At 33.2% G+C, this 72089-nt stretch overlaps 1 protein-coding gene across 1 annotated transcript; it reads right to left on the bottom strand.

Annotated features, from left to right (window-relative positions):
- Positions 1 to 38295: 38295 nt before the first annotated feature.
- On the bottom strand, positions 38296 to 40115 carry LOC149559919 (caffeic acid 3-O-methyltransferase 1-like). Its single transcript, XM_089824364.1, has 3 exons — positions 39391 to 40115; positions 38833 to 38897; positions 38296 to 38740 (listed from the first exon to the last, which is right to left on the bottom strand). Exons 1-3 carry the CDS (start codon positions 40097 to 40099, stop codon positions 38447 to 38449), a joined length of 1068 nt encoding a protein of 355 aa, XP_089680490.1. The 5' UTR covers positions 40100 to 40115; the 3' UTR covers positions 38296 to 38446.
- Between the last annotated feature and the right edge of the window lie 31974 nt (positions 40116 to 72089).

The raw sequence follows: 72089 nt of genomic DNA, 5'->3' as shown, positions 1-72089 counted from the left end.
TTGGCAAGATGAATGCATCAAGGAAGATGTCTTTGATTTCTATCATCTTCCTCTCTAGTGCCTCTTGCACTTCATTTAGCTATGCTAAGTTCATTTTCTTGTAGTCGTAACTTGGTACGACTATCTCTTCATCAAGTATAGGGTCTCCATAATGAAGTACCCTTGCTAACTTGGTGGAGCTTGAGCCTAGTGTTGAAATTTGTAGTGGTACTACATTAGTGCTTGATTACTTAGTAGAAGTCCCTGTAGTAGGAAAATAGACAAGTGTTTGTATTGTTTGTTGTTCTTACCCCTTAGGAGTTTTATCTTCTTCCTTTTCTTCTTCTATTCTACCTTGATCAATTATAGTGATTAGAGGAGGTGCACCTTGGCCATATGTTGTAGGATCAGTGGTATCTTTCTATCCTATCTTTTCCTTAGCTTGCTCCTCGGTAGTTACTATAATTATAGTGTCAACCTTAGTAGATGCATCTTGTTCTTTTTTCTCTTGTGGTTAATCACTTGTAGCTATAAAAGGTAATGAAGGTGGTTCTTGTGTATTCACCATTTCCTTAGTTATCTCAACTACAACTTTTTGGAGCTCTTCTACACTCACCAAAACTAGATTTGTACAAAACCATGATTGCAAAGTTGTTTGGTGAAGGATCTTTTTGAGATCCTCTATAGTTAATGGGTTAATATTCTAACTTAAAGTATCAAGAACATCCCTTACAATTATAGTTTCTATAGATGTAGGTGCTACATCACCTTTCTATGTTTCTTTCTCCTTTGTTACCTCTTCCTTCTCTTTCTCTCCCTCTTCCTTCTTTTCATTTTTATCTACTTCTTCACCATCATTTTTCCCTCAAAGTGATCTTCTTGACCTTCCTTGACTATTGCCAAACCATAAATCAATTTTCACATTTGTGCGGAGTTCTTTAAAACATCATCAATTTTTTTCTATAGAATGTTGAAGGCTCTATACTTGGGTGCAAATTTGATTCCATGTTTCTTTCTAGCCTTTCTTATTTGACCTTTTGTAAGGTCAAGCATTACATGAGCTGATATTGAATCTCTTATTTCTTTCTCCATGTTTAGGCAACAATGTCATTTATTTTCAATAATTGAACTTAATTCTTTGCTCATAGAATTATCAAGTTCAAGTGGAGTAGTCTTGAAGTTGGCCATCATAGTGTAGATAGATTCTTCCACTATGTTCTACTCTTCCATTGATAGCTTATTAAAATCAATGGTAATTAATCTAGTTAAATCTATATTATCCCTAATGTTATCACAAACATTTTCAAGATTAGATTTGGTGTGTAACTTACCACTCTAAATTGTTCATTGTTAGATTTTGGACTCTCTTCATCTAACTCTAGGGGTGCAACATATTTTCTTCTCTTCTTTTCTATTGGCCCTCCTTGTTTTGTAGCTTTCTACTTCTCCTATTCCTTTTCCACTTTTTTTTCCCCTTGTATCTACCCTAATGATAGGCTTGACTAGGCTCACCTTAGCTACTTTCTTCTTCCCTTGGGGTTATGCAGTAGGTTGTTTTTGTGCCTTCCTACTCTTGGGCTTTAACTTTGGTGCTTCCTACTCAGCACCTTCTTCTTCCTCAGCATCCTCACCCATGTCTTGGGTTAGTGCTAATTGCTCTTTTTCTTGTTCATCATCATCGTCATCTACTTCTTCATCTTCTTCTTCCTTTGTTTTACCCTCTCCAAATTTAGCTTTAAGCTTCTTTATCACTTTTTCCTTTTTCTTCAATGTAGAAGCTATCGTTAACTCCATGTCTACTTTTGATCTTACCATATCATAAGTCCCAACATGTGGTGTACTTTTTTCCACTTGTTCTGCTAATAATGTTGTTATGGCTATAGATCCCTCATCAATGTTTATTTCATATCAAAGAGGTCTAAGCCATCTTACTCTTGGTATGATTTCCTGAATGTCAGTATAATCAATATCTACAAGAAAACATACATCATTTACATATTGTTCAACAAATGAAATACATATCCTCAATCTTTATTTCATGGACTTCTTGAAATCTCCAAAATAGTTGGTCATAAGTGTTTCAAAATTATCTCTAATTTGTTCAATGTATTCATTTACTTAGGCTACTATGGACCTATTTGTTTTCTAGCTAACTTTATCAAAAGATGGAAATTCATTCTGTACATAGAAAAATATACAAATCAAAATTGTACCAAATTTGTATTATGATCCCTTAGTTCTCCTTATAGCTACTAGATTTTTACTAATTTGTTACAATTGCAATTTTGCAAGATCATAAGTATGATCCTTCTGGACTAATTCATAGCCAACATCCACTATAATGCATGGTACAATATAGTGTCTTGATGCAGGAGCATCCAGAGGTATAAGGGCAATCTTGTGTCACCCAAAAAATGTACTTAGACTTAGTTTCTATTTCATGTGTTTTCATTTTTGGACACCCATTTGGGTCAAATAAAGGTTCGAACTCTCATAGTTCCGCTATTAGTGTGCTAGTAAATCTTGAAAAAATAGGAGTATGTAATTGGGCCATCATTTTGGTAAACTAGAAGGTGTGAATTGGCCAAATGAATGTAATTGTGATTTAGAGCATTTCAAAAAAAGAATCAGGTCAAAAGGCGCCACAGTTTGAAAGTTATTGTAGTTTTTCGAGTTTTGGAGACCTCCTAAGAATGCTTCAAAGTTAGGCTAGGGGCATTAAATGATCTTGAAAAGGGCCAAAAAATGGGGGACGATCTGAGCTTGTCCATAGGGCTATAGAGCACTTCGAGAGATTTTTGGAAATGTAAACGGTTCGTCAATCAGAGCTACGGTTCAAAAGTTATGCCTCCTGGAAGTTCAGTTACCATTTTTGAATTCTTCTAAATTTGCACCGACTTCTAACGTAGCTTCTGGAGCCTTCTATTTGGTCGATGGATGCCTACTATAACTTTCTAGAATGTATTCCTAGTCCTTAACCCTCTGGGGTCTATTTAAGGAGATTCCTGGCATTGTAAAAGGCAGATCGGAGTGGATTTTGAGAGGAGGTACTGAAAGGAAAAATTATCTCCACATTTATGCTATTGTAATCCCTTAGGGCATGTTTTGAAGTTTATTTTCTTTGTACTGAATGTACTAGCTTATTTTTCAATTAATACAATTTCCCTTTTCTATTGTGTCCATTTTGTTCTTGGGTTGTGTCCCCATCAAGTGGTATCAGAGCTGGTTTTCTTGAGTGTGTAGACAGAGCACCGACTATGAGGCAGTTTGCACCAGAAATGTGTGGTTGTGGGTTTGAATTAAGAAGATGCCTCCATGAAGAGAGTGTGGTGGAAGGGCTAGAGCTATTAATCCTAACGAGGTTAGAGCCCTCCAAAGGTAGGTACAATAATTGCAGGAGGAGCTCCGTAGAGGAGCAACTGTGGCCACAGGTGATGAAAGTGAAGATGACAACAAAGAAGAAGAAATGGGACCAGAAGGGGAATTTGATAGGGAAGTCTTGAATCATGCAAAGGAAAGTCTTTTTAGGGCCATTACTAAGTTTGGGAAAAGACCCACAATTGAAGTGGGTGCATTTTTAGGAAATCTGAAACTAGATGTGTTGATCAATTGGATCAATGAACTGGAACAATGCTTTGAGTATGAGGATATCAGGGACCCAGATAGGGTTAAGTTTGCAAAGGAAAACCTGAAAGGCCATGCCAAAATCTAGTGGAAAGAGGTTCAATTGGAAAGAAATAGAAGAGGAAAGGAGAAGATCACAAGATGGGATCGCATGGTGGACAAATTGAAGAAGTAGTTCATTCCTGTGGACTATGAGCTTGATTTGTTTAAGAAGTTGCATGGGTTAAAGAAAGCAGGAAGATCAGTCCAAGAATTTATAGAGGAATTTTACTGAATCTTGATTAGATCTGGGCATGCAGAAGAAAATAAGGAGAAGGTTGCTCATTATATCAGTGGGTTGCGACCTAGCATCCAGGAGGAATTAAGTCTGGTAAGAATGACCAGCATTGAAGAGGCATACCAGTTTGCCCTATGAGTTGAAGAGAAGCTGAATAAAAGATTTGAAGGAAGACAAAGAGGGAATGGTCAAGGAGGAAGGGGAAGTGGTAGATCATCTGGAGGCCGCAATGAAACCCAAAAGAAAAATGAAGATGTGGGTACTAGTAGGAACCAGAGGAATGAGGGTTTCAACCACTCCCATGATCGAGACTTTGGAAATCAGAGAGGAAGAAGTACAGGACATGGAAAAGGAAGAGGATGCTTCCATGGTACCTATTTCCATTGCAATGAAGAAGGTCACCGTGCCTTTGAATGCCCTCAATGACAAGGAAAGATAGATAGGAGAGCTCAGGGCCAAGCTAGGGTTGCTCATGTGGATGAGGATGCACAATCATCACATTCAGAGGATGTAGAAAGAGGAGAGACCTTGGTAAATAAAAGAGTCCTACTAAGTGGTGAGATTGAACCAGGACAATGGAGGAGTCTATTCTGTACCAGATGCAATTGTGAGGAGAAATGTTGTGATGTGATCATTGATGGTGGTAGCACAAATAACTTGGTATCAGAAGAGATGGTTTCTAAGTTGAAGCTCAAGAGGGAGAAACATCCCCAGCCCTATTGGATTGCTTGGGTAAAAGATGATTATAAGGTCCTGGTAAGTGAACAATGTTTAGTAAAATTCAAAATTGGGAGTTACCATGATGAAGTTCTCTGTGATGTTATTCCGATGGATGTTTGCCATATATTGTTGGGTAGACCATGGTAGTTTGATAGACATGCAGTTCATGATGGACATGTAAACACATACTCTCTAACAAAGGATGGAGTTCACCACAAATTAAAGCCCATGAGAAAGGAAGGTGAAAAGGTATGTAGCAGTGCTAGGATTTGTCTTGTTAATGAAAGGAAGTTTTTAGATGGCATGAAACATCAGCATATGGGCTATGCTTTGATTCCTAGGAAAGATAAAGAAGGTAGTAGTGAAATACCACTTGAAGTTTCAAATTTACTAGGTGAGTTTGGAGATATTATCTTTGATAATGTTTCAAATGGATTGCCACCACTAAGGAAAATCAGTCATCAAATAGATTTAATCCGAGGAGCTAGTTTTCCTAACAAGGCTACTCATAGGATGACTCCTACTAAAATAGAGGAGCTAAATAGACAGGTTTAGGAGCTATTGAGGAAGGGCTTGATTTGAGAGAGCCTAAGTCCATGTGCAGTACCTACAATATTCGCACCAAAGAAGGATGGAGAGTGGAGGATCTGTATAGATTCTCGAGCTATAAATAGGATAACCATCAAGTAACAGTTTCCTTTGCCAAGGATGGATGATCCTATGGACTGCTTGAGTGGAGCCCAGTACTTCACAAAGATAGATCTAAAGAGTGGTTATCACCAGATACAGATTCAAGAAGGAGATGAGTGGAAAAAAGCCTTCAAGACCAAGGAGGGTCTTTATGAGTGGTTAGTCATGCCCTTTGGATTGACGAACACCCGAACCACCTTCATGCGGCTCATGAATGAGGTACTTAAGAAGTTCTTGGGAAAATTTGTTATTGTCTATTTGGATGATATTTTAATTTTCAGCAAGACTTTGGAAGAACATTTATTGCATATTCATAGTGTCCTTGAAAGGCTAAGGAAAGAGAAGCTGTTAATTAATCTGAAGAAGTGTAACTTTGCAAAAAGGGAGTTAGTCTATTTGGGGTTTGTTATATCACCTGAAGGTGTCAAAATGGATCCAAAGAAGGTAAAAGCCATCTTGGAATGGCCTACTCCAAGGTCTACTACCGAGGTAAGATCATTTCATGGTTTGGTTAGTTTTTATAGGAAGTTTATTAAGAATTCTAGTGGCATATGTGCACCCCTAACTGATACAATAAGAGGGGATAGAAAAGAGTTCAAATGGACTGCAGCAGCTATGAGAAGTTTTGAATTGCTGAAGAAGAAGGTAACATAACAACCTGTGTTGGCAATTCCATATTTTAGAAAGGTTTTCCAAGTGGATTGTGATGCCAGTGGCAGTGCTATTAGGGCTATATTAAGCCAAGAAGGTAAGCCTATTTCATATTTTAGTGAAAAATTGAATGATGCAAAGAAGAAGTATTCTATTTATGATCAAGAGTTCTATGCAATAGTTCAGGCCTTAAAGAAATGGAGGCATTATTTATTGTCAAAGGAATTTGTTTTGTATACTAATCATCAGGCATTATAGTACCTAAATAGCCAAGGTAAATTGAATCAGAGGCATATGAAGTGGGTAGAGTTCTTGTAGAGTTATATATTTGTGTTGAAGCATAGAAGTGGAAAATCTAACAGGGTTGCAGATGCACTAAGTAGGAGATAGTTGTTGCTTACAGTGATGCAGGTTGAAGTAGTTGGGTTTGATGAACTCAAGAATTTGTACCCCAAGGATCTTGATTTTGCTGAAGCATGGAAAGCTTGTAAAGAACCTGTTGCTATAGATAGAACCAAGTGGTTAGACTATTTGATTTGGGATGGCATGTTGTTCAAGGGTAGTCAATTGTGCATTCCAAGGAGCTCCATGAGGGAAAATCTAATTAAGGAGAAACATAGTGGAGAGATGGTAGGACATTTTGGTTAAGATAAGACCATTGCCATTCTTCGAGAACATTATTTTTGGCCTCAAATTTCATAGGATGTGAAGAAGTTTGTACAGAGTTGCCAGGTTTGTCAAGTTGCCAAGGGGTTTAGTCACAATACTAGCCTATATCAGCCATTGCCTGTTCCATCAAGGCCATGAGAGGACATAAGTATGGATTTTGTTCTTGGATTGCCAAGGAAACAAAGGGGTAATGACTTAGTATTCATGGTGGTTGATAGGTTCTCCAAAATGGCACATTTCATTCCATGCCACAAAACTCATGATGTTTTCCATATTGCAGACTTGTTTTTCAAAGAGGTGGTAAGACTACATGGTCTTCCAAGGAGCATACTTTCTAATAGAGATACTAAATTTGTGAGGTATTTCTGGAGGACATTGTGGAAAAAGTTAAGAACTGACTTGAAATTCAGTTCCACGCATCACCCACAAACTGACGGCCAAACAGAAGTGGTAAACAGAAGTTTGGGCAATTTGTTGAGATGTTTAGTTGGGGATAAGCCTAAGGGATGGGATTTGATTCTACCACAAGTAGAGTTTTCTCACAATAACTCTATAAATAGGAGTACTGGAAAATCACCATTCCAAATTGTATATGGTAATAGCCCAAGGACTACACCAAAATTGAGGAAGATAGAGGAAGGGGAGAGGACAAGTGCTAAAGCGAAAGAATTTGTTGAACATATCAAGCATCTAAATGAGGAAGTTCAGGAACACATTACCAAGATGAATCAAGAGTATAAAGCTAGGGCTGATCAAAGGAGAAGACAGAAGGAATTCCAAATAGGGGATCTAGTCATGGTGCACTTACGAAAAGAAAGATTTCTAGCTGGTACTTACAACAAGCTGAAAATGAAGAAATTTGGCCCCTGCAAAGTTTTGAAGAAACATGACTCAGGAAATGCATATGAGGTGGAGCTGCTAGATGGTATTCACATTTCTCCCATTTTCAACATTGCAAATTTAACAGAGTATCATGATGATGGTGCAGATGAGGAGCTGGTGTTAGAGCCATGTCCAATTCCTGCTTCTAAGAAGGAGGAGATAGAAGACATTCTAGATCATCAGCTGGGTAGGAGTACCAAAAATAGGCAATATGAAGAGTACTTGGTCAAATGGAAAGGACTACCGATCGAGGACTCAACTTGGATTTCAACAGCTGAGGTTTCCCATTTGGGATTTCCTCTACCATTCATAAAGTGACAGGGTCACTTTTCAATCTACCCTGGGTGTCTAATGCAGGAGCATCCAGAGGTATAAGGGAAATCCTATGTCACCCAAAAAATGTACTTAGAATTAGTTTCTATTTCATGTGTTTTCATTTTTGGACACCCATTGGGGTCAAATAAAGGTCCCAACTCTCACAGTTCCGCTATCAGTGTGCTCGTAAATCTTGAAAAAATAGGAGTATGTAATTGGGCCATCATTTTGGTAAACTAGAAGGTGTGAATTGGCGAGATGAATGTAATTGTGATTTAGAGCATTCCAAAAAAAGAATCAGGTCAAAAGGCCCCACGGTTTGAAAGTTATTGCAGTTTTTCAGGTTTTGGAGACCTCCTAAGAATGCTTCAAATTCAGGTTAGGGGCATTAAATGACCTTCAAAAGGGTCAAAAAATGGGGGACAAGCAAAGCTGGTCCATAGGGCTATAGAGCGCTTTGAGAGCTTTTCAGAAATGTAAACGGTTCGTCAATCAGAGTTACGGTTCAAAAGTTATGCCTCTCGAAAGTTCGGTTACCATTTTTGGATTCTTCTAGATTTGCGCCGACTTCTAATGCAGCTTTTAGAGCCTTCTATTTGGTCGGTGGATGCCTACTAACACTTTCTAGAATGTATTCCTAGTCCTTAACCCTGCGGGGTCTATTTAAGGAGATTCCTGGCATTGTAAAAGGCAGTTCAGAGTGGATTTTGAGAGGAGGTATTGAAAGGAGAAATTATCTCCACATTTATGCTATTGTAAGCCCTTAGGGCATGTTTTGAAGTTTATTTTCTCTATATCGAATGTACTAGCTTATTTTTCAGTTAATACAATTTCCCTTTTCTGTTTTGTCCATTTTGTTCTTGGGTTGTGTCCCCATCAAGTCTACTAGATTGGTAAAATTTGTGTGAAAGGACCCTAACAAAAAATTCAACAAGAGGATCTTGAATGGTATCTATAGTCATTCCTCTCTTGTTCCATTTTGCTCTTGTATTATTCTCAGTTGCTTCCTTAGAGTCACTTCTAGGGGTCTTGGGCTGATCTAGGGTTGGATACCCTATTACCCTATGGATAATCCTCTTTGATATTTTTATTGGGCCATCTTCCAACCATAAATTTCCATCATGAATCCTACTCAACATTATTCTAATCCATTCAATTTTGAAGATAGTGGGGAATACAAGGGAAAGAGTCAAACCCTTCCTTTCAATGACTTGATATTCCTCTTTCAATACTTCATTTTCACACAACCTGTCATTATATTCTTTTATCTCCATGTCTCCTATAGCACCAATCTTAAAATTATAACACCTCCTAACATCTTGGACCATAACTACCTTAGGGGGAATAACATATAGTGCTTTGGTCGGGTCATTTTTGTATGTAGCTTTAAGAATTAGCTAGAAATTAGGTTGTTTAACTTCACTTGGAACAAGCTAAACTTCAAAGGGCTCTTTCTCCTAAGGTTTCCTAGAACTATAGGCCATTTATTCTATTTAGTATTTTAAACACAAAAAAATTTAAAACTATGTAGCTCAACACTAGTTTAAATACCTCAAAATTGATGAAACAAAGTTTAATCTCTATTAAAATTGGCTCAAATGTTGTGTTCTCTACTTGTAATTCACTCTTATCTCTTCTTCATCTTTTCTCTTTGTTCATGATGAGGAAAAATGGTTCAAAATGTGATCATATACCCCAATTTTGTATCATTTAATGCTTACTACATCTATAGCTATCCACTTGGCTTCTTAAGAATTTTTGCATTACTCGGCTTTGATTATCTTTCCAATGCTCGGCATCCACTAAAATATCCCTCACTTAGCTTCAATTAAAATTTTCCTTTACTCAGCTTCCACTACTAACTTGGCTACAACTAACCATTCATCTTCTACTAACTTTGGCAATCAACTCAACATGTACTAGGATTTTACTCAGCATCTGAGGGCAACTTAGCAACACTTGTGAAAGCTTGACATTTTAGCTTTAAATCTTTATTCATGTTGATCTATCCTTTTTAGTACTTACTTGTTTTGGATCTGATGTATGATAAAGCTTTGTATATCAATCCCACATACCTTCTTTCACTTGGTTGGATGAAGTGTGACCATTTGACATTTTAGGTGAAGTGATCCCTTCATTGGATTTGTTGCTTCCATGTTTCTTCTTCCATGTCTTATTCATTTCTCCTTTGATGTGTTCAACATCTACATATCCTTTTCCTTTGTTGAAATCTGAGTTAGGTTCCTTTGACCTTGTTGGGAAATTTTTGCTGATATGACTAGTCTTCAAACAACTGAAGCATGTAGTTTGGTTGAGCCATGTGTTGTAGTTTCCATTGAAATGTGTTCTTATGTAGTTTTGAAGAATGTGTCCATATTACTGATAGTAGTGATAGCTATACCTCATGTTGTAGTCCCTATTATAGTTATATCCATGATTGTTTCCCCTTCTTGGTTGATTAGGTGTCCACATGGACTTTGATCTACACTCAAAAGCTCTATGTCCATACTTCTTGCGATTGTAGTAGTGACCTTCAAATCTTGGTGTTTTGATGGTTCCAATCCTATAGTTATGTGCTTGATGTCCTTTCCTTTTGCACTTGTGATAGTGACCCATATTTTAAGGTTTTCCATGCTAATGGGCATTTTCACTCTTGAACACATTAGAGGTATGTTCATTTTTTTACCACAAAATGATAGTTCTTGTAGGTTTAGTGTTCTTACTTTTGTCACTTCTTTCTTCTGAAGTCTTTGATGACCCTCCTTTTTCAATGCTAGTATATCCTAGTCTTGAAGTATCATTTCTAGCTCTTGGTGATTTTAGTAGCTATTCAAAGTACTTGATGGAATCATTTGGTTTGTTGAAGCTCTCTACAACATCCTTCTCTCCTTTTAGGCCATTTTTTAGTTGTTCATTTTGCATCTTTAGTGTGGAGATCTCAATATCTTTGACATTCAGTTCATGATGTGAATTCATCATCTAACTTAGGGTGTCTATCTACATGTTGGAAATTATTGTAAGCTTAATTGAATTTTCTTCCAATCTATTAGCAAGGTTTCTCTTGTCCTCTTCTAGCATAGTCTTATCTTTAATGGCTATTTTCTTCTATTCAGTCACTTCAGAAAGCATCATGGCTTGAGATTCTGGTTCAATCTTGAGTATTCTGATCTCTTCTACTTGAGCTCTATTTTTTTTAGTTAGGTCTTCTATTGCTGCATTTGCATCAAACTCTTTGGAATCTGCATTTGCAAATACTTTTGGGATGTCAATCTCCTTGTACTATGTATCATTCTCAGCTATGGCAATCTCTCTTCTCCTCTTTAAGGATTTTCTTAGTTCTTCCCTACATTCTTCTAGATTATGTAGGGAAATTTGTATATCAATCACCTAATTTTCTCGACCTTCCCAAGTTTGTAGACTTCCATTTCTAGATCTTTTATCTAAGCTATAAGACTCCTCCTTGAGAGAGCTTGGCTCTAATACCAATTGTTTGATTTAAAAATGGGAACATTTATTTTTGAGAGGGGGGGCATTCAAAAGTAACTAATTTTAACCTATTAAAACTTTTAGCTGAGATCATTCACATGCATATAACATATCTATTTAACATGAAAAGTAAAGACATGCATGAAAATAGATAACATAAGATTTTGGCCACCCAAAACCCTCCAAAATGAGAAGGTAAAATTGTGGTGGGGATGACACCCACAAGTAATTACTACAAAAATATGTAACTATTTAAGGTTACAAAGTTTGACCACTTCCAATGGCCTGCCCTATGAAAGCCCTGCCCTATTAAAGGTTTTACACTTTGTTAAAAGTGACCTAGTTAAAGGATTTGCAAAAACTCACTTGGAATGTTACCTTGTTAAAGGATTTAGCACATTTTTTAAAGGCTTACAACATGGCTATTAGACCAACCTATCATCATATGATTTTTATTCCTTACACAATGACTAGAGATATTAGAATGTATTGACCTCATGACTTACAATCTTCAATTGCTAATTCCAAATCCTACACAATCTATTCTGGTCCTTCCTATTCTGATATGTCTCTGATCAAAGTGCTAATGCTTTGTTCTAACCAATTGAATTCTACAATGCTACTCATCCTTCTCTAATTCTTTACACCCCTTTGACCTTTGCAAGAATTTTCCCATATAACTCTCTTATGCATGCATGAATTATGGGGTATCGAACTCCTTTTAAGGGTTTTTAAGTCTTAGAGTTAGTTATGAATCTATGATCAATATTAATCCTTCTTTTCCTACTCAATTCTTTCACTTTTCCGATTGGTTGAATGCTTTCTCTATTTTTCTTATTGGTTTCATGTTGATTACATAGGGAATATAAAAGACTCAATCTTATCTTCTAGATCCTTCAAGATTCATCTTGAGTCGGCACAAAAAAATGGTTTACATCTGAGTTGGTGAAGGCACAAACTCATATGTTGATTCTATGTTACTTGGCACTTACTGATTTCCAATGCTTGGCACATATAGAATTTCTATCTTGCTCAGATTTTATAGTAACTCTGTCTCACTTGGCATCTATACTTTTCTCAGCACCTATAGTGAGTCGGCATCACTTATCACTTGGCACTTGAATTTTGCTCATCACCTAAAGTTCACTTGGCACTTGTTGAATATCTAGCTCGACACATACTATAGCTCGACATCTATATTATACTCAACATGATCTTAGAAATTGGTTGAGTATGTTGACACTCAATTGTCAAAACCAATCTAAGACTGACACCTTTGTCCTTATTGGGCAGTGCTTGCTAATATGACCAATCTTCAAACAATTAAAGCATGTAGTTTGACTTAACTATCTCTTGTAGCTTCCACTAAAATGTGTTCTTATGTAGTTCTCAAAATATATCCATTCTCTTGATAATAGTGGCAACTATGTCTTGTATTGTAATTCCAATTATAGGAATTTTCATGATTTCTTCCCTTGTTTGATGACCATGTGGACTTGGATCTACACCCAAAGGCTTTGTGTCCAAACTTCTGACAATTGTAGTTGTGTCCTCAAAATATTGGTGCATGCATGGTCCTTGTTCTAAATTCATGTAACTAATGACCTTGTTTGTTGCACTTCTAACAATGGATCATGTTCCTTGGCTTGGAATTCTGACTAGCATTGTTGCACCTGCAAACATTAGTTATATGTCTTTTCTTTCCACAATGATGACAAGTAGGTTTAGAGTTCTTTCCTTTATCATTCCTTTGTTTAACAATCTTGGATGACTCTCCTTCTTCAGTGCTTGTATAGCCCAATCCTGATGTGTCTTTGTTGGATCTAGGGGATTTTAGTAGTTGCTCAAACTACTTGATTGCTTCATTTGGCTTGTTGAAACTTTTAGCAAACTCTTTCTCTCTTTTTAGGTCATTCTATAGTTGGTCATTCTGTAACTTCAATATAGTTATCTCAATTTCCTTGATATTCAACTCATGATGGGAATTCATGATTTGGCTTAGGGTATCCAACTGCAAGTTTGAGATCCTAAACAACTCTACTAATCTTTCTTCTAATCTATTTGACAAGATTCTTTTGTGTTCTTCAACAATGGCCTTGTCTTCTATAGCTTTTTTCTTTTGCTTAGTCACCTCACATATCAGTATAGCTTATAATTCTTGCTCCAACTTGAGATTTCTAAACTCCTCATCTTGTACTCTATTCTTGTCCATGAGATCGATAATTGTTGCATAAAATTCACAAGAGTTACCATATACAAATAATTTTTTGGTGTTAATCTTCTTGTATTGAGTATCATTTTCAGCTATAGCAATCTCTTTCCTTCTCTTTAGCAAACTTTTCAAGGAATCTTTGGCTTCATCCAGTTGTTGCAGTAAGTGATGTATCTCAATCTCTTGATTTTTAATGGTCTTTCCCAACTTGTAAACATCCATCTCAAGATCTTTTCTCTAGCTTGTAAGGCTTCTCCTGATGAGAACCTAGCTCTAATACCAATTGTTGGGATTACAAATGGGAAATGTATACTTCTAAGAGTGGTGGGGCAAATTAGAAGTACTAATCTCAAACCAATAAAACTTTTAACTTTAAAACATTGCATGCATAAATATATAGAAATAACATGTAAAGAAAATACATCTACGTAAACACTTGATGACAAATATGATTACTCAGAAACCCTCTAATGAGAAGATAAAATTTGGGTGGGGATGACACCCACAATTCTTCACTACTGCAACAATAAATTTCACTTGTTAGGGCTACATTGTGACCATTCTTATGATTTTCCCTATGAAAGGCCTACCCTGTTAAAGGCTTACAAAGGATTGTTAGATCCTACTCTATTAAAGGATTTTAACACCCTGTCAAAAGTGTGCCTAGCTAAAGGACTTTAGAACACTCACTTGGAATGTCACCTTGTTAAAGGATTTATACAATGGCTATTAAACCAACCTAAGTCCATAGGATTTCATTCTTCTACAACAATTGTTAGAAAGTATAGTAGAATGTTTGATCTGATACACTTACAATATGATATTACTGATTTTAGTTCACAATTTAGTTCATCTCGATCCTCCTTGATTTGATATAAAAATCTTGTAACCGTTATTCTTTTTTTTGCTAACTAATTCTACAATGTTGTCCTTCTTCTAAGTCACCATGATTGTAGGTTGACCAATTTACCCCTTTCAATACTATCATCACCTTTTTTGCATGCATTCTCTAATGCTCTCTCATACACACTATGAATTATAGGGCTTCATCTCCCTTTAAAAAGATCTCATGACTTAGGGTTAGGTATTAATCTACAATTGAGATTCATCTATTTTGACTCTTTAGCATTCCAATTATTTGATTGGTTGCATGTTGATTATAGAGGGAACTGAATATATTCAATCTTATCTCTAAGCTTTGAGATATATCCATGAGTTGGCATGAAAAATGGTTTACATCTCAATTTGTGAAGGCACAAATCCTTATGCTGATTTTTTTTTGCTCAACAACTTGTTCACTTGACACATATACTTGCTTCACACTGTTTATTTGCTCGGCACTTTAGTGACTCGGCAATTATTGTATTTCTAGCTCAAAATGTATTGCAACTTGGCACTTGTATATATAATGTTTTTCATATGTTGCTTTCTTGGCATGAACTTAGCAAGTAGCTTAACCGTGTTGACACTCAATTGTCAAAACCATTCTGAGATCAATAGATGGACTTCCCTTAAGAGTACCAGGAGGCAATGAGAACATTTTAGGTACTTTAAAGATTGATCTTTTCCTAAAGATTTTAGATGTTAACATGGAATTTAGGTGTTTGAGGGGGTAGGGAAGGTGGGGGGAGGGGTGGTGTGGTGATTACTAGAGAATATCAAACTATTCTCGAAACCAAGTGAATCTCAACATTAACTAATGATTTTATGACAACTAATTTTATGAATCTCTTAGGTTTAGGAAATGTAGAAGGATGACACAGTTCAATATGAAATCTCAATTCATATGCATATGACATCAGGTGGAGCTGAAAAACATAACGTGTTTGAATTTTTGCTAGAGGTCTTTGATTAGGTATTTTAAGTTATAGACCATCATGAACATTGTATTCGTAATGGTCTATAATTTTAAAAACTTAATAGACCTATTAAATAAATGTAATTGTGTTGTGTTTTTATTAGCTCCACCTATTTTCCATGCATGTGAACATAGTTTCACATGCATTCTTGATTTAGAGTGGTAGAATCTTATTTTTGATGCGATGGAAAAATGACATGCATAAGAAGATGGGAAAATGATGTCACTTTTGCAGGTCTAGAACCTCTTTTTGTACTTTAAAATTGATCATTTCTTAAATATTTTAGATGTTAATGGAGAATTTAGATGTTAGGTGGTGGGGGTTGGGCCAAATGAGCCTCCACCTTCACATCGTTGGCCCTACTTAGTATATATTATTAAACTATTCTCAAAACTAAGTGAAGCTCAACATTAACCTATGATTGTATGACAACTAAGTGCGTGAATATATTAGTTTTAGGAAATGCATAAGGATGCCATAGTTCAATATATAATCTCAATTCATATGCATATGACATCATGAGGAGCTAAAAAGACCAAAAAAGTTTGCATTTTTGTTAGATGTTTGCATAAACCTATTAAATAAATGTAAATGTGTTGGCTTTTTTCAACTCGTATTATCCATGCATACATAATGAAGTTGCACATGCATTCTCAATTTAGAGTGATACAATCTTATTTTGGATGTGATAGAAAAATGGCATGCACCAGAAGATGGGAAACTAATGTAACTTTTGAAAGTTTGGAACCTTTTAAATTGTACTTTAAACATTGATCCTTTGTTAAAGATTTTAGATGTTAATAGGTTGGCTCTAATTAGTAGAGAATATTAAACTATCCTTGAAACCATGTGTAGTACAATATTAACCTATGATTGCATCATAGGTATTCAATGATTGCTACCAAATTTTTTTATTAACACAACATGTTGTCAAATTTGTGATTAAAACTTTCAACGACTAGTTGTTGATCACATAGCATTCGTTCCACATTCCCATCTCAACTACAGCAGATGTTTCTAACAACTTGCCATGGGCCCATAGAATTTTTGTTAGACAGATGTTGCAATTGCGACAATGTCTTTGATAGATTCCTATTGCAATTGTGATAATGAAAATGAAAAATTTTCTAATACATTAGCTCAATTTAAGACACTTGAGGTTGTCAAAATTACGATGGTCACCCTTTCCATGACAAGTTGTGATAATAAAAGTTTGATGCCCATCTAACGTGAGCCCATTCCTTTTGATATCTATTAGGTGATTGGTTACCGTCATAATTGTGATGGCCTTCCATATCAATTTTGGCCCATATGTAGTAGTGGTGAGACACTGGATTATTCAAGCCAACTAGTAGAGGTAATTTATTTGTGTAATTTTTTTTTATTTATTTAAATAAAAAAGAGAGGGAAAATGTTTAAGAAATAGAATGAAAGTTTAATTTGTGAAAAGGATTGCTTAAAATACGGATTAGAAAAATTGGAGAAGTGTAATTTAGATTTGCTAGAGAATCTCAATTTTTTTGGAAAGGAAATATATGATTATTTATATCAAACTGATAATTTTGAAAAATAAATTAGGAAAGGTTTAAAAGGACAATGTTAAATTAATGGAAAATTTAATCTTGTTTGATGAAGTCAAGAAATAGAATAATGACTTGTGGAAGAAGGTAAAAGTTTTGAAAATAGAAAATGAGATCTTAAAATCAAAGCCATCAATTTGTGATTTTTGCATGTGATAGGAGTGATAGGTGTTAGTTTAATGTTGATGATGCACTCAAAGTTTCTTTAGGTAAAGAGTGCTTAGATGAAGGGAAGAAAATGTATGCAAGTATAGATATAAATTGTTATATGATAGAAAATGTTTTCTTAAGAATAATATTGTCTTGAAGATTATGCAAAAAATGATCTTTAAGGGAAGTGAAGGAGCCCATCTAACTCATTTGGAAGCCAATTTATGAAGGCCTTGGATTTGGTAAAAGAAATGAATCTAATATTTCTAGTCTTGGAGATTAAAATAACCTAGTTCAAAGAAAAGAATGTATTTCATGTTCTCATTGTGGTAGGGAAGGAAATCTAGTATATAAATTGATGCAGGAGCATCTTGCATGGGTAAATTAAATTATTAAAAAAAAAAAAAAAATTGTGGAGGAGAGAGAAAGTGATGAAAATAGAAGGAAAAATAATTTAAAAATAAAATAAGGGAAAAAGGAGAAAAGAGGAATTTCTATTTTCAAGATGCATAGGTGGCGTAAATAGAAAAATAATAAAAATAGTTGTTATTCCATTAATTGAGGTGTGTAGGTGGCATCATGCATTTAATATTTGTTGTGACCCACAAAAGAAATGTAATTTTCTAATTGGGCCACATAGTGGTGCTTAGTTGTATTTAGGTGGAAATTCTAGAAGGTTGTAGATATTGTAGAAGGTTGTGGAGATTCTAGAATGTTGTGGATAAATCATGCCTTGGGTGGTAAGTGCCTATTTAAGAAAGGCGTATTATCATTTGTAAGGAAGTGGGAGAAATGGAAGCTCTTCTAATGGAAGTTGGAGAAATAGAAGTTCTTGAATTGTAACCTCTTCAAATGTAATCTCTTCTAATGAATTTCAAGTATTAATGGATGCTTTATGAAGCAATTTTGTCATCTCTCTGTCTCCATATTGTTGCATTTTTGGTTGTGAGTTGGTACGAGTGGTGAGGCCCGTCATCAGTGGTATCAGAGCCAGGTTCCTGAGAGTGCAGACAGATCGCCGAATGTGAGGTAGTTTTCACTAGGACCTTGAGTTGGTTGAAGTTTGTCAAGAAGTTCTTGATTGTGTAGATAGATCTCCGACTGTGAGGCAGTTTGCACGAGGTTCTTGTGTTGCATGAGATTTGTCTTCTAAAGACTTGATTATGGAGAAGAGAAAGAAGAAGATGACTTTTGTGATTGGATGGATTCTGAGGATTCCTCGACTTGAGAAATTTAGAGCAAGAAATCAACAATCATTGCTAGTTGATTTGCAGAAGCAAGTGAATGAATTAGAAGCTGAGTTGCGAAAATGAAGAGCATGTCACCAGAAAAGAGATGTTGATAATTCCTTGGATGGGGAAAAGGAAGATGATCCAGTGGAAGAGCAAGCAGATGAAGAGAAAATTATTTGCTAACTAGAAGTTGAAGAAGATGAAAGAGAAGAGGAAGAGCATGAAGATGACAAGATTTATGAACCTGAAATAGATCAAGTTGATTTGAAGATTGCAACAATGGAGGAAACATATAGTGCCTTCGTTGGAGATCAAGCAAGTGAAGTAGTTACATGCGTTGTCAATGACATGAAAGAGGCAAGTAAAGATGACTATGTTAATGAGGTAAATTCTTATGAATCATGGGATGTTGTCTTTGATATGAGTTTGAATGATATTGATGATTTTTTGCATGAGGATCTTGTTAGTCATGTGTGGTATGCAAAGGAAGATTGGTATGGTGTTGCTGGATTTATTACAGGTGTGATTAATTCAACAAGATTGAATGAGGATGAGATTTATGCTTGGATAGAGTTCATTGCAAAGGAGAAATTTCAGCATCAGATACTTGTTCCAGCTATGTGTTGGAGGAAGTGGAAAAAAATCATGTCAACAATGGCTACTTCATTTTGTGACTCCATATTCACAAAAAAAATTTCTACCATGGGATTCGGATGCAGGAGCATCATGCATCAGCAGAAAAAAAAAATGTGGAAGATTTGCATATTGGTTTTCTTGTCCCTATTGAGGTGGAAGCTTGTGATGAAGATGAAAATGGTTCTATATATTTCTTTTGACATCAAAGTGTGGGACACACTTTTCTATCTACCAAGGGAGTCTAATGCAGGAGCATCTTGCATGGGAAAATTAAATTATTAAAAAAAAAAAATTTAAAAAAATAAATAAATAAATAAATAATTGTGGAGGAGAGAGAAAGTGACAAAAATAGAAGGAAAAATAATATAAAAATAAAATAAGGGAAAAAGGAGAAAAGAGGAATTTCTATTTTCAAGATGCATAGGTGGCATAAATAGAAAAATAATAAAAATAGTTGTTATTCCATTAATTGAGGTGTGTAGGTGGCATCATGCATAGAAAAATAATAAAAATAGTTGTTATTCCATTAATTGAGGTGTGTAGGTGGCATCATGCATTTAATATTTGTTGTGACCCACAAAAGAAATGTAATTTTCTAATTGGGCCACATAGTGGTGCTTAGTTGTATTTAGGTGGAAATTCTAGAAGGTTGTAGATATTGTAGAAGGTTGTGGAGATTCTAGAATGTTGTGGATAAATCATGCCTTGGGTGGTAAGTGCCTATTTAAGAAAGGCTTATTATCATTTGTAAGGAAGTGGGAGAAATGGAAGCTCTTCTAATGGAAGTTGGAGAAATAGAAGTTCTTGAATTGTAATCTCTTCAAATGTAATCTCTTCTAATGAATTTCAAGTATTAATGGATGCTTTATGAAGCAATTTTGTCATCTCTCTATCTCCATATTGTTGCATTTTTGGTTGTGAGTTGGTACGGGTGGTGAGGCCCGTCATCATAAATGTTGGGAGCTTTACCCTTGTTAGATTTGTGGGTTGAAAAGTCATAGCGAAAAGACTTCTTCCAAAATAGAGATTGTAGTGGAGAATCTACGAAAGGTTGTATGCATGTTGATTATGGATGGATTGATGAATTCTATTGGTAGAAAATGACATGAATTTTGAAAAAGGTTGTAGAAACCTACAAGTTTTCATGTCAAAACTAATAGTGGTGGATCAAGGTTCTAAAGTTTAAGTGAAATAGTTGATGACTAGTTATTTTGATTGGAACATGGAAGTGTCATGCATATTCTATATGTTAGAGAAATGAAGGGAAGACTAAATCATGTGATCTCTCATGAAAGAGAGGAATTGATATTTGACTTCTATTAGAAGTGCTATGTGTTTCTATAAGAATTTAGTGATGAAGAGATGCATGGATCAATTTGACTGCATAGAGATTTTAATATAAGTCTCGATATTAAGGGTGAGAGTTGAGATAAGTGATTCTCAAACTCATAGTTCCATCATAGCTTTTACCATCACTTCTATTCCTTCCATGTATAGAATATTTTAATTAATATTAATTAAAGATGATAAAGATCAAGAATGGAGTGTGAGTTAATATCTCCACAAATTGTGAACTGCCAGTTAATTATTTCCAAAGCAATGCATGTTGAATGCATGAAATATAAACAAATAGAGTCATGTATTTTATGTATATATCATCTCTATATAGTGACCTCAAGTTATTGAGTTAATATTACACTATAGAATAAAAGTGTGACACCTTTCATTGTGTAAGAGCTCATGGAAGATGCAATGTCTAATAGATGGAAATGAATAACAAATTAAGATTTTACTATGTAAAATTATTTATATTCTTTGTTTTCTCTATTGTTCTAATTTTTCTATTCTTCCCCTATTTTCAAACTCTACAATTTTATGAGTGTAATGGGAAACTAATTGAATATGAAGACTATGCAATGGAGGATGAATATTTTGAAAGGATTGTGAATGCATTGGATGCTGATGAGAATTAGAATGTTTCTGGTAGATTTCTTGTAGACCAGTCTATCATGGAGAAGTTGGTGAGTGTTGATATCAACAACATCAAAGATGGTTTTGAAATGGGTTTATTGTATTGTATGTCCTAGGAGCACATGGGTCAAGGTGATTTAGCAAAGAAGATGAAGTTTGGTCATATCTACCATGGCATCTACATATTCAAGTCATTGACATACTCAAAATTTTGTCTAATCTACAAATATGTACTGCCATGAGCCAAATATCAAAGGAGTTGTGTATTGAGTTTATATGGGAGATTTAAATAATCATGCAAGATTTTTCAGTACATTTGCATTTCCCTTCGATTAACTAACCTTAGTATGCTTTTTTATGAGTTTCAATAATTCTGGTTCTTTAAATATTATGTTTTATTCTGCATATTATTTTAGATGTGTCAAATTCAATTCATGTATATGGAAAGCTATTAAAAAATGTTGGTTCAAAAATTTTAACAGTTAAGTCAATAGCATTTGTAATGGTTAAGTTAATGAAATTTCTAGAATCCATATTGATGTCATTTGTTGTTTCTTGATATCCATTTGTTAGAAATATAAGAGGAGTAACTGAGAGGGGAGGGGTGAATCAGTTACCACTAAAATAAATTCCAAATCCCTTAGATGTCATTACAAAATAAACTCTGAGAACTGAATATTGTTGATGCTTTGCAAAAACACATAAAATTTTATAACTGAGTAAATACTGAATATGAAAATCTTTCTATGTTATCTTTGACTATCATTACTTTAACCTAGTTGCAAACATATAAAAGAAAATAGCATGAACACTTTTGACACCATATTTTAATGTGGAAATTCGATTTGGGAAAAACTACAAATTGCAGCTAGTTACTACTTTCACTCTTCTGAAGTAAGCCTTATTAGGAGTCAACCTTGCTAAAGCTTACAGAACACACTTTTATGTGTAACCCTATTAAAGGATTTAATCACCCTATTAGGAGTGGCCTTGTTAGAGGTCTTTAAACAGTTTAACAAGATTTCCACCTTATTAGAGGATTTACAAATAGCTATTAAGCTAACTCTATTAAGAGATTTAGATCACTACTACAATGGTTAGAGAGTAACAATGAGATGACCTTATTTGAGTGCAACTAAATTACTAATTACAGATCTCAATTCTAGCTTTCCTTGATCCTTCCTGATTGAATATATATTTTCTACTTCACAAGGATATTATGCTTACCCTTCAAATTTGCTTCCTCTCTTCATTATTAAATCTTCAATACATTCACTACTTCACTCTCTTTAAACCCACAACTTGACCTTATACTTATATCTTTCACATTGTCAAGTCAGCCCATATACAACTTCGAATAGCTTATTTCTTAGTAGGCTAGAACCAATAGATAAATTAATAAAGCTTAATATACCAAAACAAGAAAATTCTTCATTAGCTAGGTTAGTAGAAACTAACTCAGAAATGATTTCCTATGTTAAGAAATAGAAACTCAATTGATACTTCAAACTTTCAAAGATCCTTTGGTAACCAAGTGAGCTCAGGTAACACTGGTTCCATCCAACTTTTCCTTCATTAACCAAGTGAGCTTCGTTAACATACATTTTTTGCAAACTTTCCTTTGACACCTGAGTAAACTTAGTAGACACTATTTTTGAACTAGGAAAGCACAAGAATGCTCGGTAGACATAGAGAACTATGTTAACTACATGAGTGAGCTTGGCATACACTGAATGATAATGATATAACATTTCTATAACATCACTGACAAAACACAATTAATCAATTGTGTCCAACAATATCCCTCTTTGACATTAATGGTAGAACAACATGTCATAACATAATAAAATTTTGGAACAAGAATGGAACATAAAAGTAAGGAACATATCATTGGTTTTATTCATGAAAACTCCCTCCATCAGTGTAAACTCTTTTTGCTTTCAGTTTCTCCCTCTGATAGGAAACTTTTGTCAAGTTCATTCTCCCTCACAATTATCTCTATGATAGCATACTTCTCCCTCTTACAAAAAACTTATCCCTCTTAATAACAAAAATTTCTTTGATATATGATACTAAAATTCTCCCTCTTTGACAAGACATGTGAAAGATAACAACTCTATTAATATCAATGTACCTTAAGTACTAATTCATTTGCACCATACCCTTGCCAATTATGCATCAACTAATTGATCTTCAACATACTTTGGTTGAAGCATCACTAAACTTCATTTAGTGAACTTCAGATACAGGAATGACCCCTAACTTACCTCTTAGATATAGAAATTTATCATTAGGTAATGGCTTGGTGAATATGTTTTCAATATATTCTTTTATATTCACATATTTCAATATGACTTTTTTATCCTACAACAATTCTCTTAAGAAGTGATATTTTATAACAATGTGCTTTGTTTTGTATGCAACACTGGATTCTTTGATATATTGATTGCACTAGTGTTATCATAGTAAATGAATATTGGATCCTTGATCTCTATCTTCATTCCTTCCAACAGTTGTTTGAACCAAACAATGTTAGAATGATTAACCGTTGCTGCCACATATTCTACCTCTACTATGGATTGAGAGATTCAATTTTGTTTCTTTCTTCTCCAAGAAACTAGTCTTTTACCAAGAAAGAATACTCCACCACTAGTACATTTTTTGTCATAAATACTTTGCCCAATCAGCATTAGTAAACAACTTCAAGTCCAAATTACCTCCAAGTTTGTACCATAAGCCATAGTCTTCTATACCTTTTAGATATCTCTTGATTCTTTTGATTGCTATCATGTGATTTTCTCTAAGATTTGATGAGAATCTTGCCACCATACCAACTACTAATGCAATATTAGGCCTTGTGTGTACTACATTCTACAATTTTCCAATCATTGATCTGTATGTGGTCTGATCTACTTCTTTGGAACCATCATTCTTGGAAAGCTTATATCTAGTGGACATAGGGGTTCCAATTGGTCTTGAATCTTCCATTTCAAACTTCTTTAGTATCTCTTTGATATACTTAGATTAAGTGATGTAGATACCATTTTTGTTCTACTGTATCTACAACCCAACAAAGAATTTTATCTCACCAAACATGGACATCTTAAATTCTTTACTCATTGCTTCAAAAACTATTTTGTAGAAGTCATCATTTCTTGTAAATAAAGTAACATCAACAAATATTTCTTCCAACACAATCTTCTTTTCTAGTCCTTCTTTGATATATAAACTACTATTATCATTTGTTCTTTGAAAGTCAATCTGTAATGAATAGTTATGTAGTCCTTTGAATACCAAGCTCTAGAAGCTTACCTGAGACCATATAATGCTTTATGAAACTTGCACACCATGTCTCTTTTGCCAAGATCTACAAAACCTTCTTGTTTTTCAATGTAGACTTCTTCATCAAGAATTCCATTCAAGAATGCATATTTAACATCCATTAGATGCACTTTAAATCCTTTATGTCTTGCATATGCAAGTAAAGTTCTAACACATTCTAATCTTGCAATAGGAGACAAAGTTTCACCATAATCAATACCCTCTTCTTGAAATAACGTTTACATACCAATCTTGCCTTGTTTTAGAAAAAAATTCCATCTTCATTAAACTTGTTTATGAACACCCACTTTGTCCCAATTACATTTTTATCCTTGCATCTAGGAATAAGAGTCCAAGTTTTGTTCTTTTCAATCTGTTCTATTTCTTCAATCATTGCTTCAACCCAAATTTCATTATCTAATGCATCTTTAATATTTCTTGGTTCAAATTCAACAAGTAAACATGTACATTTCAATTTGCTTCTTGTCATTGTTCTATCAGATTTGTCTCCAATGATCTAATCAAGTGCATAATGCCTTATAACATATCTTGTTAATATAGGTTCTTTTGATTTGGAATGAGTTCTACTATTTTTATCATGAACTTTACTATCAAGCTCGGGTCCCACTATTTATGACTTGGGTCCTTCAGACTCAATTTGAACTAGCTATGTAGCCTATGACTGTGACTCAGGTCCTTTAGATTGTGACTCAGTTGTACTATCTGCAACTCAGTAACTATAAGAGATTTTGGGGATTTTGGAGGTGAAGCTTGCTTTCTTTTAGATAGGCTTGGCAATGTATTAGGTTCATCGTAAATGAATTTTTTGTAATCCTCTGGCTCTTTGTTGCTTTCTTCTTCACTCTTTTTTGCAAACTTGTCGATTCTCACATGTGCTCTTTCTATGTTTATATGAGTAGACAAATTCAAACATTTGTATGCTTTACTTCTGTAGGAGTATCTTAGAAATATGCCTTCATCACCTTTTACATCAAATTTTCCTTTTCTAGATTATTTCAAGATATAACATTTTCTACCAAATACTTTCAAGTAACTTACATTAGGTTTGTAGCCATACCATAGTTCATAAGGAGTTCAATTAAAATATTTCTTTAGTTGTACTCTATTCAAGGTATGAACTACAGTGCTGATAGCCTCCTTCAAGTATTTGATTGCGACATTCTTTTATGTCGTCAATGTCCTTACACAATCCATGATGGATCGATTCCTTCTTTTAGCTATACCATTATGCTGTGGTGTACTAGGGGCTAATACTTGTCTCCTAATTCTTTTACCAGTGTAGAAATTATTAAATTCATTTGAGATGAATTCACCACCTCTATCTAATTTTAAACATTTCAATCTCTTTCCAATTTCTTTTCCTACTCTTGTCAGATACCACTCAAACTTTTGAAAAGCTTCAGATTTTTCTTTCAAGTAAATTATAGTCATCATTCTAGAATAATCACCAACAAAAAGAATAAAAAAAAATCTCCATTGTAACTCTCTATTTCAATAGGCCCACATTGCTTAGGATGCACGGTGTCTAAGACTTATTTTGACTTATTTTTTTGCTTTTGAAACTTGTCTTTTCCATCTTACCAATTTGGCACTTCTTGCATGAACCCATATAAAGTTTCTTCAGACTAGGAATACCTCTTACTCTTTTATGTTTGCTTATCTTAACCAGATTATCAAAGTTTACATGACATGATCTTTTGTGCCATAACCAACTTTCTTCTACTTGAGGAATAATACATGAGCTTTCACTAAGATCAAGATAAAATAGATTGCCTTTTGTTTTCTTGCCTGATCCAACCAGATTTCCTTTACCATCTAGTAGTTTGGCTATGCCATCACTAAATTCTACCTTGAAACCAATGTTGTTCAACTATGCCACACTTAGTAGATTATGCTTTAGTATTTCAACCCAATAAGCATTATCACATACAAATTCATTGGTTAATGAGATATGACGTCTTCCTTTTATGGAGCAAGGTTCATTGTTTCCAAATCTCACACTACCTCAATCATAAGGTTCCATGTTCTCAAATTTATTATTTTATCTCCAATCATATGATGTGCACAACCACTATCAGTAATCGAGTAAGTGCAATAAGTTCGATTTCACTTTTGGGAAAAAAGTAGAGGTGTTTTTCCTATTTTTGAAATTTCTTGTCAATTGATGTCAAAATTTGAGGCATTTAGAAATTCAATATAAAAAAATTTTAGAAAGAAAATTTTTAGTATTCGGAATCTAGTTTTTGAATATATAATTTATTTGTGTACCCATATGATAGATTTTGTTTTTGGTATGGATCTTTAAAAATCACTTTTTCAAAATGCCTGTTTCAGGGCCATACCACACTCATGTACAAACACCATAATTTGACACAAATAAATGAGTTTTCATAAATCCTTTTAGAGGGAGTTACCTAATGCACCTAAGATTGATGAAAATAATTTTTTCTTAATTTTTTATTGAATAATTTTTATTATTAATTATTAATTGGCTATAAAGGTAAATTTTAAAACCTCTTTTGTATGAATACTATAATTTGATTGAAATTTCACTTTTCTAAAAATTATTTGTTTTAACCTCAAATAAATTGTATTTAGATTAATGACATATAAATTAATTTAAGAAAAAATACAAAATAAAAAAGTTAATAAAGTTTTAGTGAAGTTCACTATTTTACATTTGGATACCACCTTTCATTAAAAAATAATGTAGAAATAGTAAATAAAATCATAGCATTATAAAATTTATATTTCTGAAATCTAGACAATGTAAGCTCTAATTGGTTTTTGTTTCATTAAAAAATTTGATGGAGAAGATCCTCTAAAAATTATGGCAAGGTGTGAATTTGTTAGTTCAATGTTTTAGCCAAATCTTGAGAGGTCAAGGCATAGGCTTGGGCTCATCAAGCCTATCCTGAACCAAAATCTGAGCTAGGAGAAAAAATTACCCACAATATTGTAAGATATGGGCACCCATTATTTGAAATTCAAAAAATGCATACCTGTTTTGAAAAAGTCAAATAAGCATATAAAATCCCCCCTAGAAAACAAAATTTTAAATTTCTAGTAACTGGTACCTATTTTTGAAAGTAAAAAATGGGTAACCATTTTTGGAAACAATGGGTACCCTTTTGTTTCTTTTTCAAAAATGGGTACCTATTTCTAAAAAGTACAAAAATTTTATGTTTCCAAAAATGGGTCCTCATTTTTTGAAAATAAAAAATAGGTACCCAATTTTTAAAAGTGGGTGCCCATTTTTTATATTTTGGATTGGGTGCCCAAGCCTAAAATGTGTACCCATTTCTAACAAAGCACGATCTCAATCTGTAGACTTCCATAGAATTAAGACCCAACTCCCTGCTTCTATCTAATCCATGTATCATTTTTGCTAACATGAGAGATAAGTGTCACCTTATCTTCTTCATCATTAGATTCATCCTTTATAGCAATATATACCATTTCATCTTCACTATTATCAAAATCTTTAGCCATGAAACAAGATTTGTTACCTTTTTCCTTGAAGTTCTTATAGTTCTTGAAATCCTTCTTGCTTTTTTGCTTGTTGCTTTTGTTTTCATCTTTTTTTTCTCTATTTGGACACCTTGCAACAATGTGACCAACTTCTTCACAAGAAAAGAAGATAGGAGAAACTTTACCGTTATACTTTCCTCTGCCTTTGGAATATTTTCTTGTAAGGCTTCACCAACTTCAAGATCACTGTTAGAAATTTCTTCCAATTCTTGTTTTTCACTTCTTGATTGACTGGAATTTAATTTCTTACCCTTTTTCTTGAGTGATAGTTTTGCTTCAAATGTAGATTCAATACCCTCTAAACTAGGAACATAGTTATTAAAGTTATCTAACTCAAAATGTATCAATCTTTTAACTAGAGAATCCAAAGATATTTTATTATTTGGATACATCTTATCTCTTGAATAGTAGACAATCTAATTGCATAACTAGGAAGAAGAGTTTTAAGTAACTTACTTACAACTATTTTCTCTTGAACGTCTCCTCTAAATGCTTTGATTAAACTTACTCTTGCTTTGATTCATTCCACACATTTTGCAATGTTCTCATATTCTCCAATTTTCATCTAATCAAAACAACCTCGAAGACTTTCAGCTTTGGCTCTTCTTACATTGTCATCTCCTTTATAAATGTCTTTTAGTTTGGTCCACATCTCATGAGAAGCTTTGTAATCTTTAACTTCATCAAATTCAGCATAACTAAGAGAAAATGTAATATCAATCATCATGATGTTATGATTTTTCTTTTTAGCACTATCTTCAACTGATAATGTTCCAATAGGAGTCTTATATTTGGTATCAAGATATTTTCACACTGAATCACTGATGGTAACTAGATGTAGCCTTATAAGTCCTTGCCATGTTGCAAAATTGTCTTTGTTTAGCTTGGGAATCTCTCTTCTATAAGACAACTTGATCTTTAGCTTAGGTCCTTGAAACCTTCACTGCAACCACCAAAAGCTTTGATACCAATTGTTGGAAATATAAGAGGAGTAACTAAGAGGGGAGGCATGAATCAGTTACCACTAAAATTAATCCTAGATCCCTTATATGTCAGTACAAAATAAACTCTAAGAACTGAATATTTTTGATGCTCGATAAACACACATAAAATGTTGTAACTTGCTAAATATTGAATATGAAAATCTTTGTATGTTATCTATGATTATCATTACTTTAACTTAGTTGTAAACACATAAAAGAAAATAGCATGAACACTTTTGACACTAGGATTTAACGTGCAGACCTAATTTGGGAAAATCCACCAATTGCAACTAGTTACTATTTTCACTCTTCTGAAGTGAGACCTATTAGGAGCCAACCCTAGTAAAGGTTACAAACCACACTATTGGGTGTGACCCTGTTAAAGAATTTAATCAACTTTTTAGGAGTGACCTTGTTAGAGGTCTTTAAACAATTCAATAGAATTACCACTTTGTTGGAGGATTTACAAATAGCTATTAAACAAACTCCAACTTTATTAAGATATTTAGATCACTTCAACAATGGTTAGAGAGTAACAATGAGATGACCTAATTTAAACGCAACTAAATTATTGATTGCAGATCTTGATTTTGGCTTTCCTTGATCCTTTCCTGATTAAATATATCTTTTCTGCTCCACAAGGATATTATAATTATCCTTCAAATTTTCTTCCTCTCTTCATTATTAAATCTTCAATACATTCACTACTTCACTCTCTTTGATCCCACAAATTGTCCTTATACTTATATCTTTCATATTTTCAAGTAAACTCATATACAACTTAGAATAACTTAGATACATCTTCTTAGTCGGCTAGAACAATTAGATAAATTAATAAAGCTTAAAATACCAAAACAAGAAAATCCTTCATTAGACAACCCAGCTCAATAAATACTTACTCAAAAATGATTTCCTGTGTTAAACAATTGAAACTCAGTTACCTCTACAAACTTTCAAAGATCCTTTGGTAACTGAGTAAGCTTGATTAACACTGGTTCCATCCAACTTTTCCTTCATTAACCGAGTGAGATCAATTAACACTCATCTTATGTAAACTTTCTTTCAACGCTCGAGTGAACTCAATAGACACTAGTTTCTAAACTAGGTAACTATAGGAACGCTTAGTAGACATAGAGAACTATCTTCATTACTTGAGTGAGCTCAACATACACTAACTAATAATGATATGACATTAGTGTAACATCAAATACAATACATAATTATTCAATTGTATCTGACATCATCATCCTAATGTATAAGAGAAAAAAAATCAAGATTGATTCATGTAATATGGTCTCAAAAATTGATACTAAAAATTATTACACAATCAATTATATAAACAAAAAATAATAACTATAATAATGATTACAATCATTATGATGAATATTATTTATATTTTAAAATCATTTCTTCTAAATTATATATAATCATCCATAATAAGTATTCTTTCTACATTGTGTGATTTTATACCCTCCAACATATTTTTCAAAATTATTTTACTTTCATCATAGGTATTCACCTTGTTATGGTCCCACAACTAGTTATTCAATGTTTGAGTAGTGCCAAAGATGATCTATCCTACTTTCAATTCAATTTACTACATTGATGTCTAACACAAACTAAATTATTATGCATATTATTGAAAACCCATCAATAACTTAAACACTGTCTCAAAAAAATGTTAATTTGACTTATATTGGCTAGAGAAAATACAATAATGTGTGATTTGATGATTTTAAGTTCAAATTTTACTGTTTCATCTTGAGATTTGCATTTATATTAAAACAAAAATTTGCATCTACTTGATTCAAATTCAATAATGAAGTAGCATATTTTGACAATAGAATTAGGATGTAATGGAATATCCATGAAACTCGTGAAAGAATATACTACTATTAATAGAAAATTGCATTTAGAACACTATCACCAAAGGAGAATAGAATCTACTACTAAATCATAAAGATATAATTTTAATAATTAACTCAATAAATAATAAATAAAAATGAGAACCTATAGTAAAATTTGAAATAATCATAATTTTTATAAGCATTGATAAAAGAATCTAGATTAGTGAAGTTATCAACCAAATTCATGCAAGAAGTTTTTGAATAATTAGATAGCAACCAAAAAGACAAGGGACTGACCCTGAGGTACAAAAAGCCTAAAAAGTTAGTTAAAGGTTACCTCTAAGTCATATAACCAATACCAACTCTAAACTTCAAAAAACATATAATATCCATAGCTGAATTAAAAGTGCTATAAGTCCTAAAACTAGCAAAAAGAAAAAACTGAAAAATGAAACCAACAATACTCAAACAACTAACTACTATCAGTCCCACATATCAACACAAGCATATAATGTAAAACCCTATAGGTTAACTAGTTCATAGTAAGCAACAATATAACAATGAAAAGAAAAAAATAGACACAAGGCTAGCTACCCTCCTTCTTTCCAAGATCCTCATCCTTCTTCTCCTTAGGTGTGCCCTTGTTCACATCCTCCCCCTCCACCTTAATAAGTTTGTCTAGAATCATCTTCAACCAATCCTCCACTAGTAACCCTTAAATGGATTGGGTTTTCTCACTCTACTTGCCCCAATCCTTCTCATCTTTATTCACCTACAAAATGTAAAGGGTGGTGACCACAAAATGCATGAATATGGTGGAGAATTCTAACAAAGTGTCAAATTTCTTCGAGATACCAATGTGATTTTTTAGTGTAGTTTTTTAATTTCCTAGTGCGTTATTTATTTTTCCCTAAATTACTAGGTTTTTTCTACACTTTTATTAATCTCACTTAGGTTAATAAAATATGTCTTATTAGGTGAATCATTGCGAGGTGTCACCTTTCTACATGCGAAAATCCATTATCTATCTTGGGAAGATACTTTGTTATCTTTAGTTGGATAGATGGTTGCTCCTCATTGGTTGGTCTTGCCACCTTCTCCCTCTTCCTAGCCTATATAAGCATTCTACCTAGCTTGTATTTGTATCTCATGTTTTTGCATCCTCTCAGTGCTATTTTGCTTCTAGCATTTACATTACTCTCTTGAAGACTAACTCTGTGTTTCTATTTTAATTTTGTATCATTTGCATTCATATTTTAGATATCTATTCTTTGCACTAATTTTCTAAGTTATTGATCTTCCCAGATTCTTACATGGTATCAGAGCTTTTCTATGTGCAAGAGTTGATTTTAGTTTCCTTATTTGAGAGATTTGAGGGGGTCTAATAAATCTTATTGTAGTTTTTTGAAAAAACTATTATGCTTTTCTCTTGAATCTTTGGATGATCTTAAGAATCAGAAAAGTTTGACAAAAACATTTTTAATCTCTGGGGTTTCAATCTCAAATCTGACAACCAACTTGCATATTTGGAGTTTTCAATCAGTATTGCAGGTTCTAGCATGCCATTGATTGACTTATGTAGCTGATTCAACCTTTGCATGTCATCTTTGGTTGCTGAGGTCATTTCTTGTTCATTGGGGCCATTTTTTATTGTTAAAGGCGTCTAATTTACACTATAGCTAAATGTTCTATACATCAGCAAGAAAAATGCTTTATGGGTTTTGTTGTAGCACCAAAAAAACTATTTGGGTATCTTTTAGTTTTTGCATGCAATCTGTATATTTTGTAGAATTGAGCATGGAGACCTACAACCGTACCCCTCTCTGTTGGAAATTGTAGTTTTGAACATAGTTTTTAAATGCCTTGTTCTTGCTCATATAGACTCTAATTTTAACGATTCTCATTATGACCTTGGTTTTTTTTTTGAGCGCTATCCACTAGTGTAGTCTTTGTTTGATTTTCATGCATAATTTTTTTAGAAATTACAAATTCTCAGTTGTGACTTTGCATAGTTCTCATTTTGGAAACGTTGGATGATCATAACTTTCTCATATGACCTTGTATCGAGCTGATTCTTTTTTTGAAAGTATATGATTTTTTGAGTATATTGCAGTGGTGCTATTTTTTTCCTTGACTATTGTGTTTAAGTTTCACTTTCAGCATATGCTCTTTGTGAGGGTTTTGTAATACATTGAATTCAGGACCACTTAGTATTTCTTGCTAGTGGTAGTTGTAAATGCACTAAAATAAAGTGCCAAATCATATTTATTTGGTAGGGGTTCTTTGATTGAGTAGAGTTGTGGGTAGGCGTGGGCGGGGAGGGGTGGGCATTGTCATGGCTAGGTTCTCTTCTTTCTTACATTTCTTCATCATGGATCAAACAAATATGCCCATCCTAACTCCATACAATTACTTTGAGTGGAAATCATGTGTGACAGTTCACTTAAGAAAAGCTTGATTAAATAGGATAATTATGGGACTTGACATTGAACTTGATAAAGATGAAGATAAGCCTAAGCGGTTTAACAAATATGATAAGGCATATGGAACATTGTGTTTGTCTGTTTCTCCTGAATTATTGTTTCACATTGAGTCTTTGGATACACTAAATGAAATATAGACATAGCTAGAAACACTATTTGGCACACAAGATTCAATGAGGGGTCATATTTTAGAAAATGAACTAATTAGTTTAAGTCTAGGCAATTTCAACACAATCCAAGATTTCTTCATTAAATTGAAATAACTAAGGCTACAATTAAAATAATGCAGAATTGAAAAGAAAGATGGACAACTAATTCTCAGTATTCTCTCTAGGATAAGTTCAAAATATTTTGTGCTTGTCTCTACTTTCTATGCTACTAAGGGTGCACTTGGTACTCAATTCACCATGCCATCTTTAGATGGTTTTTCTATCAATCTCAATCAAGAATAGGATAAGCTATTCCAGATGGGCACTCTTAAGTCCTCTAGCCACATGGCTTGTCTACTAAACAAGGTACAAAAGAACAAAAAGGAAAAAGTAGTAAAAACAATAGTAAGAATTAGAAAAAAAATAATAGCAAGGAGAAGAAGGATCAGATATTGGTTGCTTCAAAAGAAACTATTTATACCCCATCTTCCAAGGGTGATAAGCCTACAAAACAAAAAGTCCAACATGCTTATTATAAAAGACTTGGTCATGATAAACATAATTTTTTGAAGAAAAAAATTTGATCACTTGACACACATTCTTGAGAAGAATAACATCAGTGTTCTTGAGTCTATCAAACAAAGTTCTAATGAAGGATCTAACAAAGCAAAAGAAAATAACAAGGGGAAAGGAAAAAGCAAGGCCATTGTTGTTGTTGCTTCCTCACCATCCACTTGGGTTCTTGATTTGGGTGCTTCAAACCACATGGCTTCATCTAAGGAAGAACTTGCATACATGGAGCCATGTACCATGCCTTCTATTTTGATGGGTGATGAAACTCCTATTGAAGTGTGTAGGAGAGGGTCTGTTGATGTGGGGCATGGCACATTCCATGATGTTCTTTGTGTACCTCATTATCAACTAATCTCCTATTAGTATACCAGATCACTCAAATAGGTTTAGGCAAGTGGGTTGATTTCACTCCTAATTTAGCAGAGATACATGAGTTGCATAGTGATTCAACAGTTGCATTTGGGAGAGTAGATCATCAATCATGACTCTAGATTTGTTTTCTCACTTAGTTCCTAATCCTCCTTCAACTATTTTTCTCACTCATTGTAATAATGTGATTAAATTATGACATAAGTGGTTTGGCCATCTTATCTTTCGCTACTTGCATCATCTCAACCATCAGAGCATGGTCACAGGGTTTCCTTCAGTTCAATTCTCAAGCAGTGTTTGCCAAGGTTGCATTCTTGGTAAGAATCCTAAGGAAAAGATTGAAAAAGGAAAGGCATGGAGAGCTTCATAGATACTAGAGTTAGTTCATAGTGATTCAGCTGGTCCATTACAACATCCTTCTTTTAGTTGGGCCCAATATGTCCTCACATTCATTGATGGCTTTTCTCAATATACTTGGGTATACTTTCTCAAATAGAAGTTAGAGGTATTTTATCATTTTCAAGAGTTCAAAAGTTTTGTTGAGAAGTAATTTGGGAAAGCCATCAAAGTTTTGTGCATAGATAATGGTGGTGAGTATGTCAACCATTAGTTTGAGAGATTTTGCACTTGGGAGAGGATTGATTTACAAAATTCAATTCCATACAATCCTTAGCATAATGGTGTTGCAAAATGGAGAAATAGATCCTTGAAAGAAATGGAAAATTGTATGATTCACTCTAGATCTCTTGCACCACAATATTGGGTAGAGGCCATTAACTATGCTTGTTATATCCAGAACTATGTTCCTTACTAAACCTTGAAGGGAGTTACTCCTTTTAAAGCCTGGAGCAATCGGAGACTATTAGCTCAACACTTTTGAGTTTTTGGCTCTTATGCATGGGCCCACATTCATGCAAAAAATTTGAAGGCCTTGGATCCACAGAGTAGACCTTGAATAATTGTAGGTTATCCTAATGGTATGAAGGATTATTGGTTGCTCCACCCAAATACACATTTTTTGTTCATTGAAAGGAGTGTTCAGTTTGAGGGGGGATCTTCAAGCTCACTTTCTATCACTTCTCTTACTCCTACTTTGACATTGGAGTCACTTGGAATACATGATAGGTCTTTTGATGAGTCAGATTCACTTGAGTAATCTTCTACCTCTACTTCTAATGTAGAGAGTGATTCAGAGAACTCACCTCCTTCCTCTACTAGTCATCATTCAGAGGTTAATGATTCCCCTCCAAATTCTCCATCTTTTGGTCCACTTTGGACTAAATAAACTTCACAATCTATAGGTGATTGAGTTGGGGATCCATTTGACACTAGACAGACTCGTTCACAATTCCAGGATGCTCCTCACATCTTCATTGCTACTACCTCAGATCTACAATCCTTTCATGAGGCTTCTCGTATTCCTGAGTGGCATACAACTATGTAGGAAGAGTATAGTTAATTAATGAGGAGCCACACTTGGGATCTTGTCCCTCTTCATAAGGGAAGAAAACTTTTTCAATGTAAGTGGATCTATCAAACAAAATATGTAGCAGATGGACCAATTGAAAACCATAAGGCTCGCTCAGTTGCCAAAGTATTTTTCTAAATTCCTAGGATTGACTACTCTGAGACTTTTTCTCTAGTTTCCCAAATGAATTCCATTCGACTTGTTCTTGCCATTACTGTAGCTAATTGTTGGGAAGTACATCAGATGGATGTGAAGGGTGCTTTTCTTCATAGTGACCTTCATGAGGAGATCTACATGGAGTAGACACAACCTTTCCTTTAGGATTCTTCACTTTTTTGTCATCTTCGTAAGTCTCTCTATGGCCTTAAATAGGCTCCTCAGACCTAGTATGCCAAGATGGACTCCTTCATTCTATCAATTGGGTTCACTCGGTGCCATTGTAATCCTAATGTTTACATTCTACAATAGGGTGACTCACTCCTATTTTTGGTTTTGTATGTTGATGACTTGTTGATCACATGAAGTTCTTCACCCACCATTAAGGCTATCAAAGTTTCCCTTCAAGATAGTTTTTTGATGACTAACTTGGGCTTGCTACATTACTTTCTTGAGATTGAGATCTTTCAGTCTCCTTCCTCGATCACCATCACATAGTCTAAGTATGCTCTAGATTTACTTTCAAGATTCATATGGCTAACTATAAGCCTGCTCTGACTCCCTTCCTTTCTAGAGTCAAACTTGAGGCTTAGTGTTCTTCTCCACTTTTGATGGCACTATGTACCACCAACTTGTTGGGAGTCTCATTTATCTAACGCATATGAGACTTGGCATCTCATATGCTATAGGTATCATCTCTCAATTCATGTAGGAACCTCATGAGTTGTGTTGGAAAGTAGCCAAGCAGATCCTTCACTACATTAAGGTTCTCATAGTTATGGGATTCACTATGTAGTAGGTATTGAGCTTGATTTAGTGGGTTACATAGATTCAAATTGGGTGGGTGATTCTTAGGACCACAAGTCTACTGTGGGTTATAGCTTCTCACTTGGTTTAGGTCCTATTTGTTGGTCGAGCAAAAATCAGTATGCTATTGCTCTATCTTCTATTGAGGCTGAGTATCGAGGGGCTGTGAGTAATGCCATTGAGGCCATTTGTCTTCAACATCTTCTCATTGAGTTTGATATCTAGATCGAATGGCCATTAGTCATATTTTGTGACAACCAGAGTGCCATTTAGATCTCACAAAATCTTGTCCATCATCAATAGAGCAAACACATTAAGATCCATATGCACTACATTTGGAAGCTCATCCATGGTCATGTCATTGACTTTGACTATTATCCGAGTTCCGAGCAGGTTGTTGATATCTTCATCAAACCCTTCATTGGGAGCAAGTTCCTACATTTGCAAGCATTGCTAGGGGTGTGAGATGCTTCATCTTTTGGGGGGGGCCTCTTCCTCTCACTTGGAGTCCTAATTTTTTTTGGGGGTCTATTTTCTCTCTTTTGAGGGAATTTTATGTACATGGGTACCTCATTAGGTCTAACTTTTCATCATCTATTTCTACATCCACCTAAGCTTTGCTTACGAGGGGGTATTAGTGTAGTCTTTTTATTTCATAGTGGGCTGTTTATTTTTTCCTATATTACTAAGTTTTTTTTGCACTTTTATTAATCTCGTTGAGGTTAATAAAGCATGTCTTATTAGCTGAATAGTTGTGAGGTGTCACCTTCCTACATGTGAGCATCTAGTAGCTATCTTGGGAAGATACATTGCTATCTTTAGTCAGATAGATGGTTGCTCCTCATTGGTCAGTGTTGCAACCTCATCCCTCTATCTAGCTTATATAAGCATGTTACCTAGCTTGCATTTGTGTCACTTGTTTTTGCATCCTCTTAATGCTATTTTGTTTCTAGCATTTGCATTACTCTCTTGGAGACTAACTCTGTGTTTCTATTTTGATTTTGTATCCTTTGCATTCACAGTTTAGATATCTATTCTTTGCACTAGTTTTTTGGGTTATTAATCTTTTCAAATTCTAACATGATTGTTTACTAGATCCCTCATTGACTACACAAGCCTATCCAGTCTAACCTTGTTGTGCCTCTGTCTGTAGATTACATTAAAAATTTAAAAAAAACTTAAAAACACACATCAAACAAGTATTTACAATGTTAAAAATTAGTAAATAAGTTTTTCAAAAACAAAAAAATGACAAACTATGTTCTCATATAGTTTGTAGTAAAGTTGGGATATATCAATGCAATAAGTTCAGATTTATGTAATAATATACCACTTCTAAAAGAATTATTTTATTTTAGACACCATCAAAGCTAGACCAAAAAATAATAGAACCTAATATTGACGTACAATTTAATTAATTATAAAAATAAAATAATTCATTTTAACAAAAATTAAAACATATACATAAATGCAAAGTATAAAAATACACATTGGCTTCCTATTCAAAACATATAATTCAATACTTTTAAGAATTATTGATTTATTTAAAAACTCACACAAATCAAATGACTAATGAAATATTACTGTAGTTTAAAAAATAATATATAATAACTCTATAGAAACCTTACCAAATAACATATTTGAGTCTATTAAATATCTCAATAACGATTTATATAAATAAAACTTTATGTTATTCCAAGTTTATCCCACAGGATGAATAACCTACGGTTTGCAGATTTGCTACATACCATATCACTGCTTATTATCATTATTATTGAGAATATTTTCTTGTTTGCTCTTTTCTGTCACTTCTTAGACACTTCAATGAGTTTATGATAGTAAGGTAGTTCGATAACATTGTATCTCTTGAAACCGGCTTTATAAAACAAGCTCTTAAATTCATCCTCTGTTCTCTCTATTCCACCTATGGAAACAGCCATCATTAAAACATCAGACAGTAGTCCCACCCGTCTTTCGGCCCCTTCTTCATTTGCAACGACTGCATCGACAATTAATATCTTTCCATCCTCAGGTATAGCCTCATAGCTCGATTTTAAGATTTTCAAGCAGTGTTCGTCACCCCAGTCGTGCAAAATCCTCTGTAATTACAACATATAAAAAGCTCTTAGAAACATTATTATTTAAATTAAAGAATTTATATTTAAATAAAATAATTATTTATCAAAAATACCTTCATGAAAACTGCATCTGCTGATGGAATCCGCTCAAACATATTGCCCTCCACGTGCTCTACACCTGAAATTTTACATTTGTATTAGAGAGACTCAATAGCTTTGCCTCTGATAAACTTAATTTAAAATTTATCACATTAATTATTATATTGATAAGTTTTCTACAATACATGATTGTTCTCGTTTCAATGTCAAGATTCGATTGTTTGTTTTATTCTACGTTACTATTTTGGACCTCTAAAATCTAGATAATGGATAATAGTATATAATCAGAAACGCTGATTTAAACAATATACACAGAGTACCATGGAACTACAACGATGAACACATTAATGACATTTGACAAAAATAAAATTTCAATTATTGTAACTTCTCTTAAGCAGAATGTTCTTTCTATGGTATACAAGAGAATACAAACTAAACAGCCCACAAATACAAATATACTACGGCTAAGATCTGAATACCGTTTGTGATCTAATGACAACCTGTTTTTTTTTAACTATGTAGATCAGCAATCTCTTCATCCACGAAGTTTAAATATGGCGATAGTTACAGACCTTTTGAAGGAGCAGCAGTCCTTATAACATGTGGAAGATCGAAATTGATGCCGTGAATGTGGGGATATTCATTAACAATTGTAGATATCGCAGAGCCTGCTCCTCCTCCAACATCCACCACACTCTTGAACTTCTTAAACCCATCATACACTTCCAACACAGACGCAATTACAGAGCTTGTCTGAGCAGTCATGGCCTCATTGAAAATTCTATTTGCCTCAGGATTACAGCTGTTATAGTCGAAAATGTTCATGCCATTGGCCTTGGTGAATGGTTGGGAGCCATCTATGACAGAGTCATGAAGATGCTGATAAGCATCGGTCATAGATTTTAGATTTAAGAACAATAATGTGGGTGCACAAGATTCTCCGGGCTCATTATTCGCCAGCAATTTGGTGAGGGCAGTGGGGCCGTATTTGAATTTGGGAGCGCCTCTGTCATCTACAGTCTTCTCTTCGGTAAAGACAGCAATGGAAGCAAGAAGCCTCATGATTCTAGAGAGGTAACCTATGTGGGTAGGTTTGTTTGTAGAGGCAGAAATATGGGAAGCTATTTCCTCTACAGTTATGTGGTTTTCACTACCGTGGGTGGCAATGATTTCAGGAATGTTAAGCAAGACAGCAGCTTGAAGGGCCATGGGTTTGGCCGTTGAAAGAAATATTTCATAGAGATGGAGATGAGCTTCCATGGAAGATTCTAAGGAAGCCATTCTTGTCTGATCAGTTGTACAAAACTTGCCAATTTATAGGAAAGCCTGAGAAGGAGGTTGGTAAGATATTAAAATGTGTTCAACGTGATGCCGTCTGCAATGCCGTTCATTTCATCTAGCATAGTTTGTAAAGAGGTTTACATTCATTGAATCGGAGAGTTGAATTCAGTACGCCGTCCTAACTTTTTTGAAATTAACAGTTGAAAACGATTTTTATAAATTATAATATTAGGTATTATTCAGAAGTTGTGTGTTTCTGCTAGGTACTAGTCAAAAGTTTGTAGTACATGGCAGCCTATTGCAGACGTTCATTATTAAAAGTCTGTATATATAAGGAAATTTTACTTATGTTCTAGAACATATGTGTATTAGAAACTAGTAATTAAATACAATATGATTTTTTTAAAATTTTAGTCATGATTGTTTAGCTAAGAAGATGTGTTATTTCTTTCTTTTCTATGGTGTACTCTGTTATTAATTTATATTTGGGTATCGTAAACCATTGAAGCCTATTTTTAGTCTTCAAAGTCTTTTCTTGTATTATTAATTAAATTAACAATTGAAATCATTACAAATTGTAAAACAATTTTATATGTGATAATATTGGGTAATGGATAAGAGTGTTGTAGTAATCTTGTTTTTTGTGTGATCTCTTGCTAACAATATCTATTCAATGTAAATAACACTACCTTATATATACCTATATATTTCACCGAGAGCAGTTGGGATTTATGAAAATAGCTCTAGGGAATGAATATAGGTATATATAAGTCAGTGATAGTCACCGTGTAATAGGAATAATATTTTCCTATTTTTCTATTTTTAATAAGGTTATTATTGATTTTTTTTTAAAATATAGTTGTATAAAGTTACTATACAATCGTAGTTTATAAACTTCCTATAAAATTATTCTTAAACATTTAATTTTTTAATTCTATATATGTTGTTTATTTGCATCAATTTAATTCATTTTTATTTTAAGAATATTGTTACGTAAATTATTATATTCAAGAGCACAGTTATGGTTAGTGCTAGAGTTAGGGTTGGGGTTAGAATTAGAGTTAGGGTTAACATTTAAATTAAAATTAGGGTTAGGGCTAGGGTTAGGGATAGGGAAAGGGTTAGGTTTTAAATTAGAGTTTGGGTTAGGGTTAGGGCTATCATTAGGGTTAGAGCTAGAGCTAGGCTTAGGATTCGAGTTACAGTTATAGTTAAAGTTAGGGTTAGGGTTAGGGTTAGGTTTAGAATTAGTGTTAGAGTGTCAGGGTTAGAGCTATTGTTAGGGTTAGAGCTAGGGTCAAGATTAGAGTTAGAGTTAGAGTTAGAGTTAGAGTTAGAGTTAGAGTTAGGGTTAGTGTTTGGTTTAGAATTAGGGTTAGAATTAGGGATAGGGATAGGGTTAGGGTTAGAATTTGGGTTACAAATATAGTTAGGGTTAGGGTTAGGGTTAGACTTAAGGTTAGGGTTAGGGTTAGGGTAAGGGAAAGGGAAAGGGTAAGGATAAGGGTAAGAACTAGGGTGAGGGTTAGAATTAGGGTTACAAATATAGTTAGAGTTAGGGTTAGCATTAGGGTTAGGGTTTAAGTTAGAGTTAAAGTTAGAATTATAGTTAGAATTAGGTTTAAAATAAGAGTTAGAGTGACTTAAAGCTTGGGTTATAGTTAGGGTCAGAATTAGGATTAGGATTAGAGTTAGGATTAGCATTAGGGTTATAGTTACATTTAGGATTACAGTTAAAATTAGAGTTAGCATCAGTGTTAAAGTTAGTGTCAGTCTTAGTGTTAGTGTTAGTGTTAGAGCTAGAGTCATAGTAAGGGTTCAAGTTAGAGTTAGAGCTAAAGTTAGAGATAGAATTAGGGATACAGTTAGATTTAGGGTTAGTGTTAGAACTTAGAGTTAGAGTTAGATTTAGTGTTAGAGTAAGAGTTGGGGTTAGAATTAGGGTAGAGCTTAGGATTAGAATTAGGATAAGATTTAGGGTAAGCGATAGAGTTATATATAGTGTTAGGGTTAGGATTAGGGGTAGGGTTAGAGTTAGGGTTAGGGTTAGTGTGAGGACTAGGGTTATAATTAGAGTTAGAGTTATAGTTATAGTTAGAGTTAAAGTTAGGTATAGAGTTAGAGTTAGGGTTAGCGTTAGGGATAGGTTTAAGGTTAGGGTTAGGGTGAGGATTATAATTAGAGTTTTTCTTAGTTTTGGGTTAGTTTTGAATTAGAGTTAGAGGTAGGGTTAGGGTTATGGTTAGAATTTGGGTTATAGATATAGTTAGAGTTAGAGTTAGGATTATGGTTTGAGTTCGGGTTAGGGTAAGGGTACGGATAAGGATAAGGGTAATAATTATGGTTAGGGTTAGAATTAGGGTTACAAATTGTATCATTAAAAATAGAAGCACTTCTATGTTAAGAGCGATTAGCCCTTTCACTAAGTGGTTTGGGGTCATGTCAAGCCCCTTGAATGGGTCTTTACATGGATCTTGGTGTTTTCCCTATTCTACTCTCTCTCTCTCTCTCTCTCTCTCTCTCTCTCTCTCTCTCTCTCTCTATATATATATATATATATATATATATATATATATATATATATATATATATATATATCCAGTCTATTTCTGACAACTTTGTCTAACAAATTGAGGACTTTGAGTTTTTGGGTCAAGGATGACCTTTTACATCAAGGTTGACCTTGACCCTGACCTAAGTCACTGACGACCTCAATCCTCGCCTAGGGCAAGGTCAATATTGTCCCTAATCCCAGGTTTATTTTTTAATTTTTAGGAGTTTTGGTATCTTGGGCTTCAAAAAGTTTCTTTTCCCATTTTTATGTTGGCTATTTTGGGTTTTGAAATGGTAATCTTAAATTATATTTAATCTAGGTCCATTTCTAGGGGTTAAGATTAATTGGGATTTAATACTCACATGTCGACCTTCTCTACAATTTTGTGCCCTGGATCTCTATATAAGGAAGCCTTCTTCCTTCACTTTGACATCCATTTAATGTTATCAAGCATCCACTTTCCATGAGAAAATCTACTATCTATGAGTGAGAATCCACCTACATGAAGTGAAGATCTACTATCCATTAAGCATTCAAGTGTTCAAGCATTCAAGATCCAATTCATCAAGGGGGTCCATTGTTATCCATTGAAGGATTCAATCTCTATGGAGCCCTTTTGTTGAAGATTTCTCCATCCATATTGATTCAAGCCTTTTCCTATGCAAAGATACATTCAAGACTAGTGTTGAAGATCTAATGTCATTGATTTGAGATATCCTACATACATTCATTCAAAGCTTTTGTACTTGTGGATTCAAGAATTCAAATCCTCCACAAGGCTTTCAATATAAGCAAGGTGAATAGTTCCATTTACTTTGTTTATGCATATTTCAAGGTTAATTCCAAACTGGGGTTTGACCAAGGCAAATCTATCATCCAAACAAAATTTATTTTATTGTAGATACTGGTGTGGAACAATGAATTGAAGAGAAGATTTAGATACCCTTTTCGTCAAACTTGTGAGATTCATGAACATAAATTTTGTCAGAGTAGTGTAGGTCAAGGTCAACTTTTTAGGGTATAATTATGCCCTAAGGTAAGATTGTGTCCTGCTATAAAGGTCAAGGTCAACCTTAGTTCAGAAGGATAAAAGATTCCTAGGTTTTTTTCCATCTTCACATTTCCTATCCAGAGTAGGTTGCAAAATTCTCAGAAGCTATGCACAAACATCAAAAATTGGCATTTTCTATATTTATCATACTTTAAGGTTAGTATTTGTCTTTCATCTATTCTAAATTTAAGCACATTCTTCTCAAATAGAAAGACCATAGGTTCTCTTTTCTCCCTATTATCCATTACTTGATCCATTTTTGCATTAATCACTTTCTCGTGGTTAATCAATTTGGACCATTTTTATTGGAAATTAGGGTTGAGAAGAGACTCTATTTTCTTTATATTTATAAATATAGTTAGCATTAGGGTTAGAATTATAGTTAGGGTGTGAGTTAGAGTTAGATTTAGAATTGGAATTAGAATTAGAATTAGAGTTAGAATTAGAGCTAGAATAAGGGTTAGAGTGAGTTAATGTTAGGGTTATAGTTAGGGTCAAAATTAGGGTTAGAGTTAGAATTTGGGTTAGGGTTAGAGCTAAGATTAGCATTATTGTTATGGCTAGAGTTAGGGTTATTATTAGGACTAGAGTTATAATTAGAGTTAGTGTTAGTGTTAGTGTTAGTGTTTGAGTTAGAGTTAGAGTTAGAGTTAGAGTGAGAGTTAGAGTTAGAGTTAGAATTGGAGTTAGAGTTAGTGTTGGAGTTAGTATTCAAATTAGGGTTAGGGTTAGGGTTAGAGTTAGAGTTAGAGTTAGAGTTAAGGTTCAAGTTAAAGTTAGAATTAAAGTTAGAGATATAATTGGGGTTAGGGTTGGATTTAGGGTTAGAGTTAGAGCTTAGAGATGGGGTTAGATTTAGTGTTAGTTAGAGTTAGGGTTAGAATTCAGGTCAGGGTTAGGATTAGAATTAGGGTCAAGGTTAGAGTTAGAGTTATATATAGTGTTAAGGTTAGGATTAGGGGTAGGGTTAGAGTTAGGGTTAGGGTTAGTTTGAGGGTTAGGGTTACAATGAGAGTTAGAGTTATAGCTATAGTTAGGGTTAGAGTTAGATTTAGATTTAGAGTTAGGGTTAGAGTTAGAGTTAGATTTAGGGTTAGAATTAGTATTACAGTTAGAATTAAGATTATTGTTAGAGTTAGGGTTAGAATTAGTGTTAGAGATAGAGTTAGGGTGAGAATTAGAGTCAAATTTAGGGTAAGAATTACTACTATAGTTAGAATTAAGATTTGAGTTAGAGTTAGGATTAGAATTAGTGTTAGGGAAAGAAGTTATAGTTAGGGTTATACTTAGGATTACAGTTATAGTTAGGGTTAGAGTTAGTTTCAGATTAGGGCTAGAATTGGGGTTAGGGTTAGAATTATAATTAGAGTTAGGGTTATATAGGGCTAGGTTTTAGGGAAGAATTAGAGTTAGAGTTAGAGCTAGAGTTATAGTTAGAGTTAAGGTAAGGGTTACATTTAGAATTAGGGTTACAAGTATTGTTGGGGCTAGAGTTAGATTTAGGGTTAGGGTAAGGGTAAGAATTAGGGGTGAGACTATAATTAGGGTTATGGTTAGGATTAGAGTTAAGGTTTGAGTTTGAGTTTGATTTAGAGTAAGGGTTAGAGTTAGGGTTTGAATAAGGGTTAGGGTTAAAATTAGGATTAGAGTTAGGGTTAGCCTTAGGGTTATAGTTAGAGTTAGGGTAAGCATTAAAGTTAGGGTTATGATTAGATTTAGTCTTAGTGTTAGAGTTAGTATTAGTATTAGTGCTAGTGCTAGTGTTATTGTTAGTGTTTGTGTTTGTTTTAGTGTTAGTGTTAGTGTTAGTGTTAGTATTAGTGTTAGGGTTAGAGTTAGAATTAGAGTTAGTGTCAGTATTAGAGTTAGTGTTAGTACTAGTGTGAGTGCTAGTATTAGTGTTAGTGTTAGTGTTAGTGTTAGTGTGAATGTTAGTGTTAGTGTTAGTGTCAATGTCAGTGTTACTATTACTATTAGTGTTAGTGTTAGTGTTAGTGTTAGTGTTAGTGTTAGTGTTAGTGTTAGTGTTAGTGTTAGTGTTAGTGTTAGTGTTAGTGTTAGTGTTAGTGTTAGTGTTATTATTAGCATTAATATTAGTTTTATGGTTAGGGTTAGAGTTGCAACTATAATTAGGATTCAAGTAAAACTTAGAGGTAGAGTTGGGGTTAGAGTTCAATTTAGGGTTAGGGTTAGGGTTAAAGTTAGAGCTAGAGGTAGCATTAGGGTTAAGTTTAGGGTTAGGGTTAGGGTTAAATTTGGGGTTAGAGTTATAATTAAGGTTAGAGTTACGGTTAAAGTTAGTGTTAGGGTTAGGGTTAGGGATATAATTTGAGCTAGGGTTCAAGTTAAAGTAAAAGTAAAAGTTAGGGTTAGGGTTAGAGTTAGAGTTAAGGTTAGAAATAGGATTAGGGTTTGAACTAGGATTAATTTTCAGGTTATACAAGGTTAGGGTTAGGGTTAGGATTAGGTTTCGAGGAATAATTAGAGTTAGAGTCAAGGTTGTAGTTAGGGTTATGGTTATGATTATATTTAGGGTAGCATTAGGGTTAGTGTTATAATTAGAGCTGGAGTTAGGGTTAGATTTGGAGTTAGGATTAGAGTTAGAGTTAGAGTTAGGGTTTATGTTGTTCTGGTTTAGTTTATTTTTGGTTTTAGTACTTTGATTATAGTTGTTTTAGTTTAGTTTATTTTTTGTTTTAGTACTCTGATTATAGTTGGTCTTAGTCCTATTATTTAAATTTAGGTTAGTATTTAGGTAATGACCAAGTTAAATTTTTGTGTGGGTTAGTTGTATTATAATGCCCATGATTGGTGCTATTGTGAAACATATTATTAATTTTTTTATAATGTACTCCCTCCCTCTGCCATGTCTTCTTACTCTCTCCAGAGATTTCCATAAATCTCTCTCTCTCTCTCTCTCTCTCTCTCTCTCTCTAGATACATTGGCTAATATCTGTCTCTCCCTCCCTACTTTCTAAATACAGCCCACAATATTTCTCCCTCTCTACTCTCTCTCTCTCTCTCTCTCTCTCTCTCTCTCTCTCTCTCTAGATATGCCCCATAATATTTCTATCTCTCTTTGTAATCTCTAGTAACACCCACTAATCTCTCTATCCCTTCTATCTAGATATACCCTCTAATCTCTCTCCCTCCCTTCTATTTGGACTCACGACATAATCTCTCTCTCTCTCTCTCTCTCTCTCTCTCTCTCTCTCTCTCTCTCTCTCTCTCTCTCTCTCTATAGAAACACCCTCTAATCACTTTGTCCCTACTCTCTAGATACACCTCCTAATATCTCTCTCTCTATATATATATTAAAAATATAATATTACTTCTTGTTAGTAGTAAATATAAGGCTAGAATTTTATATATATATATATATATATATATATATATATATATATATATATATATATATATATATATATATATATATATATATATATATATATATATATATATATATATATATGTATGTATGTATGTATGTATATCTATATATACACACACACATATATATATATATACATATATATGTGTGTGTGTGTGTGTGTGTGTGTGTGTGTGTGTGTATGAAAAATAAATAAAAGATACTTGTAATTTAATTAAATAATTATAAAATATATATGAAATATATGATTCATCTAATTTAAATAAATCATTAGCTTTAATCAAATCCACATTTTATTGATATGTTGGCATTGCCATCCATGCTAATGATTAAATTTAATTATGAAACATTCAAATCTAAAACATGCCAACCAAAATCATTTTGAAATATGCAAATCTAAAACTAATTTGAAACATGCACATTTAAAATATGAAAATGAAAAGTATTATAAAATATATAAATCAAATAGATTTTGAATTCAAATAGGCAATACTAAACTATTAAATATAAATCTAAATAGTTTTAAGTAGAATTCTAAAGCTAAATGAAACTAATTAAAACTAAAATCTAAAGCAAAGTAGAATATTATATTTAATTTTGAATCTAAATCTATATAAAAATCTAAATTTAAATTTTAAATTTAAATCCTCTACAGTTATCATGGGTGGTAATGATGTGAGGAATGTTAAGCAAGAGAGCAGCTTGAAGGGCAATGGGTGGTCATTAAAAGAAATATTTTATAGAGTTACAGATGAGCTTCCATGGAAAATTCTAAGGAAGCCATTTTTGTCTAATCAATTCTACAAAACTTCCCAATTTATAGGAAAGTCAAAGAAGGAGGTTGGTGATATACTAAAATGTTTTCCAACATGTAGATTCCATCTACAATATTGTACAATAATATTAAACTATTTTTAATTTATCTAGCATAGTTGTTTAAAGTGTTTTACATTAATTGAAACTTTGAGCTGAATTCAATTCACCATTGTAACTATTTGTTGAAACTAATAATTGAATTCTATATAAATCATAAAACAATTTTAACAAATTATAATATTAGCTATTAGTCAAGAGTTGTGTAATTCTATTAGTTCTTGATATTCTCCACTTATGAGTAAGATGTAATAATCAATTTCATTTGTACTACATCAGAGTATAGTACACACATTCATCACTAGAAATATCTATATATATATATATATATATATAGATAGATATATATATATATATGTGTATATATATATAGATATATATATATATATATATATATATATATATATATATATATATATATATATATATATATGTATATATATGTATATATATATATATATATGTATATATATATATATATATGTATATATATATGTATATGTATATATATATATGTATATATATATGTATATGTGTATATATATATATATATATATATATATATAATAATAAAATGTTACTTAGTTTTTTTTTTTTTTATAAGTACTAGAAACTAGCAATTAAATACAATATGAATTGTATAATTATTTTATAAGTGATAATATGGGGTAGTAAGTATAGGTAAGTTGTCATTTTCTTGATTTTAGTTGTGAGTCAATTAAGAATATGTGTTATTTGTTTCTTTTGTGTTGTATTCAATTATTAATATATATTTTTATCAAATATTTTGGTTGAGAAAACCATTGAAATCTATTTCCTAATCTTAAAGTCTTTTCTTGTACTATTAATTAAATTAACAATTGAACCTATTCTAAATTGTCAAACTATTTTATATATGCTCATATTGGGTACTGGACAAGAGTGTAGTAGTAATCTTGTCTTTTGTGTGATCTCTCACCAACAATGTCTATTCAATACAAATAATAAAATATGTTATGCATCTTTGATCAAATTTAGAATTAATGACCCTGACATTGACAATGGATGAGCCAGGGTTATGTTCGTAATGAATTGGTAGAATGGATATGCCTTAGTCTTTAGCTCTTAGTTGAAGTGGTTAATTGGTAACATAAAATTTAAGTCATTGGAATATTTAATAAAATATTCTTGCAAAGCAAGAAAGAAAACTAAAAAGAAAAAGAAGGCATTCTCTTGTTGTTATTTATAGTTTTGTGTTGACACTCATAAGTTAGGTAGAGATAACAGCTCACTTATACATGACACCTTGTAAGAGAAAAACACCACAATCAAAGATTGCAAAGATAAAAGAGAATTGTATATTTCCTAGAAAAATAAAATTATAATAGATTTTCTAAAAATTCATAATACTTTTTTAACAATTTATATTAGAATTTTGTTAAAGAAATAAAAACATGTAAAATGAATATTTTGAGAATTTAGCACACAAAAATCCTTACTCTCATTGTAATTTACCTAATATTTAATGATTGAATAACTATAAGATATTTTAAAAGAATGAAAGAAATAAATAACACACATATAATTATTATGGAAGAAATAAAATGTCCTTGCCCTAAACAAATTTCACATTGGCTTCTTTTTCTCCATTATCTCACTCATGCATCATATTTTTTAATTTGACCTTTGTAACCCATCCTCTTGCATTTTGATGTTGTCTATGCACCATATCCTACATTTTTATGATTATTGACACATTCTTTAATGAAGGATTAGCCCTTGTTTGCACACAATTTTTTAAAATTATTTTCCTTATTATCACATGATATCTCCTTCTTGACATCACAAGGGGTATGCCAAATGGGTCAAGGTCTAGTGGTGGCTTTCTATCCCTTCCCTTTCCACCTAGGATTTTCTAATGATTTTAGTTCCAACCAATTGGAGAAATTTTCCTACTACTTTGAGGAAAGGGGGTGATAGGGATTCTATTTTTATATTTTTTAGGGTATGTTGTTCATTGAAGTTATCCCACATTATATATTTGAACTATCATTATACCTCTAATAAGGATATTTTTTCCTAGATTCACTTGGAGAAACCCTTCTCTATTTATTTTTTAGTGTAGGGTGTAGTGGAATATAAAAATTCCTATATTTAAGGACTCTCATTTTCATATTTAATTTCCTTTGGAATTATTAGCCTAATATTCACAACTCAATTTTAGGTTTTCCTTGACCCTAACGGTTTAAAAATTACCCTTTTAATTGATGTTTAAATTATTTCCTCTACTTATTTAGAAAAGGAGGACATAGTCCTAGGTCACTTGTATCCTTCGGTACTCTCTCAATTCAACACTAGACTCATACTTCTAATCTTATTATCATATAACCTAATGTCAGTCTAGCATTGGCTAGCCTTACTTGTAATCTTAAAATTTAAATGTACCATATGCATGTTTCTCTAAAGCACAAGAATGTATTGATGCAACTCTATTTTTTGAAGTATAATTTGAGAGCTAACAATTTGGTACTTGGTAGGAATTATAAGAGACAACTAAGGGAATATGGCCCTCACCTATCATTTAACTCATATACCTACTTCCAAGATCGTGCAATCAATTTTGATAATTTCTTGATGCACCTATTATACGGGGTTTATAAAAATATGTGTCATTCTCCTTATTCATAAAATTTAAGTGGCCTTATTTAGAAGCCTGTGACATGTGTCCACTTAATGATATGTATAAAATATTGATCTCCCTAAACTATAAGCATGAGAAACAACCTCATGTCCTAGAACCATTGTCAATCTACTTTCAACTGGTTTATGAAAACTAGTCCAAACCCAACTTACACAAGTTTCTTGGATATTCAATATGCATATTCCAAGTGGGTATTACCAAAAAGATATAATTTGAGATCCATTAGTTGGGAGATTAAGCCATTTTCATCTCATATTCTTCATTATCTCAAGCTACCTATGTATAAATTTTCAATCTCTATGGAGTCCATTTGGTCTTTTGCATATCACATATAAAATGGAGTTTATTATTTGTTGACAGTCCATGTTATAGACATAATGAAAGATGCAACTTTGGAAATGAAAATCTCACTTTGTTCATCATACAAAGAAGTTGTCATGCATGGTGAATATATGCATATTACACAAAATTTCCTCTTTATGGCATGGTCTAGTGATGTATTTTGGTCAATTCTTAAAGGTATTTTTTAAGGTTATCTTCTTTTTTCAAATCTTTTGTAAAGGAAGTTGAAATCAATTTGTAATGGTTGAATGTTGTGTGAATTTGAGTGAGTAATATCTGTATGTTAAAATGATTTATAAATTACTATTTTTTATTTTATTTTAATATATTACTATTTAAATCATGTTAATTTAAAAAATTAAAATTATATGAATAGTTTTGAGATAATGGGTGTTGCACACATTCCATAATATTGTTGTTATATTGTATTAGTTTATTTTATTATGTAATGTTGCACCTAGATGGACCTGCCACATGGAAAGATTCCCATGGGATATACTTGATGAGTTATATTATAAATTTATGATAATTTTGATGTAATTATTTAATATTGGGGAAAAGTATTAAATTTTCAATATTAAATGTGAGGTCAATGGGTTAGGTACAACATGGTTTATGTAATACCACTCAATTATTTTTTGTGGGACTTGCTATTATATAGGCAGCAACAAGGGCAGTTGTATTGAAAAGGGAAGAATGAAAAAAGGCAAGAGTTGAGTAGAAAAAGGTTTGATAGGTTAGCCAAGAGAGAATTTATGAAGGTTGGAAGCATGGCATGGGATGTGTGTATTTATGCTTGCTCACATGGATTTCTTGGTTATGGATATGGCATTCAAGGCTTCAATGGTTGTCTTGCAATGGTGTTTTTACTAAATAATACATCGTGATGGATGCTTTTGGAGGTTGGGATTTTCCCTCAATGAGGGTTTCTCAGGGTATATCTTGTGTGACAATTTTTATAGGTATGTTGTCTATTCTCTTGCATGTAGATTTCAATTGCATGTTTATTTCAGATGTATTATGGGTTATGTGGAAATGGTTATATTTTTTGTTGTAAGTTTCCTTACAAGTGGTATCAAAGCTATGGTTTTATTATTGTAACCCTATATTGAATCCATGGGAATGCATGAGAAGATAAAAGAAAGTGCAAAATATATGAGTTGTTTATTGTAGATTTGAGGGTATTGAGTTTCCTATTATGTTGGTTTATTTTGGGCATGTGAAATTGTTGGACAAAAGGATTTTTGGATATTTAATTTAAATGAGGGTTTTAATGGGAGCTTGCAGTAATAAATTTCTAGATTAAAAATGACCTCACCATTGAATCTAGGTCGATATTTCTATAAATTCTGATATGCCCTAGTTTGGCCATGTTCAGAGGAAATGAATTTTTCTTTTAATTTCATCCCATGATGCCCATCAAATTTAATCTTTTTGGAATTTTTGTCACAAAAAAATAATTCATAGTGAAAATGATAAAAATACTATCTCAGTGAAATGACCATAACTTTCACTTAGGATATTGAATTTTATACTTCATATGGGCATTGTAAAGCTTATTTAGAGCACTACAAGGTAGTATAGGTTTGGTTCTGTGGTTTTGATATTTTCTTAGGTTTTAAGAATCTAAAAGTTAGATGTTATTTATTTTAAGCACAACTTAGGGCATAACTTGGGCATACAGAGTTAGATTTTAGAATTCAAGTAGTCAACAAAAAGCTCTTGGAGAGCTCTATACATTGGTTTAGATTTGGCGTAGGTTTGGAATGATTTATTTGGTGATATATTGATTTGAATAGTTCATGATATGGTAATATTGTGAGTTTATGACATTGTATATTTGGAGATTTGGATTTGATGTCATTGTATAGTGAATTTATTTTTCAGTCTCATGATGATATGGTTATCAATGTTTGGATTTGGATATGTATGATGACTTGTTGGGTCTAAAAGTTGTGCAATGTTGTAAGTGGTCTATACTTATAGGTTGCATTTATAACTTGGTTATGGGTTGTCTTTACCCATTGATCTTTCATTATTGATGCATATTCATACTGATGGCTTGGATTTGGGTCATTTATGACCTAAGTAATATGCTTTGCTAGTTTTTCTTCATGTAGAAGTGATGAGATGATGTTACCAGGTATAGTCATGGTGTAGGATTGTGGTTGACTATTTTATGCTAACAAGTTGGACATATTGAGAGCTAGATGCTTGGTTCATGGATGTGATCATAGTGTCATAAATTTTGACATAACATGATTGGATATATAGGTACATCCTTAATGTTCATTAGTTTGGATTCCCAATTTGGTTATTGTGGTATATTGTCTTGGTTTAGGATCATGCTTATTTGGTTTCTTTTGAGGAGCTCATGATGTGCACTTTGAGTTCTTTGACAGTTTGATGCATTAGTTGATTCTAATGCATAGAGGACAGTTTCTCATCATGATGTCATGGATAGCTTGGACACACTGTTTGGTGGGAGATTGTGATAATGAAGGACTAGTTACTAGTTTGGTTTGTATCTTCTTTGTTTGGGGATCTTGGTTTCACTTGGTATTGACAATTTGGTTGTGTGTATAGACCTAGAGGATCTTTATGTAGGAGATGGATTTTATGATGTCACAGGTGACTCGGTACCATGGTTGAGTGGAAGTTCTTTCTATTGATATATTTATTGAGTGTTTGCGGTTGTTGGAGCTTTATCTTAGATCCTGTTGCTACATAAGCATCTTTAACATTTGCATGGTGCACTTGGTTATCTTCATGGTGTGTGAAGATGGTTAGATCTTAAGGACTCATGGGGTTCTTGGTTATCTTCATGGTGTTTGGGGATGGTTTTTTCTTCATGGTATATGGAGATGGTTGCATCTTGAGGACTAATGGGCTTCTTGGTAAATGTGTGGTTTATGTTTTCATTTAGCATGTTATCCTTGGTGTGAGGATGGTTTTATTTTTATGTCATGATATACTCTTGATATGCATTTAGAGTTGTGACATGTTATAATATGTTCATATGGATCATGTTATCTCTTTGGTTGAGATGGTTAGATCATGTTGTCATGTTTATATTCTTGAGGGCATGGTTGGAACTTTGACATTGATCTTGGTTTAGTTTCTTGTTATTGAGTATATTGGTCATAAGCTAGATACTTCATGATATTGCTATGTTGCATTTGGAGTTGGCATGGATTGATTGGTTACAAGTTCTCATGGATACTTAGAGATGGTGTTAATGGTGATTTCTCTTGGATTAGAGAAGTATCTATTGGGATAGTTGTTTGGTTTCAACAAGAGAGTTTTAGGGGCATTCACTTGATATGGAATTGAGAGGAGGTTGTTCTTAGATGAGTTTTGGTTGGAGACTTGGATATATTGATGAGCATTCTCATTTCCCACTCTTGGTCTACTAGGTGGTTTTCTACTTGAGAGTTATAGCCCATTGCTTCTCTTGGGTGCATTATATTGATGCTTATCTTTGATGGATATGGATCTTGACCTATAATTTATGAGTTAGTTCTGGATGACTCATTTAAGAGATGATTTAGCATTAGTTACCCCTATTTTCATATGTTTTTATGCTGGTTAAGTTTGGGAGATGGTTTATGAGTTTTTTCTTCTTATGAAAAGCTTACATCCATAATTAGTTATACGGTATGGTTTGGGTGTTGTTGAGTCTTCTTGGTTGGGGTTTTATGGAGGATATCATACTTGCACAGTTTACATCTAGAGGTGTGTGTAGAATGAAATGATACTGGTTATGATTTGCATGGTTTCTCTTTGGTCTTTGTTATCTTCATAGATGTTAAGTTTTTCTTACATTGGATTTGAGATTGGATGGAGATTGTGATTATTGGTTTGTGCTCATGTATGTCATGTGAGAGATGACATGGTTATTTCTTTTATCTCTTTCCTCTATTGGTTGTGGAGATCTTAGTAGACTATTAGAGTTGTTTTATGAGAGTTGTTCTTGAAGGTTACTAGTTTATGTGTTCTGACTATCCTTGAGACTACATGGATTCACTTCTTTGAGATGTTGTGAGTGTATTGGTTATAGATTTGACATTATCTTTTGTAGTAGGAGCTTCTTAGTATATATGCATGGCAAGCATCTCTCTTTAGGCTTGTGATTATCAATTACAGATTGGATATGTTGATAATGTGAGATTCACTTGGTATACCTTTGGAGGTATGGATAGTTGGATGAGCTTGGCACTTGTTGTGGGTGTTATTTTAGCTATGGATATTTGGAGAACTAGGCATACAAGTGATTACCTTTGGATCAGATTTTTGTGCTTGGCATTTCGGTTAGTATATGATCTTATGATATTTTAATGCGACAAGTTGGGTGGCTTTCTCTTTGGATGGCTTTTATGTATATTCTATGGTAATTACATAATAGGAGGTGAGATCATTCATGTTTGAGATGTTGGATACTTTGATTTTTTTGTGAGTACTAGGATGGAGCACTTCATGAACTTTGATCTATGATGGTGCATTGCTAGGAGGGATTGGTTCTTTGTTCATTTATGTGGCTACAGATTGACCCTTTGCAATCTATACAAGTGGAAGATTTTTGAGAAAATGGGTGTTGCACACATTTAATAATATTGCTATATTGTATTATTTTATTAAGTAATCTCTCTTTAGATGAATTTGCAACATGGAAAGATTCCCATGGGATATACTTGATGAGTTGTATTGTAACATTATGAAAAATTTGATGTAATTATTTAATATTGGGAAAAATAATTAAATTTCTAATATTAAATGTGAGGTCAATGGGTTAGGTAGCACATGGTTTATGTAATACTACTTGGTGGTTTTGGTGGGACTTACCACTATATAAGCAACTACAAGGGTAGTTGTAGTGAAAAGGTAAGAGGGCGAAAATGCAAGAGTCAATCAGGCCAAGGCTTGATAGGTTAGCCAAGGGAGCATTTTTGAATGTTGGAAGCATGGCATGGGATGTGTGGATTCATGCTTGTTAACATGGATTGTTGGGTTGTGGCTATGGCATTGAAGGCTTCCATGGTTGTATTACAATGGTGTCTTGTTTATGTTATGTCACAATTTTTTTGGGTATGTTGTCTATTCACTTGTATGTGGATTTAAATTGCATGTTGATTTTAGATCTATTTTGGGTTATGTGGAAATGGTTATATTCTAGTATGAATAGAATGGTTTCATTGCCTAATTTTTTTATCCACATATACCTTTAAATTTTTTTGACTTGAAATGGTTCAGTGGGTGGAAGGATCCTTACCAAAATATATTTTCTCTAAAGAGGAAAAAAAGAAGAATTTTTTGAAATTATGTACAAGGTCTTTCAATCTATTAAAAATTATAAACACGGGGTGATTAGTCTCAATATCATCTTTGTATGCTCTTTGCATCTTTTAATGGAGTGCAAATGAAGCACATAATTGTTTCATAGAATTCATCTCAAATAGTTTCCATTAAAAACAAGAAAAATATTTTGTGTTGAGAGAACTTGATCAATGCATTTGCCAAATTGAAAGCTAAATATGTTGGTCTCAAATTAGTTTTGGCAATTGAGTGTTAACACACTTAAGAAATTTTCTTAGTTGGTGCCAAGTATAATATAGATGCTAAGTTATAGTATGTTCTAAGATAGAAATTCAACTTGTACTAAGTCATTCAGATGTTGAGCAGATAGACAGTGTCAAGAAAGTTTCAACTCCCAAGTGACTAATAGATGTCAAGCTAGTATATGTGATGAGTAAACTATAGGTATTGAGCATCAATAATTACTAAGTGTTGAGTAACACTGAATCAACATAAGAGTTTGTGCCCTCACAAACTAAGATGTACACCATTTTTGAGCCAATATATGATGAATCTCAAAGGATTAAAAGATACAATTGAATTTATTTGATTCCCTATGAAATCGGCATGCAACCTATCAGAAAAATGGAAAGAATTAAGTAGGAAAGATGGATGAATCTCAATTATATATTCATATCTAACCCTAAGTCATAAACCTTTTTAAGGAGTTTGAAACCCCATAATTCAAAAATGTATGATAGAGTATGTGAGAAGAGAATTGAAGAGAGGAATGACAAAGTAAAAGAGAGCAAAGAGCATAAGGGTGAAGAGTACATTCAAGGTGACATAAAAAAAAAGGAATTGCCAAATCAGTGAACATTAGAATAGAATATCATCACTCCAATAGAATCATATCAAGTCAAAGAGGATCATATCGAAATGGACTGAACATTGATCTAAAATCAACAATTGAAGATTGTAAGTTATTAGGTCAACACAATCCACTGTACTTTCTAGCCATTGTATTAGGAGAATGTAAATCCTATGAAGATAGGTTAGTTTAATAGCCATTTTGTAAATCTTTTAACAGGGAGACAATCCAAGTGAATGTTTTGTAAATCCTTTAGATAGGTACACTTTTAACAAAGTTTTGGATCCTTTAATAGGATAGGTCTCTCACAGGGAAAACCATTGATGATGTTAAACTTTGTAACCTTGACAAGTTACATATAGCTGCAGTGATAAGTTGTGGGTGTAATCCCCACCCTAGTTTTACCTTCTTATTTTGGAGGGTTTTTGGGTGATCAAATATTCTACTATCTAATTTCATCCATGCCTTTACTTTCATGTTAATTAGAAATGTTGCATGCATGTATTGATTTCAATTAAAAGGTTTTATAGCTTAAAGTTTGGTACTTTTGATTCACCCCCCCCCCCCCCCCCCCCCCCCTCCTCAAAAGTACTTCTTCTGACTTGTAAATTCAAAAAATTGGTATCAGAGCCTAGTTCTTACAAGGAGAAGCCTTATAGATTGAAGTAAAGATCTATAGATGGAAATCTACAAGCTTGAGAATATTATAGAGAATCAAGAGATTGAAATACATCTCATTCTACATTCTTTGGAAGAAGCTAGGGAAGAAATAAGGGTGAACCCACAATAATGGGTTCCAATTTAATGGGATGAAGGAATAAAGAAATTGCAAAATGTGAAAATCACATACACCATACATTTGGGAAAACATAGTAAATATGTTCACAATGAACATATTTTACAATAGTGTTCATGGAAACATATTCATCATAAATTAGGAATGTTCATGTGAACATTTATAATTAATATGTTCATGCAAACATCCCAAATGTCGAATTTTGGCTTAAAATCATCATTTTTTACCAGGGAGTATTCATTTTAGGGGCAAGAAATTTTTTAACCACTTGTTTGCTGCAAACATGTGTTCACAGCGAACATACTTTATATGTTCATAGCAAACACTATGTTTGCACAAACATAGAATTTTTTTTTAAAAATTGGCACTTTTTTCTGTAAATCTTTTTTTGCACTTTTGACACCCATAATTGCAAATGAATGATCTCCTACTATAAAATAAAAAATGCCAAAATGTGCTTCTTGGAGAAAGCTTTCCAATGACTATAATCATAATACATATTTTAATCATTAAGTCTTTCAAATATGAATTTAACTCATCATAGGGTCATTACCAATTGAACATCATCTGACTTCAACACTTCATGAAAATTAGTAAATTAGGTCAAAATAGTTTTGAAAAATATTTAGGAAATAGCTTATTGAGATATCTTTCTATTCAAAAAATTTAGATTTATGATAAATTGACTTCAAGTTATCTATGTCAAAATGAATGTATGTTTGAATTACAATTGGTGTCACTTCAAAACTTCATAAACTAATCAATATTCAACCAATTTGAATCAAACCAAATGCATCCTTTGGATATTGATCTTGCAAATCCAATGCCAAAAGAATTCCCTCACTATCTTTTCTACAAAAAATGTTATGTGTATCAAGTGAATTGGCACTTTTTAAAAATATTGAATTTTATTATGTACCAATTTTTGGAGGAGAAGAAAAATTGAAATAAATATTTTTTTCTTTGATTAAAAAATGTGGTTACAAAGTAGGAACAGAGTACTAAAAATCACTAATTTATTTCATCTTGAAATTATTTATATTTTTAAAGATATAGTCACTCAAATGTGAGGTTTGTTTAAAAAATATTGATTTTAGTGTCAAAATTGGTTTAAAAGTGGAACCAATTATTGTGGGATCACCCTTGAGGAAATCCCTAAAGAGAAGAAGAGACATTGCCATAGCTGAAAATGATACATAGTACAAGGAGGTTGACACCTCAAAAGTGTTTGCCAATGGAGATTCTAAGGATTTCAATGCAGCAATTGCAGACCTAATGGAGAAGAATAGAGCTCAAGAAAAAGAGATAAGATCTCTCAAGATTGAACAAGAATCACAAGCCATGATCCTTTGTGAAGTGACTAAACAGAAGAAGAGAGCTATCCAAGATAAGGCTTTGATAGAAGATATCAAGAGAAACCTTGTCAACAAACTAGAGGAAAAGCCAGTTGAGCTTGCAAGAGTTTCCAACATGCAGCTAGACAACCTAAGCCAAATGATGAATCCCTATCATGAGTTGAATGTGAAGGACATTGAGATCTCTACACTGAAGATGCAAAATGAATGACTGCAAAATGACTTGAGAAGAGAAAAGGAAATTGCCAAAATCTTCAACAAACCTAATGAAGCCATCAAGTACTTTGAACAGCTACTAAAATCACCAAGATCCAACAATGACATGTCAGGACTAGGATACACTAGCATAGAAGAATGAGAGTCATCTAAGACTGCAAAAGAAAGAAGAGAAAAAGGTAACAATACTAAACCAACTTGTCATTTTTTTGGTAAAAAGGGAAATACCTCTAATGTATGCTAGAGCAAGAATACCAATCAGCATGACATAAGTGCAAGTGGAATAAGCAAGGTCATTAGGAACATGACTACAAGACTAGAACCACCGTGACACCAAGATTTGAAGGACACTGCTACAATTGCAAGAAGTATGGACATAGAGCCTTTGAATGTAGATCCAAGCCTATGTGGACACCAAACCAACTATCAAAGTAAAATAGTCATGGACATCACTACAATTGGGACTACAACACTAGGTAGAGTTGTCACTAGTGTCAAGAATACAGAGACATTCCTGAGAACTACATAAGAACACACTTTAGTGGCAATTACAATAGGTGGTTGAGTCAAATCACTTGTTTCAGCTATCTAAAGATAGGACACATCAGTAAGTATTGCCCAAATAGGTCAAAGGCACCCAACTCTAAGTTTAGCAATGGAAAAGGAAAAGATGATGTTGAACACATCAAAGGAGAGATGAATAGGAAACAGAAAAGAAGAGATGGAGGTAGCACATCCAATGGAGTGATCACTTCACCTAAAAGGTCAAGTGGTCACAATTCATCCAACTAAGTAGAAGAGGGTATGTGGGACTGATATTTAAATGCTTTCCCATACATTAGCTCACAAAATAAATTAGCACTGAAAAGGATAGATCAGCATGAATAAAGATGCAAGGTTAAATATTCAAAATTTTCACATTGTTGCCAAGCAAGTAAAGTTGCCTTCAAATGCTAAGTAAAATCCTAGTATATGTCAAGTTTTCTACCAAAGTTAGTAGAAGCCAAGTTAGTAGTGAATGTTGAGTGAAATAGAATTCCATAAGGAGCTAAGTGGATAGTTGTATATGCATTAAACATTAAATGCTATGAAATGAAAGGTATAAGGTTGAGTATTCAATCACTTTTCATCATCACAAACATAGAACAAGAGAAAGAAGAGAAAAAAAATGAATCCCAAGTAGAGATTGAAGCTTTTACAAAGATTCCATTCAAGATTCAACATCATTTCATCAATTTAAGGTATTTACTCTAGTGCTGAGCTACACAATTATGCCATTTTTATATCTTGAAACCCTAGTTTTTTAGAAATGTCATCTAGCTCTAGGAATCCCCAAGACAATGAGTCATTTGAGGTTCAATTAGTTAGTAATGAAGTTAAACAACCAAACTTTAGACAAATTCCCAAGGTTGCATATACAAATGACCCTATCGGTGCTTTATCCATTATTCCACCTAAAGTTGTAATGGTGCAAGATGTTAGAAGGTGTTATAATTGTAAGATAGGTGCAATTAGTGACATTGAGTTTGAAAAGAACATGATAAACTTTATAAGAATGAGGTATTGAAGGAAGATTTCGAATTGTTGAGAGGAAGGGCTTAAGCCATGCCCTAGATATCCTTACAATATTTAAAATAGAATGGATAAGAAGTGTGGTCAGTAGAATCCATGATGGATGCCTATGGTTGGAGGATGGACTGGTCAAATTGTCAAAAGGAATTATACATAGGGTAACTAGGTATCCAACCCTATAATGGCCAAAGACCCTAAGGAGTGATTCTAAAGAAGCCATAGAGAAGAACATTGGGGCAAAGTGAAATAAGAGAGGGATGACAATTGACACAATCAAAGATCCTCTTGTAGAATTTTCTATCCCATTAGTTTTACCAGTCAAGCTGATTGAATAGTGTACCTTGTATTGTAGTTGACATTGGATACAAAATTGTCAAGAAGGATCATACATATGATCTAGCTAAAATGCAATTACAATAGATTATGGAGAATTTGGGAGCAATAAGGAGATACAAGAGTGATCAATGTAAATTTGGATCAATTTTGATATGTTTATTTTTCTATATTCAGAATGAATTCCCCTCTTTTAGAAAGGTAGGCTGGAAAAAAAATAGGTCACTAGTAGTACAAGTTAATGAATAAATAGATCAGATGGGGGAAAATTTTGAAACTTTAATGACCAACTACTTCAAAGACTTTAAGAAGTCAATGAAATAGAGACTCAAAAAACCTATCTATTTTGTTGAGTAGCACATCAACGAGATGTTTTTCTTAGTGTATATTGATTTCACATATATCCAAGTAGCAATACAAAGCATGAGATGGCTAAGGCCACTTGGACATGACATAAACATTGATGAGGCATCTACAACAATCACAACATTGCATGTAGAAGATATTGATAAAAGTGCAAAGCCTTTTGGCACTTTTGATGTTGTTAAGTCTAAAGTGGAAATGGAGTTGAAAACTACCTCTACCCTAAAGAATAGGATAGATTGGTGAAAAAGCTTAAGGCTAGATTTAGAGAAGGGACAATAGAAGTAGAAGAAGAAGATGAAGATGAAGATGAAGAAGAAGAAGAATAGGGCTAGGAACCACTTGCATTGACCTAAGGCATTGAAGAAGATGAAGAAGAGGTAGAAGGTGCCGAGGAGGAAGAGAAAACCAAGGAAGGACTACCAAGCTTGAGCCAAAGAAGAGAAAAGCTCAAAATAGCCTACAACTTTGCCCAAAGGCATGAAAATAGCTAAGCCAAGCCCAACAAAGCCTAGTACAAGGGAAAATACAAGAGCTACAAGAAAGGAGGCTACTGAACAGGAAGGTCCAACCAAGAAGAAGCTAAGAAGAAAGTATGTTGCACATCTTGAATAAGATGAAGAAAGAATAGGTTTGAGGACATAAGCCAATTTAGAGTGGTAAGTCACCCCACCAAGTTTGATTTAGAAAATATATGTGATAACATTAGAGACAATGCAGACTTATATGGCTTAAAAAGCATTGATTTTAATAAGTTCACTAGAGAATATTAGAATATAGTTGAAGAGTTAGTCTATGCTATGATGGACAAGTTCAAGAACACTCTACTTGAACTTGATAATTCAATGCCTAAGGAGTTATATTCCATTGTAGAAAATAAATGACATTATTGCCATAATATGGAAAAATAAATAAGAGAGTCAACATTGGCTCAATTAATGTTTGAACTCACTAAAGGGAAAAATAGCAAGGAAAATAAGAAGCATTGGAGAAAATTTGCACCCAAGTATAGAGCCTTTAGTATTCTACAAAATAAGATTGAGGATGTTGTGAAGAAGTCCACTTTAATGTTGAAGTTAATCTATGGCCTCACAACTATGAAAGAAGGAGAGGCATGTCACTTTTAAGAGACAAACAATGGAGAAAAGGATGAAAATGATAAGGAAGATGATGGAGGAAAATATAAGGTAGATGATACAATGGAGAAGGAAACACAAAAGGATGATATGGAAACTATTGAACAACGACAAATAGAATAGAGTGTGCAAGACACACAATTGCCACCACCAAGCCTTCCACATGTAACTCCCATACCTCTAGATAAAGTAATTGTACAAGATGTTCCTAACAATTCTAGTTAGAACATAAATCCACTAATTGTAGAGGATCTTAAAAGAATCCTTCACTAGACTACCCTACAAGCACAATTGTATACAAATCTAGTCTTGGTGACTATTGAAGAACTACAAAAAGTTGTAGCTAACTTCACAAGGGATAAGGTGAATCCATAAGAACCACCTTCTCATATCCCAATAGCTATAATTAGACAATCACAAGAGCAAGCTACACAAGATACATCATCTAAGGTTGACTCCATAGTACTAGTCACTACAACTACTGAGGAGCCAGTAAAGGATCAAACAAGATAGATGGATACCTCTATCTCTACAATACAAGAACAAGGTACACCTCTAAAGATCAGAGTAATTGATAAGGATAGATTTGAGGAGGACAAAGAAATTCCTAAGGAGAAGGACCAAGATGCATTACAAACATTGATAAATTTGCTATAATAGGGACTCCAATTGGAACATCTAAAAAGTTGTGCATTGAAGTAATACCACTTCAAATTTCAACACCAGGCTTGAGCTCTACAAAGGGTGCAAGGGTACTTCATTATGGAGACCCTACTTTAGATCAAGAAATAGTTATTCCTAAGTTTGACTATGAAACCATGAATATTGAACAGATAAATGAAGTGTAAGAGGCATTGGAAAAGAGAAAGAAATAGGATATAGTCAGAAATCGGAATAAACAAAGGCAAGTGTTAATTGACATAAAAGACATCTTTCTTGATGCATTTAGCAACTATCCAGTAGAGTGGACCAAGTACAAAATGAAGAACTTGATACAAATGAAAAACTATTAGAATGGTCTGAAAGGAAGTTTCAAACAAAGGTGAATGAAAGAATATCATGTGAAATAGCACTATCATAGGTGGAGCTAGCCAAGAAGATTCAAATGGTAAGGACAGTACTTGAGAGCATATTCTCATTGTACTCAAAATTGTGTGATGCATCAATTTTCACACAAGAAACTAGCCAATGAATATATGAGCTTGGAGAGGAACCTAAAGATATCAAGCATGCAACTACCTAAAGATCTAGCTCAAAGTGAGAATAATTTTAAAACTATGCTTCACACTCAGAAGGAACTAGTTGTGTTAATAGTAGATGAGGAAAATACAAAGGCCAAATTGATATAGATTCAATCTGCCATAACTTCACACATGGAAATTTTGTATAAAGAATTGGCCTATGCTGAAAATGTGTTAAAGAAAGACCCCAATCTTTCTACATTGGAAAGCCTAGTTCACCTTGCAGTAGAGTCAGCCATCTAGCTTAAATCACTAGAAATTGCACTAGAAAATTGGGATGTCGCTCTCGAGATATTAATGGAGGTAAATAAATCCTTTTTGGATAAATATTTAGTTAATGTATAGACCCCTTTGACATAAGTATCAAAAATGGGGAGATAAAATTTTTGGGGAGATACATTTTGAGGAGGAGAAATAGAAAAGCCAAAAGGAAACAATAACTACAAGGGAAGATGTGTGAAAGGGGGAGTTAGTACAGAGAAGATAGAGAAAGAATGACAAAGCAAGGTAGAGATAAAGAGTATAAGAATTAGCATGAGACAAATCTAGCATGAGAAGTTGTGGATATAGCAATGCCACATCAACTCAAGGGGAGTTATAAATTTTGAGGGATAAACTCCTTCACAAAAATTTAGAACAATTTTTTTTGAAGTTTTGTATATATGCCAAATAGAATGTATATTATACTCAAAGAGATTAGATTCATCATGTATAGTTAAGTGTTTTTGATACTCATGTCATAGGGGGAGATTGTTGAACTTAGATTGGTTTTGAAAATTGAGTGTAAACATTGTTAAGAAATTTTCTAAGTTGATGCTGAGTATAATATAGATGTTGAGTTATAGTATGTGCTGAGCCAGAAATTCAACAAGTGTCGAGTCATTCAGATGCTGAGCAGATAGATAGTGTCAAGTAAGTTTCAAATGCTGAGTGACTAATAGATGCCAAGCTAGTATATGTGTTGAGTAAGCTATACATGTTGAGTGAGACAAGATTTCTATATGTGTCGAGCATTAGTAATCAATAAGTGCTAAGTAACATAGAATTAACATAAGAGTTTGTTCCCTCATATTCTAATATGTAAACCATTTTCAAGCTAACATATGATGAATTTGGAAGGATTAAAGGATAAGATTGAATCTATTTGATTCCCTATCAAATCAAAATGCAACCAATCAGAAAAATGGAAAGAATTGATTGGGAAAGATGGATGAATCTCATCATAGATTCATACCTAACCCTAAGTCATCAAACCTTTTTAAGGAGGTCAAAATTCCATAATTCAAAAATCTATGAGAGAGTATGTTAGAAGAGAATTGAAGAGAGGAATAATAGAGTGAAAGAGAGGGAAGAAGAAAAAAGGGTGAAGAGTACATTCAAGGTGACTTAGAAAAATAGAGGAATTGCCAAATCAGTGAACATTAGATCAGTGTATCAACACTCTATACAAAATTATATCTGATCAAAGAGGATTAGATTAGAATGGACTAAACATTGATCTAAAATCAGCAATTGAAGATTTTAATTTATGAGGTCAACACATTCTATTATACTTTGTAGCCATTGTATTAGGAGAATGTAAATCCTATGATAGGTTGGTTTAATAGTGATTTTGTAAATCCTTTAACAAGGTGGCATTCCAAGTGAATGTTTTGTAAATCCTTAGAAAGGTACACTTTTAACAGAGTGTTGAAGCCTTTAATAGGGTAGGCCTCTCACAGGGTAGACCATTGATGATGGTCAATCTTTGTAACCTTGACAAGTTACATATTGTTGTAGTTATAAGTTGTGGGTGTTATCCCCACCCTAGTTTTACCTTCTTGTTTTGGAGGGTTCTCTGGGTAATCAAATATTGTAGTGTCTATTTTCATGCATCCCTTTAGCTTCATGTTAATTAGAAATGTTACATGCATGTATTGATTTCAGTTAAAAGGTTTTATAGCTTAAACTTTGGTACTTCTAATTCACCCACTCCCTAGCTTCCATAGAATTGTTCTTCCCACTTTTAAATTCCAACAAAATATAGATCATATTTTAGACATTGTATTGGTAGAAGAATTCTTCCTAAATATTATTGAATCACAAATTTTTGGTTGGATATCTATAAATCTCTATAGAGGGTACTTTATTTATATTTTTGAATATTATTGTTACTCATGTGAAATGTAAAAGTAAGAAACATAAATAAAATTATTATATTTAGTCTTCCAAATTCTTGTATAAAATTATAGAAAAGAGGAATTTTTTTTTCTACAAACACAAATAAGTCAATTGGAGTATACAAAAAATGACATAGTGAGGTTGATCTATTGGCAATCCTAGTTAGGTTGGAGTAGGTGGCCTCATATGAGAGGAAGAATCTGTATTGCATATGCTGCCAGTTTGGGAATCCAAACTCCTTATGTGGGAGAAATATTATGTCCTTTTAGTGGGATGATAATTCCTTAAGACAAGTGTTAGCATAAAATAATTGTGGAAGGTGCTGCCCTAAATGTTGTCATAAGCATAAGAAATAGGACATGTGAAGAATATATTAACAAGAACAAAGGTTGAGTTGTGGAAGACTCATTATGGCTAACAAGGGAGGATGTTAACGATCTTTATTATCCTCTAAACACCTAATATGTGACAAGATCACTTCTCAAATTATCCTAGGTAACTTATTTAGGAGAATCCTAGGTGTAAGGGAACTACTAGATCACCCAAAAATATTTCTTTTTTCTTTCAACAATGACTATCTTAGTGTAGAGTTACAATTTTGGAGGCTTAATATTATTTATAATTTGGTTGTTTAAGCTTTGATTATTCAGATTTCATCCCTAGAGGCCCAATTTGGATATATCATTCTTCTAGTAAAGTTTTGTTAGAATATCAAGTCTTTTTTTATGTTAATAAAAAAATTTGTTATTAATAATAGGGTATAAAAAATTTAAACTCTATTTAAAATGATTTAGAGGCTCCCAAGGGGGGTCAAAAATCAATTACCTAAAGATTGTTTCAATTAGGCATTGTAGTGAAACCTTTGATGAGATAATGTAATAAAATATAAAATAATAATAATAATTTCAAATTATTCAGCCTTAGGGTCTAGGGCTCAATTTGTAGGATATTATTGGGAAATGGAGAATTATTTATATAAAGAAGGCCTATAGGGTTGTCTAGGATTGTTATGGGGCGTTGGTGTTGGTTCTAGCTTACATAACATTATAAGGAAAATGTGCATGTTGTTTTGCATTTTTTTCATTATAATTTCTTAATTTTGGAGATAATAAGAACCCAATTTTCTATTCTTCAACTTCTTATTAAATTTTTTTGATTATGTATTTTTGATTAAGGAGAGTACCCTTCATCAAGCTACACCTTTGATATAATCTCATCCTCCTATCTATTCAAAAATTCTCTTTTTTGTTGTGTTTTTTTGAGTAAGAGTTCTTATTTTTCTTGACCTTATGCCAATTTTATTTCCTTGTGTTAGAAAAAACCTAGGTGCAAGGGTTTTGAGGTTAAAAGCCTAGATTGAGTTAGAAAATCCCCTAATTGTGTTATTTTCCTTTGTTACTTTTTGATTCACTTTAACTGAGGGGGTGTCCACTAACTTTTGTGTTCCAGACTAGTCATTATAGACATTAAGTCATGACCCAGTGCCATTTGTTTTAACTATCTTCTATGTGTTAAAAGATAAGGGTTAATTTCTAATAGTTAGGGCCCATTCATGAATAACTTAGGTGTTGAATTTTATATCGCTTTTGGTTGACACTTTAGTTAATAGGTATGCATTGGTCTCAAACATATTAAACATTAATTAGTTTTAAGTGAATCAAATAGTGGGACCTCAAATCAAGGGTATATATTCCTTTGCAATCTCTAACAATTCTTTTAGCAAGAATACACATGATGTTACCATGTGGTGGATGATAGGACCTGATACTCTTTTCCTTAATTTGAAAGCTGAACCAAATCAATGACAACTGCTTGTTCACAAGATGTTTCTCTATATGAGGTGATGTATCAGGTTGTGGATGCATGGCCAAGAGATAGACCAATTTCTTCTCAAATATGAAGATGTTAGTCAACATTCCTCATAAACATGCAAACCCTAACAATAATTGTAGCAATAAAGAAAGATCTTTCCTCATGGAATAGATTGAAGCTCATGTTTTTTGGTGGGACCAGTTGCAATGGGGATTCATTACATTCTAATTGGTCTACATCCCTCGAGGTCAACCAGTATGAATGTGTTTAAGTTATGAATCATAAAATGGATACACAAAGACTTTACTATGTTGACATGAGGATTAGGTTTCTTTTATAATATAGTGGATCCAAACTTCTTTGAATCAATGACTATTGCAAAAAAGGTTGCATCTTGATATATGGAATAGCAAATTAGTGAGATCTTGACATGTGGTTTGATCAATAGAATAATTTTTAGTGGGACCTAAGGAGTTAAAAGATACTTGATACATGATTGAGCCATGTGGACAATGTGAGGGAGTTTGATTATGTAAGCATCTACATTTTTATTACTAGAATAATCGGATATAATACACATTTTCTCATAAGGAATTTGTATCATCATTGCAATGAAGCATGATGTTTCAACACATGTGTACCGCATTTTTTAGTATTTAATTGTTACTTAAGAGGAAGAATTGTGCATAAGGAAGAAATTGACAGTGGGAAATTAATCACATAATAAAGGTGAGCCATCAATGTGTTTAGCAACAAAAAGGAGATTAAACATTAGCATGTTATCATGGGGGTTTGGCATTTGTATGGCAATAAAGTGTGATGTAGACATGTGTCTTATCTACTTGAGTGCATAGAATTTTTAAAGGAGCTTACGTCATCACTTTTCTCAATTCTTTTTGGTTCACGATGGTTCCCAATGGATGACTCAAATGGTTAAATGTCAAAGGGAGATTGCAACCATCCGATGTAAATTGAAAGATGATTAATGAGGATGTTTAAACTTGGTACTCAAACAAGAAGAGATATTTTCTTCAGCTTGACAAGGTCATAGTTATTTCACATGAATTCATGATTTAAATGCTACTACAATAGGTTCAAAAGTTGTCACCTCATTCCAAATTATAAACCTCTACATGAAAAATTTGTGTGCTTATAAAATCCAAGCTCAAATGTTTTTGAAATTAGACTCATAATGTTCTAAATTAAGAAATATTGTGTCCTGGGATTTGCATTTATTGATAAAGTCCTAGTTTGGGTTCTCAAATCCTATGTAAATCATAGTTGGGTGAATACCCTGTAATTAAAATAATGTGTTTGAAGAAGTACCCTAGAAAAGTCAATTAGGAAGATATAAGATTATAAGATGATTTTTTTGAACAATTACCTATGTCAAAAGAGGATAGGGAAGTAGTCAAGGTGTGGAAAACCATGAAGAATCAACTGTGCACTAGTTTGAAGGATAGGTATGGAAATGTTAGTGCCACAAATATGCCAACTAAAGGTCTAGAAATTTTTAGATTGTGGTATGGTCAATCCAATTCAGGGAACCCTCTATGTAATGTATGGCAGTATGACTTAAGTATGATTTGATTTTATATGTAATCAAAGATAATTGAGGAAGACCTACTAAAGGTTGACGTTAAATCAATCAAAAAACATTTTGAGTTACATTGTATCTTAGACATAGTTAATGAGATAGATTTTTAAATGACTGAAGAAGCTTTTGATTAGGTAGGCGTTGATATGCACCAAAAATGGATTGTTACCTTCTTAAATGAAATATATGAAATCAAATTGACACCTTTGTCCATATAACACACCATAGGTAATTTTGAATATTAGAATGATATATTCATCTATATCCATACTCTTCAATACCAAGTATGAGGGTTAACAAATAGGATGAAATTCAATAAATCTCCAATGTGGATGTGTCTTGGAATTTAAAAGTATGGGGATGCTATAATTTATGATTTCCTCAAGGATATGGAAGTAAATATCAATGAAGGATTGGAAATCATGAATAAAGGGGAATCTATGAATTTTAGATGGTTCTCACTACTTGTTCATGACTCTTTTTCATAACATGGATTACTTTGAAAAATATATGGCTCTAGAATTTCAGAAAGATGATGAAATGTTACTTGTACAATTGAAGTCAACCATTTTATCAATGGATGGGGAGGGTCCTAGTTTTGTGTTATTTAAAAACCAATTTGGAGCTACTCTAAGAAGAAGGATTTTGTCAAATGTTACGGATTTTCCTCATTTTTTTATAGATTTCTTGAGACCAATTGATTTTTATTTTTAAGCCAAATATGTGTCATTGATGTGGGGATATATATTTTTACCATCATACCACAGTGATCATAATATATGGAATTCAAGAAGGCCTTTTGTGTTCCCCAAATATGTTCTATTAAGGATTGGTTTTCTTGAAGTCATGAGGCAAATTTCCATGCTTCAAGATAATAATTTTCCTCTAGAAAATGCCCAAAAAGGAACTCTCTTTCCTAATCTTATATTTTTTCACTACTTTACAATCATTAAAGATGGAAAGAATGATTTGACACAATCTCTTAGACCATACAATATGGAAGTTAGTTTAAAAAGGATGAATGACATTGATGATTTTTCTTAAATATTGATGCATAGGATCAACAAGGCACCTAAGGGTAAGCATCAATTTTATCATCCAAAGGACATCATCAAAAATGACTTTGCAATCTTAAAAAAAGAAGAGAAAAAAATGCTTATTGGCATACATACCAAGAGATGTTGGCTGAGATTCATGAAATGGATCCAAATTATGATCCACTTTCAAATTTTCAAAGCCTAGATATGAAATTAAGAATAATCTTTAAGAACTTCTTTGGTATATATAGTACTATGAATAAAAATTTAGCTAAAACAAAGAAGGAAAAAGTTACTTTCACAAATGATGCATAGAGAATGAATGTTTTCATAAGATCTATTGAAAAGATAAGAGGAGTAACTAAGAGGGGAAGGGTGAATCAAGTTACTACAAAAATAAATCCTAGATCCCTTAGATGTGTGTACAAAATAAAACTCTAAAAACTAAGTTCTATTGAAGCTTAGTAAACACACTGAAAATGTTGTAATTCAATAAATATTGAGATTGCTAGTAGAAAACTTAACATGAAAATCTTAAGATTCTATTTGTGATTACTTATTACTTTAACTTAATTACAAACACATAAAAGAAATGGCATGAACAAATTTGACACAAAGATGTAACATGGAAACCCAATTTGGAAAAACCACCAATTTCAACTAATTATTGATTTTAACTCTTTTGAAGTGAGCCCTGTTAGGAGCCAACCTTGTTAAAGGTTAAAAAACATACTATTAGGTGTGACTCCATTAGAGGATTTAATCACCCTATTAGGAGTGGACTTGTTAGAGGTCTTTAGATATTTTGATAGAACTACCACCTTTTAAGAAGATTTACAAATAGCTGATAATCCAACTCTGTTAAGAGATTTAGATCATTGCTAGAATGGTTAGAGAGTAATGATGATATTACCTAATTTGGATGCAATTGAATTGATGATTATAGATCTCAATTCTAGCTTGTACTTGATTATTCCTAATTGAATATATCCTTTTAGCTTCTTAAAGATATTCTGCTTATCCTTCTAATTTGCTTCCTCTTATTATCATCAAATCTTCAATTATCATCTAGCATTAATTAATTCTCACCCTCAACATGATTTCTTATTTATATCTTTTATATTGTCAAGTCAGCTCAAATAAAACATAGAATAATTAATATTCATCTTCTCAGTTGGCTAGAACCAACAAATGAATAAATTGAACTCAATATACCAAAAAAAGAAAATCCTTTGTTAGCCAACCCTACTTGGTACACACTAACTTAGAAATGATTTTCCTGTGTTAACCAAGTGAAGCTTGGTCAACACTATATACT

Source organism: Cupressus sempervirens, chromosome 4, assembly GCF_028749045.1.
Source record: "Cupressus sempervirens isolate cs-2001-9-10 chromosome 4, ASM2874904v1, whole genome shotgun sequence".
Classification (NCBI taxonomy): domain Eukaryota; kingdom Viridiplantae; phylum Streptophyta; class Pinopsida; order Cupressales; family Cupressaceae; genus Cupressus; species Cupressus sempervirens.
This window is presented reverse-complemented; position numbering and strand designations above follow the sequence as displayed.

What these genes read in the sequence shown, in the direction of transcription:
- LOC149559919 (XM_089824364.1), bottom strand. Translation starts at nt 40,099, where the DNA reads ATGGCTTCCTTAGAATCTTCCATGGAAGCTCATCTCCATCTCTATGAA. An exon ending in GACTGCTGCTCCTTCAAAAG is followed by an intron (nt 38,898 to 39,390) that starts GTCTGTAACTAT and finishes GTAAAATTTCAG; the next exon opens with GTGTAGAGCACGTGGAGGGC. An exon ending in CAGATGCAGTTTTCATGAAG is followed by an intron (nt 38,741 to 38,832) that starts GTATTTTTGATA and finishes TTGTAATTACAG; the next exon opens with AGGATTTTGCACGACTGGGG.